This window comes from Diadema antillarum, unplaced genomic scaffold, assembly GCF_040938485.1.
Source record: "Diadema antillarum isolate AM-2024a unplaced genomic scaffold, OU_Dant_1.0 seq00000536_RagTag, whole genome shotgun sequence".
In the NCBI taxonomy this organism is placed as follows: Eukaryota; Metazoa; Echinodermata; class Echinoidea; order Diadematoida; family Diadematidae; genus Diadema; species Diadema antillarum.
This window is the reverse complement of record NW_027271485.1, coordinates 423,862-495,950: the sequence shown is the minus strand read 5'-3', so window position 1 is coordinate 495,950 and position 72,089 is coordinate 423,862. Positions and strand designations below refer to the sequence as shown.

General features: G+C 39.0%; 2 protein-coding genes across 2 annotated transcripts; one reads left to right on the top strand and one right to left on the bottom strand.

Moving 5' to 3' along the window:
- Positions 1 to 21,888: 21,888 nt before the first annotated feature.
- LOC139734636 (uncharacterized) lies at positions 21,889 to 44,528 on the top strand. The gene is made up of 8 exons (XM_071645421.1): positions 21,889 to 22,152; positions 24,037 to 24,232; positions 30,314 to 30,511; positions 32,003 to 32,180; positions 33,695 to 33,828; positions 38,161 to 38,302; positions 41,949 to 42,115; positions 43,181 to 44,528. The coding sequence occupies exons 1-8, from the start codon at positions 21,889 to 21,891 to the stop codon at positions 43,339 to 43,341; spliced, it is 1,440 nt and encodes a 479-aa protein (XP_071501522.1). The 3' UTR covers positions 43,342 to 44,528.
- A 10,206-nt stretch (positions 44,529 to 54,734) lies between these two features.
- LOC139734623 (rhombotin-2-like) lies at positions 54,735 to 63,640 on the bottom strand. Its single transcript, XM_071645406.1, has 3 exons — positions 63,423 to 63,640; positions 55,985 to 56,200; positions 54,735 to 54,924 (listed from the first exon to the last, which is right to left on the bottom strand). The coding sequence occupies exons 1-3, from the start codon at positions 63,497 to 63,499 to the stop codon at positions 54,735 to 54,737; spliced, it is 483 nt and encodes a 160-aa protein (XP_071501507.1). The 5' UTR covers positions 63,500 to 63,640.
- Positions 63,641 to 72,089: the final 8,449 nt, after the last annotated feature.

Here is a 72,089-nt window from a genome sequence, read left to right as displayed (position 1 = left end):
GGATTGGCTAATTGTTCAGACCCTTCTTTCAATATTTTTGCTGGCAAGCCGTCTGGTCCTTGGGATTTACTGACATCAATATTCTGTAATAATTTGCGCACTTCAGCGACATCACAAACAATATTTTCCATGACTGGAACACAAGAAAACAAATCGTTCAGTCGGGGATGAGTAAACTGGGAATCATTGAATGTAAACTGAAACTGTGTATTTAAAATATGTGCAATCATTTTGTCATCTGTTACGTGAGTTCCGTTTACTACCAAAGATGATATCGTCTTTTGTTCAATCTTCTTTGATTTAACAAACTTCCAAAATCTTTTCGGATTTTGCTTTATATCCTCACATAAGGTATTACACATATAATTCTTATATTTTTGTTTCAACAATTTCTTAGCTTCCCGTCTTATTTGTGAAAATTTTTCACGGTCATTCTTAGCGTTCGTTGTTTTAGCAATATCATATAACTTCTTACGTTTTTTAAGTATTTTCTTCACTTCTTTATCAATCCATGGTACGTAAGAACCAATAGTTACATTGCGTTTAGGTATATTTTTCTCAACTGCATTTAGTAGACTACTCTTCCATATTTTCCAATCGGACTCAATGTCATTACATGATTTACCGTGCATTTGCGATTGTAACAGATCATTTCTATAAGAATCAAAGTTAGCTCTTGAGTAAAGATAAATCATCCTACGATTCTGATTCATTATCTGTGTGTTACAAAGAATCTTAAAAACAATAGCATCATGATCACTTATACCTGAAATAATTTTCACATCACTTATCATAGTTGGATCAGTTGAAAATAACAAATCTAGTGTATTACTAGATGTTATTGTAATTCTGGTTGGTTCCGAGATGTGTTGATAAAAAGAATTCATTTCTATTATATGTAACATTTGATCAGTCAACTGAGAATTGTCCAAATCAGTAACAAACCCGTCTGACCACTTTAACTGTGGGAGATTAAAATCTCCTGTCAGAATAATTTGCTTATTTCTCTTACCATTTTCGGTTATATGTGACAGAGATTTTTCTAATTCATACATATTGATCATACAACTATTTGGTGGTCTGTAGAATACACCTAAAAACAACGATTTCTTATTTGGAGAAGACATTTCACACCAGAGTATTTCACAATTTGTTTCTAAATCTTGGCGATGCGTTACACATATCTCTTGCTTATGAGCTATAAGTACACCACCACCATGTCTATTTCTATCTTTCCTTAACACGCTGTAATTTTGTGGAAAAATCTCAGCTGATATAACGTCACACCCCAAGTGCGTCTCAGTACAAAACATAACATCGGGATTTTCAATTTCTATGATTGCCTGTAATTCTTCCATCTTATTAACAACACTTCTCACATTCAAAGATATACATTTCAAGGTTTGATCAACATTATATCTACACTTATCAGAACTAAAACATTTCATACTTTTATCTGTTCTGCCTGTCTCTCTGTCTTTACCCTCATGCCGTGCATAGCATGACCCATGAACAGTCTGACGGGCACTCTCTTCTTGGCCGACAATCTAGAATGGACAAAGTTTCGCTTTGTGTCCATATTGCATACATCGACTACACTGAAGTTGCATACCATGGCGACTGTTGCTGCCAGTAATTGCCAGCAGTTCCGCCCGGTGGCATACGCTCCACCCCCCCCCCCTTTAATTTCCAAAGCGAAAAAATATGGTTTAGAACGGCAGTTTTGGGACTGTAAAATGTAAGATTTTCAAGCTCGCTTGCATTTAATCGTTATTCAATTCACCTGATGTTGCTGCCAGTAATTGCCAGCAGTTCCGCCCGGTGCGCCCCCCCCCCCTCCCTTAATTTCCAAAGCGAAAAAATATGGCTAAGAACGGCAGTTTTTGGACTGTAAAATGTAAAAATTTCAAGCTCGCTCTCTTCGCTCGCTCGCATTTAATCGTTATGCAATTCACCTGATGTTGCTGCCAGTAATTGCCAGCAGTTACGCCCGGTGCGCCCCCTCCCTTAATTTCGAAAGCAAAAAAGATATAGCTTCAAACGGCAGTTTTTGGACTGTAAAATGTCAAAATTTTCAAGCTCGCTCGCATTTAATCTTTGTGCAATCCCCCTGATGTTACTACCAGTAATGTCTGCAGTTGCGCCCGGTGCGCCCCCCCCCCCCTTAATTTCCAAAGCGAAAAAATATAGCTACAAACGGCAGTTTTTCTACTGTAAAATGTCAAAATTTTCAAGCTCGCTCTCTTCGCTCGCTCGCATTGAATCGTTATGCAATTCACCTGATGTTGCTGCCAGTAATTGCCAGCAGTTCCGCCCGGTGGCATGCGCTCCACCCCCCTTAATTTCCAAAGCGAAAAAATATGGCTAAGAACGGCAGTTTTTGGACTGTAAAATGTAAAATTTTCAAGCTCGCTTGCATTTAATCGTTATGCAATTCACCTGATGTTGCTGCCAGTAATTGCCAGCAGTTCCGCCCGGTGGCATACGCTCCACCCCCCCCCTTTAATTTCCAAAGCGAAAAAATATGGTTTAGAACGGCAGTTTTGGGACTGTAAAATGTAAGATTTTCAAGCTCGCTTGCATTTAATCGTTATTCAATTCACCTGATGTTGCTGCCAGTAATTGCCAGCAGTTCCGCCCGGTGCGCCCCCCTCCCTTAATTTCCAAAGCGAAAAAATATGGCTAAGAACGGCAGTTTTTGGAGTGTAAAATGTAAAAATTTCAAGCTCGCTCTCTTCGCTCGCTCGCATTTAATCGTTATGCAATTCACCTGATGTTGCTGCCAGTAATTGCCAGCAGTTACGCCCGGTGCGCCCCCTCCCTTAATTTCGAAAGCAAAAAAGATATAGCTTCAAACGGCAGTTTTTGGACTGTAAAATGTCAAAATTTTCAAGCTCGCTCGCATTTAATCTTTGTGCAATCCCCCTGATGTTACTACCAGTAATGTCTGCAGTTGCGCCCGGTGCGCCCCCCCCCTTAATTTCCAAAGCGAAAAAATATAGCTACAAACGGCAGTTTTTCTACTGTAAAATGTCAAAATTTTCAAGCTCGCTCTCTTCGCTCGCTCGCATTGAATCGTTATGCAATTCACCTGATGTTGCTGCCAGTAATTGCCAGCAGTTCCGCCCGGTGGCATGCGCTCCACCCCCCTTAATTTCCAAAGCGAAAAAATATGGCTAAGAACGGCAGTTTTTGGACTGTAAAATGTAAAATTTTCAAGCTCGCTTGCATTTAATCGTTATGCAATTCACCTGATGTTGCTGCCAGTAATTGCCAGCAGTTCCGCCCGGTGGCATACGCTCCACCCCCCCCCCCTTTAATTTCCAAAGCGAAAAAATATGGTTTAGAACGGTAGTTTTGGGACTGTAAAATGTAAGATTTTCAAGCTCGCTTGCATTTAATCGTTATTCAATTCACCTGATGTTGCTGCCAGTAATTGCCAGCAGTTCCGCCCGGTGCGCCCCCCTCCCTTAATTTCCAAAGCGAAAAAATATGGCTAAGAACGGCAGTTTTTGGACTGTAAAATGTAAAAATTTCAAGCTCGCTCTCTTCGCTCGCTCGCATTTAATCGTTATGCAATTCACCTGATGTTGCTGCCAGTAATTGCCAGCAGTTACGCCCGGTGCGCCCCCTCCCTTAATTTCGAAAGCAAAAAAGATATAGCTTCAAACGGCAGTTTTTGGACTGTAAAATGTCAAAATTTTCAAGCTCGCTCGCATTTAATCTTTGTGCAATCCCCCTGATGTTACTACCAGTAATGTCTGCAGTTGCGCCCGGTGCGCCCCCCCCCTTAATTTCCAAAGCGAAAAAATATAGCTACAAACGGCAGTTTTTCTACTGTAAAATGTCAAAATTTTCAAGCTCGCTCTCTTCGCTCGCTCGCATTGAATCGTTATGCAATTCACCTGATGTTGCTGCCAGTAATTGCCAGCAGTTCCGCCCGGTGGCATGCGCTCCACCCCCCTTAATTTCCAAAGCGAAAAAATATGGCTAAGAACGGCAGTTTTTGGACTGTAAAATGTAAAATTTTCAAGCTCGCTTGCATTTAATCGTTATGCAATTCACCTGATGTTGCTGCCAGTAATTGCCAGCAGTTCCGCCCGGTGCGCCCCCCTCCCTTAATTTCCAAAGCGAAAAAAATATAGCTACAAACGGCAGTTTTTCTACTGTAAAATGTCAAAATTTTCAAGCTCGCTCTCTTCGCTCGCTCGCATTGAATCGTTATGCAATTCACCTGATGTTGCTGCCAGTAATTGCCAGCAGTTCCGCCCGGTGGCATGCGCTCCACCCCCCTTAATTTCCAAAGCGAAAAAATATGGCTAAGAACGGCAGTTTTTGGACTGTAAAATGTAAAATTTTCAAGCTCGCTTGCATTTAATCGTTATGCAATTCACCTGATGTTGCTGCCAGTAATTGCCAGCAGTTCCGCCCGGTGGCATACGCTCCACCCCCCCCCCCTTTAATTTCCAAAGCGAAAAAATATGGTTTAGAACGGCAGTTTTGGGACTGTAAAATGTAAGATTTTCAAGCTCGCTTGCATTTAATCGTTATTCAATTCACCTGATGTTGCTGCCAGTAATTGCCAGCAGTTCCGCCCGGTGCGCCCCCTCCCTTAATTTCCAAAGCGAAAAGATATGGCTAAGAACGGCAGTTTTTGGACTGTAAAATGTAAAAATTTCAAGCTCGCTCTCTTCGCTCGCTCGCATTTAATCGTTATGCAATTCACCTGATGTTGCTGCCAGTAATTGCCAGCAGTTACGCCCGGTGCGCCCCCTCCCTTAATTTCGAAAGCAAAAAAGATATAGCTTCAAACGGCAGTTTTTGGACTGTAAAATGTCAAAATTTTCAAGCTCGCTCGCATTTAATCTTTGTGCAATCCCCCTGATGTTACTACCAGTAATGTCTGCAGTTGCGCCCGGTGCGCCCCCCCCCCCTTAATTTCCAAAGCGAAAAAATATAGCTACAAACGGCATTTTTTCTACTGTAAAATGTCAAAATTTTCAAGCTCGCTCTCTTCGCTCGCTCGCATTGAATCGTTATGCAATTCACCTGATGTTGCTGCCAGTAATTGCCAGCAGTTCCGCCCGGTGGCATGCGCTCCACCCCCCTTAATTTCCAAAGCGAAAAAATATGGCTAAGAACGGCAGTTTTTGGACTGTAAAATGTAAAATTTTCAAGCTCGCTTGCATTTAATCCTTATGCAATTCACCTGATGTTGCTGCCAGTAATTGCCAGCAGTTCCGCCCGGTGGCATACGCTCCACCCCCCCCCCTTTAATTTCCAAAGCGAAAAAATATGGTTTAGAACGGCAGTTTTGGGACTGTAAAATGTAAGATTTTCAAGCTCGCTTGCATTTAATCGTTATTCAATTCACCTGATGTTGCTGCCAGTAATTGCCAGCAGTTCCGCCCGGTGCGCCCCCCCCCCCCCTCCCTTAATTTCCAAAGCGAAAAAATATGGCTAAGAACGGCAGTTTTTGGACTGTAAAATGTAAAAATTTCAAGCTCGCTCTCTTCGCTCGCTCGCATTTAATCGTTATGCAATTCACCTGATGTTGCTGCCAGTAATTGCCAGCAGTTACGCCCGGTGCGCCCCCTCCCTTAATTTCGAAAGCAAAAAAGATATAGCTTCAAACGGCAGTTTTTGGACTGTAAAATGTCAAAATTTTCAAGCTCGCTCGCATTTAATCTTTGTGCAATCCCCCTGATGTTACTACCAGTAATGTCTGCAGTTGCGCCCGGTGCGCCCCCCCCCCCCTTAATTTCCAAAGCGAAAAAATATAGCTACAAACGGCAGTTTTTCTACTGTAAAATGTCAAAATTTTCAAGCTCGCTCTCTTCGCTCGCTCGCATTGAATCGTTATGCAATTCACCTGATGTTGCTGCCAGTAATTGCCAGCAGTTCCGCCCGGTGGCATGCGCTCCACCCCCCTTAATTTCCAAAGCGAAAAAATATGGCTAAGAACGGCAGTTTTTGGACTGTAAAATGTAAAATTTTCAAGCTCGCTTGCATTTAATCGTTATGCAATTCACCTGATGTTGCTGCCAGTAATTCCGCCCGGTGGCATACGCTCCACCCCCCCCCCCTTTAATTTCCAAAGCGAAAAAATATGGTTTAGAACGGCAGTTTTGGGACTGTAAAATGTAAGATTTTCAAGCTCGCTTGCATTTAATCGTTATTCAATTCACCTGATGTTGCTGCCAGTGATTGCCAGCAGTTCCGCCCGGTGCGCCCCCCTCCCTTAATTTCCAAAGCGAAAAAATATGGCTAAGAACGGCAGTTTTTGGACTGTAAAATGTAAAAATTTCAAGCTCGCTCTCTTCGCTCGCTCGCATTTAATCGTTATGCAATTCACCTGATGTTGCTGCCAGTAATTGCCAGCAGTTACGCCCGGTGCGCCCCCTCCCTTAATTTCGAAAGCAAAAAAGATATAGCTTCAAACGGCAGTTTTTGGACTGTAAAATGTCAAAATTTTCAAGCTCGCTCGCATTTAATCTTTGTGCAATCCCCCTGATGTTACTACCAGTAATGTCTGCAGTTGCGCCCGGTGCGCCCCCCCCCCCCCCTTAATTTCCAAAGCGAAAAAATATAGCTACAAACGGCAGTTTTTCTACTGTAAAATGTCAAAATTTTCAAGCTCGCTCTCTTCGCTCGCTCGCATTGAATCGTTATGCAATTCACCTGATGTTGCTGCCAGTAATTGCCAGCAGTTCCGCCCGGTGGCATGCGCTCCACCCCCCTTAATTTCCAAAGCGAAAAAATATGGCTAAGAACGGCAGTTTTTGGACTGTAAAATGTAAAATTTTCAAGCTCGCTTGCATATAATCGTTATGCAATTCACCTGATGTTGCTGCCAGTAATTGCCAGCAGTTCCGCTCGGTGCGCCCCCCTCCCTTAATTTCCAAAGCGAAAAAATATGCCTAAGAACGGCAGTTTTTGGACTGTAAAATGTAAAATTTTCAAGCTCACTCTCTTCGCTCGCTCGCATTTAATCGTTATGCAATTCACCTGATGTTGCTGCCAGTAATTGCCAGCAGTTCCGCCCGGTGCGCCCCCTCCCTTAATTTCCAAAGCGAAAAAATACGGCTAAGAACGGCAGCTTTTTGACTGTAAAATGTAAAATTTTCAAGCTCGCTCGCTCCGCTTGCTCGCATGTAATCGTTATGCTCTCCTGATATTGCTGCCAGTAATTGCTAGGAGTTGCGCCCGATGCGCCCCCCTTAAATTCCAAAGCGAAAAAATATAGCAACAAACGGCATGTTTTTTTTTGTTTTTTTTACTGTAAAATGTCAAAATATCCAAGCACGCTCGCTCCGCTCGCTCGCATTTAATTGTTATGCCTTTCTCCTGATGTTGCTGGCAGTTGCGCCCGGTACGCCCTCCCCCCTTTATTTCCAGAGCGAAAAAATATAGCTCCAAATGGTAGTTGTTTTACTGTAAAATGTCAAAATTTTCAAGCTCGCTCTCCTCGCTTACTCGCATTTAATCGTTATGCCATTCACCTGATGTTGCTGCCAGTAATTGCCAGCAGTTGCGCCCGTTGCCCCCCCCCCTTAATTTCCAAAGCAAAACAAATATGGCTGCAAACGGCAATTTTTGGACAGTAAAATGTCAAAATTTTAAAGCTCGCTCGCTCCGCTCGCTCGCATGTAATCGCTAAGGCATTCTCCAGATATTGCTGCCAGTAATTTGTCGTTTCACACCGTCATTCCATAATCCATTTATAGGGGGACAACCCCCTCCCACAACCTCCCCCCTTGCTCGTTCCGCTTGTTCGGGCTCGGTTGCGTTCATGACATGACAAGTTTATTTGAATTATACCATTTATAGGCAAATTGTTCAATAACAATTTACTTCAAAATGTACTGATGCCTTAAACAATTCACACTGCAAAAAGTCCGGTATTAGACAGTGAACACCGAGCTGGTGTTAAATTTTCGGTGCTCATTTATGGTGCTAAATTAACACCTCCGGGTGTCATTTCCAAATTTTAAACTGTTTTTTGAAGAGTTTCTTAGTAACTGCACTTCTTGATGATTTTTAATTTAAACAAGACGATCAAGAATTTTACATTAAAATACTGAATTTTTGAAAAAATGTGAAAATAGATTTACACCAAAGTAACACCAGCTGGTGTGGTCTCTTATTGAAGCTGGACGGGTGTTCAACCATTGATATCAACACCAACAAATATCAAATCAACACCATGTGGTGTCATTTTTGAATTAACACCAGTACAGTGTCAAAATAACACCAGGTACAGTGTCAAATTAACTCCACGAAGTGTCAGGTGAACACTTTTCAACACCGGGTTATCACAGTGCATTTTTAACACCTGTGGGTGTGGTCCTTTATTGAAGTGGGACTGTTTCAAGTCGATAAAACACGCAAAATACCTGCATCAAATTGCACCATTTGCAACATCAAAAAGTGCTCACCGTGGGAGGAGGACACTTCCTCCCACATCCTCCCCCTCGCTCACTCCTCCAAGATCGCTCTTGCTTGGCCGCGTTCATGATATTCAGTGTAAATATCAAAACAGGAAGTTTATTTGGATGATACTATTTTATAGGCAAATTGTTCGATATTGATCCACATCAAAATATACTGCTTTGTTTTAAACAAGTGGGACTGTTTCAAGTCGATAAAACAAGCAAAAAATGCATCAAATCCCCCCTCGCTCTCTCCGCCTGCTCGGGCTCGGTCGCGTTCATGACATCATAAGCGGTGTAAAAATCAATACAAGAAGTTTATTGAAATGATATAGTTTATAGGCACATATTGTTCAACAACAAATTCCATCAGAATGTTTCAAGTCGATAAAACACCCAAAAAGCCTGCATCAAATTACACCATTTACAACATCAAAATGCAAAAAGTTCTCACCGTGGGAGGGGGGGGGGGGAACAACAGGCACTTTCACGAGTCCCCCCCCCCCCCTTGCTCGCTCCCTTGCATACTAACACACCACCACCACCACCCCCCCCCCCCCAAGATGAAATCCTAGCTACGCCGGTGCCCTTTCCCCGCTTGGTTTCCGTCAAAAACAGTAAAAGTCTAGGGATTGAGAGCTTCCTATATTCCAAATGTCTGTCCAAAAAAAAAAAAAAAATCTCGTTATATTAGGGTCAAAACGCACCCCCCTTGAAAAAAAGCTGGTGACGCCCCTGGGAGATAGACTGCGTCTGGCTTCACGGAGTCCGGAGGAGAGCGACAACGTCAAAAAAAAGAAAAGAAAAGAAAGATACAATATTAATAAATAAATAAATAAATGAATACAAGACTCCTCCGGACAGACGGATCTTTCTGTCTAACCTCATCCCAGGTACGAATTGTCCACTTCCGGTATCCAGGTAGCGTACGTCGCATCCAGGTACGTGTAGTGTACCACCCTTTTCTCTTTGAATAAGTACAGTGCTCCAACCGACACTGCATGATGATGACGATCGAATTCTCAAGTGCTGTTAATAATTTGTTTTTCATTAATTCAGTGTCAAACTATATTATGTCTTGCGACATTTTGAAGATATCTTTCAGAAATTATTTTGCACAATATACGTATACCTTTACGGTTCTTTAGTAGGGCCTAAATGCTTTGAAAGAGATAAAGTTGGATAAGGTCGGTCATTGACCATCGATAAAATAATGTTTCATACATTGGTTAGAATAGTATCCGAAAATGATATGATAATCATATAGTTATCTGGTTCAAGTAATTATCACGCCCAAGGCAAGACATCTAGGGCCTATGCGTTTTAAAATAGATCCCGAGATAGAAAAAAAGTAAGTTTTTCGTTACATCTATGTAACAATCTTTAATTTCTACTGTCATGATGAGATGGCCACAAAATGTAATTGCCGTTAGGGTTAGTAGACTTTTTTTAAAGTTACTTTCATTTTGCATGACTCACCAGAAATTGTTCCGCATGAGTCCCAGTAAACCCGGTATTTGCTCCGTATACAGCTTAATCAAACATCATAGCAATATATAGGTTGCATCATCCATTTCTGCTCCCACACTTGTAAAGAAAGTATAGGCATATTTATACAACGAAGGCATGGTGGCAGTATTACGGTGGGTTTTAAACTTGTTGTTGTTGCTGCTGCTATATTGTTCATCATTCGCGGGGAGAAAAAAAATAATGACAGGCGAGGGGAGAAAAAGAAACGCCGTGCAGCAAATCGTCTTTGACACCAGCTCTAGTAATCATCAATAGTATCGCTAATCAAATACATGTAAATCATTGCGTCATTTGCCAAGTAGCGCGATCACTGTCATTAGTTTTCATCAGTAGTATTGTTAATTTCATGTATTTTTCTTCGTTACTATATACATTGTATAGGTATTGTGCTATTTTGTGTATGAAGGGTTTGTTTGCAAAAACCGATAAGTCCATTTTTGAAGATTTTGAAGTACGGTGCGTAATACCTTTTAAATGATATATTGGTCACTACATATAAAGGTATATTTTTGAAGTTATGGTCAAAAGAAGCAAAAATGTTCTTATTATCTCCATTTGGCAAAATGGACTTATCGGTTTTTGCAAAAAAACTCTTCGCATGTAAATGTTTTGCGTTGTTGGAAATGAAAGAAATGAAATGAAATGAAATTATTCGAGACCAGCACACATATCACAAACTACCAACACTGCACTGGACGAACGATTTTGTATACTTCAAAATGTAATGTGAGAGGATGACATGACGTCAAATGACAGAATTGTAGCAAAAGATGTATAAAAAAAGGATATAACACACAGGGGAACAACATGAATGGACGTCAGTCTTAGCCAACCAGGCAATACTTGGGTCCTCAGACATGCCTTTTAGGGAACCCGGCTCGACCGACAAGCAATAAAGAAAAAATTGATGATACTGATGATGATGATGATGGTGATAATGATAATAATGATAATAATAATAATAATAATAATAATAATAATAATAATAATGATAATAATAATAATAATAATAGTAGTAGTAGTAATAATAATAATAATAATAATAATAATGATAATAATAATAACAATAATAATAACAATAATAACAACAACACTGAAACTGTTTATCACTAGGCCTGCATTTTGTAGGGCCTATACTATTAAAGTTATTTTTTTTTTGGGACGAATGCTTAACCCCAGCCTCCTTTCTTTCTTTCTTTCTTTCTTTTTAAACTCTGGATCGCTGTTAACACCAGTATCGTGCCCTTGGCCTGAATATATGTATTGAAGCAATATAACTAAATCATATAATTTTCTTATCCTACAATTAATGAAACATGAATGAAGCGATGATTACTGATACAACTGTACTTCAATTTCGTCATCTTCCAAGCACTGATTAGGAAAGAAACATAAAAAATGTGCAAAGTAATTTCTGAATGATACTTCAATGTTGCCAGTTTAACACAAAATTCATAGAAAGTGAACATCATTCAACAGCGCTTGAGAATTCAACTGAGAATTTGATCTTCGCCAGAGTCAGCGAAGCACTAAAGTCATGCCAGGGGAGCAAATGCCATATTATCTTCGAAGAAAATGGTCGGCAGAGCAATATAATTGTCTGCGGAGTATATTAAATGTCTGAGTCAGCATAGCAAATAAATGTCGGCGGAACAATATTGTCGGCGGAGCAATCTTGTCGACGGGTGTCGGTTATTTTCGGAGCAAATGTCGGCGGAACAATAACGTATTGTCAGCCGAGTAATTCTGTCGGCGGAGCAAAAAAAAAAAAAAGAAAAAGAAAAAAGTCGTATTTTCGGAGCAAAATGTCGGCGGGGAAATTATTGCCGGTGGAGCAACTGTCGGCTGAGCAACTATTGGCGGAGCACATGTCGGAGTATTATAGCAATATTGTCCGTGGAGCAAAATATTAATGCGCCGAGCATTTGTCGCGGAGCATCACCCTTTATTTTCGGAGCAATATTGTTCGCAGAGCATTTGTTGGCGGAGCATGGAATCAACTCAATTTCATGACTATTGTATCTTGCTGTCCATATTATCACCAATGTTGACATAATAATGCGATAATGCTATACAGTCGGTAAACTTCACACCAAGTTTACGCCAGTTATGCCAGAAAACATCATTTCAGTGATTTACATACAGAATTAAAAGAACATCAAATTTATTTTTTTAATCACGATACCCTATAACAATCTACTTAAGTCATCATGATTTGTGGTGAATTGAGCCTTCGCAAGGCAGATAAAGTCAACTGTGCCTATAATAAAGTGTATATTACAAACCCATAACACCAAATTTCTTTGCAAATCTTGGTCAAAATAATGGATGCTGAAATTGTTCTATGTATTCTTTCTGAAAATTGAAATGAATTATGCTTTTCATCAAAATACACATGCCAAGAAACCATTCAAATTTTTGAATATTAATTGCTTTTGACAAGCACAGTATTCATATTCATATAGATTGCAAGGTGTTAGACGAGTTTGTGTAGAATCAGTTAACGTTTATGTCAGACAGGCAAATTACATCAAATTCAACTGAGTATGATAGGTCCTACACATATCAATACCAGCATTTTATAGAAAAACAATGAACATTTTAAAGCAGCAATAAAAAGATAAGGAAGATGGGCTTTGTAATAGAGGAGTTGAGAGATCACATGCGGGATGATGATTATTCAATGGTTAGTTAATCCGTAGTTAGTTATTCAGAAACAAACCAATTCCGTGTACCTAGATGTTCGTTAATCCGAAAATTAAAAGCGGTCTGGTAATCCGAACATTGTGGCCTTGTTCCAAAGGTGCGATAATCAGAAAATGAAATAATGGTTGTTATTCCGAAGGTTCGACCGTCCAAAATGAAATGAGGTCCGTAAATCCGAAATTGAAGAAGAAAGAAAAGAAAAGAAAAGAGGTGCACACTTATACCAACGAAGTAAGTGGCACTAAAATAGAAATAGAAAAAAATATATATATATATATATATATTGCTTGTTAGCTCATGAAACCCGGAAGTGGGCCCCCACACTTTTGAAAACACTGCGCCGGCCCTGTAATGAACTGTAATCCCGTGCCAAGGGACAGCGAAGGGAATATCCAAAGGGTGATGATGTCCACAGCTGTCACGCGGTGCGATTAGTCTTTATATAGAACAATGTACCGTTATCATATCTAAACTTCCTAATAAAATGGATTATCTATACTGTTTTTATACCATGTGCACCCTCTCAACAAATACATCAGTTTAAAACAAAAATCACTCTGTTCATTTACAACATTATCAATTATAATGTATTGTAGTGTACTGGTACATTGTTTTTGCATAATCTTTCATTGTTGGATGGAAATAAAGCGACATTGGCGTGGTATTAGCGTTTTCACCGTGAGCGTTTTCACCGGAAATGATAAATAATTGAAAAATACGGTGAAATTCACGATGAATTGCTTTTTAGTTGTTGTTTTTAGATAAAGGGATATACACTGTACACTGTATTATAAGCTTTGGATATTCCCTTCGCCGTCTTGAATATTAGGCTAAGCGCTGTGGACATCATAATCCTTGGATATTCCCTTCGCTGCCTTGAATAAAGACTAAACGCACGTATAAACGCATGTATAAACGTACCCTTAATTTTCTTCTTCAGTCAAAAATATTTACTGATTCTCAATTTGGATTTCGCAAAAAACATAGTACAACTCACGCATTACTCAAGTTTATTGATAAGATAGCTCATGCTATAGATGATGTATCTCATACTGTTGGTGTTTTTCTTCATTTTTCAAAGGCGTTTGATACAATAGATCATGACATTTTACTTTATAAATTAAATCATTACGGAATTCGGGGTAAGGCGCTAGAATGGTTTTCTGATTATCTGACAAATAGAAAACAATTTGTAAGTATCCACGGTCACGATTCCCAACCTAAGTTAATTTCTTGCGGGGTTCCTCAGGATTCCCTGTTAGGTCCACTTCTTTTTATTTTGTATATCAACGATATTCAGAACTCATAAGATCCTTTCCTTCGTTTGTTTTGCCGACGATACAAATTTGTTCTTTTCTCATCCAAATCCTGATGAGCTTATAAACATAATAAATGAAGAACTTGTTTCTGTTCAATCTTGGATTTTTGCAAACAAACTTTCCTTAAACATTGAAAAAACTCATTATATTTTGTTTAGTAATTCCCCACCTGTACTACCTATTTCTGTCAAGATCAACAACATTGATTTGTCACAGGTCAACAGTACAAAATCTTTGGGTCTTTACATTGATAGTGATTTATCTTGGAGAACCCATGTTGGTTATGTAAGTAGAATTATTGCTAGAAATACAGGGGTTCTAAACAAACTTAGTTATTATTTTCCATGTAATATTCTACAGAGTATATATTCAACTTTGATATCTCCCTATCTTAATTATGGGATTCTGGCGTGGGGAAATGCTTCTAAAAATCTTATCGATTTGTTATTTATTGTGCAAAAACGCGCTATTAGAATTGTAAACCACGCTGGATATTTATCGCATACGAATGAACTTTTTATGAGCAATAAAATTTTGAAAATTCCTGAGTTATTTTCTTACAACGTTTGCCTGTTTATGTTTCAATTCTCAACTGGCCAATTACCAGATGCATTTTCCAAAATGTTCACAAGAAACTATACAGTTCATGATTATCCAACCCGCCAACGTTATGCGTATCACCTTCCACGTACCCGAACAATTTTTGCGAAAAAAAAAAAAAAACTATCATGTTCACTGGACCTAAGCACTGAAATGAACTCCCTATGGAACTTACAAGCTGCACCACTTTAACCTCATTCAAACGAAAATTAAAACAATATCTTTTGAGCAGCTACGGCATGTATATTGCATAGTACTTGTTGCTCAGTATTTCCTCCCTTGTCTATCTTATTTATCTTCTAGTAGTAGTCCGACGGGATCCTGCAACCATGTACATTATTATTCTTCGATCAGTCTGCCTGTTGCGCTCTCTAAGTTTTTGTTGTTACACTCGATTGTTGGAATTCTTGCGCGTGGCAGCTGTCTGTTACCATGGTCACACGGCCTGCATGGTTTAGGACCCCGCTGGAATTTGACACCTGAGCTCCATTGTCCTTGTGTGTATATTTTATATTCACGACAAAATTCTTTTAGCCCACCTTCCATTTATGTACTTATGCCAAACTGTTACGTCATCATCTATACCTCCACACCCACTTAAATCCTTACAATCTCAGTCATTGTTCTCTCAATGTCCTTATTTGTAGTAGGCACTGGCGTAGCCAGGGGGGGGGGGGGCGATGGGGGCGGTCGCCCCCCCCCCCCCCCCCCCCTAAGATTTGGACCGGGGATTTGGGAGGCGGAAAAAAAAAATGCGTGTATACTATATGCATTCACATGAAGCGGGTATCCTTTGCAACCTTTCATCAAATAAAATATTTTTTGAATATTTCACTCAAAGTGTGCACCAGATCGTTGAATTTCAATTCAAAATATGCAAAATCTCTCGTGCTTGGGAGGGGGTATCCCCCTCCCAAACCCTCCCCCTCTGTGCCTCTTTCCCTAGCTTAGTACACTTTTTAGATTTACCAAAAAAAAAAAAAAAAATGAATAATTCTGAGTGCACAACACTTATTACTTATATTTCGAAAACTCAAGGTTCCGTCATGTATAAGGGGAATTTCCCCTTTTAATCGACCCTTTCCTCCCTCAGTCCCCCCCCCCATCAGTTTTTTTTTTTTTTTTGTTTTTTTGGTGATTTCCCAAATGTTGATTCCATCAAATATGCGTATACGAGATATCTCAATTTCAACCTTAAAAAGGCAAAAGCTCCATCGGAAGGGAAGGGTGGAGATAACACTCGCTAACGCCTTCTCCCTGCTCGCCCGCCCCTCCCCCCCCCCCTTCCGCCATGCATAGAAGTAGACTGTGGCTATACCCAGATCGCTTTATTTCAATTCTAAAAACGCAAAAGCTCCGCGAGCGGGAGGGCGAAATCCCCCTTCCCCTAAGCTTTACCTCACTAGACTTTATACATACACACAGATGGTGCACATTCGGAATAAGAGCTAAATTCCGTGATTTTAACACTTCGATGAAAAAGTATTGCACCAAAAATTTGCACCAGATCGCTGAATTTCAGGTCTGAAAACGCAAAATCACCTTCGTGTGGGAGGGGATATGCCCCTATCTACACCCTCGTGTGCATGCTTTTTCTGTTTGATTGCTGAACTGCAGACAGCGTTCATGATATTCAGTGTAAGAATTAATACAAGAAGATTATTTAAATGATACCATTTTATAGGCAAATTGTTCAATAATAATCTACACTAAAATATACTGCAACCTTAAACAAGTGGGACTGTTTCAACTCGTTAAAACGCGCAAAAACATGCATCAAATTGCACCATTTGCAACATCAAAATGCAAAAAGTTCTCACCGTGGAAGGGGGGACACCCCCCTCCCACACCCTCCGCTCGCTCCGCTCGCTCGGGTTCAGTCGCGTTCATGATATTCAGTGAAAGGAATTAATACAAGAAGATTATTTAAATGATACCATTTTATAGGCAAATTGTTCAATAATAATCTACATCAAAATATACTGCTACCTTAAACAAGTGGGACTGTTTCAACTCGTTAAAACGCGCAAAAACATGCATCAAATTGCACCATTTGCAACATCAAAATGCAAAAAGTTCTCACCGTGGAAGGGGGGACACCCCCCTCCCACACCCTCCCCTCCCCCCTCGCTCGCTCCGCTCGCTCGGGTTCAGTCGCGTTCATGATATTCAGTGAAAGGAATTAATACAAGAAGATTATTTAAATGATACCATTTTATAGGCAAATTGTTCAATGATAATCTACATCAAAATATACTGCTACCTTAAACAAGTGGGACTGTTTCAACTCGTTAAAACGCGCAAAAACATGCATCAAATTGCACCATTTGCAACATCAAAATGCAAAAAGTTCTCACCGTGGAAGGGGGACACCCCCCTCCCACACCCTCCCTTCCCCCCTCGCTCGCTCCGCTCGCTCGGGTTCAGTCGTGTTCATGATGTTCAGTGAAAAGAATGAATACAAGAAGTGTATTTAAATGATACCATTTTATAGGCAAATTGTTCAATAATAATCTACATCAAAATATACTACTTTAAACAAGTGGGACTGTTTCACGTCGATAAAACGCGCAAAAACATGCATCAAATTGCACCATTTGCAACATCAAAGTGCAAAAAGTTCTCCCCGTGGGAGGGGGGACACCCCCCTCCCACACCCTCCCCTCCCCCCCCCCCCCCTCGCTCGCTCCGCTCGCTCGGGTTCAGTCGCGTTCATGATATTCAGTAAAAAGAATTAATACAAGAAGTGTATTTAAATCATACCATTATAAGCAAATTGTTCAATGATAATCTACATCAAAATATACTGCAACCTTAAACAAGTGGGACTGTTTCAACTCGTTAAAACACGCAAAAACATTTTAATGTCATACTTCTTTTTTTTTTCCGGATGAATGCGCTTAGAAACATCAGTATTAAGCGCTATATAAATGTTATTCATTATCATTATCATTAAAAACATGCATCAAATTGCACCATTTGCAACATCAAAATGCAAAAAGTTCTTACCGTGGGAGGGGGGACACCCCCCTCCCACACCCTCCCCTTCCCCCTCGCTCGCTCCGCTCGCTCGGGTTCAATCGCGTTCATGATATTCAGTGAAAAGAATTAACACAAGAAGTGTACTTAAATTATACCATTTTATAGGCAAATTGTTCAATAATAATCTACACTAAAATATACTGCTACCTTAAACAAGTGGGACTGTTTCACGTCCATAAAACGCGCAAAAACATGCATCAAATTGCACCATTTACAACATCAAAATGCAAAAAGTTCTTACCGTGGGAGGGGGCACACCCCCCTCCCACACCCTCCCCCCCCCCCCCCCTCACTCGCTACGCTCGCTCGGGCTCGGTCGCTTCGCTCCCTCGCAGACTAACCGCCCCCCCTAAGATGAAATCCTGGCTACGCCGTTGGTAGTAGGTTATAGTTGCAACATGTGACCTTTCAGTGTTTTATTCTGTATTTTATATAGCAACATTTGATTTGATCTTGTTCGTTTTCATCGGATCCCCCAATTATAGTATGGTCTAAAAATATCTGTACTTATGCTTCCCCTAATCTGATTTTACCACGGAACCTGCGGCTCTATACAAGCTTGCTTTTACGCAGGCCCCATCATATTTTTCGCATTATGATCTCAGTTTAACGCATGTATACAGGCCTTGTGTATACCAAGACAAACTTTTGAACATTCCGGTGAAGTTCTATTTTGAATTATGTTCTGTATAGATTTACTTTATATTGTGATATATGTGAGAAATATGAAAATAAATTGAAATGAAATGAAATGAAATATACGGTCGATTCATCTCGGCTCTGCTTCGCCACGTTAAAGGGATGGTACAGTATTGGTGGAGATGAGAATTGGGCTTTTACATTAACTTTTTGCGAGATACCAAGAAAACACTTATGATATATAGTACACAGCATACCATTTTAAGAGGAATTCAAAGTTTGTTTGATGAAAATCGGGTTTGGAATGACTGAAACATCCAAAAACAAAGTAAAACAAAGCGATTGTAAGTGTGGGTCCCACATTTTATTAGAATCGCTCTTTTTGGATATCTCAGTCATTTCAAAAACAATTTTCATCTCATAGAATTACATGCTCTTTCATATTTAATGAGAGGTTTCTCATTATCTCACCAAAAATGTTAGAAACCTGAAATTAGGTCTCAACCAAAACTATATGATCCCAATACATAGAGCACCTCTCGTGTTTTTGTCTTTTCAACTCACCTTTCACCTGTTGCGAAACATACCCATCGCCGAGCAAAGTACATGTATTGTATACATGTAGCTAGATGTGACCATTCAACTTACACATTTTGATAGTCTGTTTTTCATACAGTTTTTGCCAGTTTTAGTCCCTTGAATTCCACAAAATGCGCCCAACGCATTTTGTGCTGGTTGGTTTTCCTTTGCCTGAGGCAGAGGAGGATCAGCCAACCATTAAACTCTATGCAATTACAATCTTTACATGGAAATCAGTGCAGTCGCTCAGTTCACCTTGTTAAACCGATAGTCTGGAAGCCAGACTAACCCATCGCACTCGTGACTGTGTGGACTACTACATGATGTATATCCACAATTACAAACGGACCGCTGAGGCGTTGTGTTGTCTACCGTTGGTGTGTAGTCTGCTCAGGGAGGTGGGAAGAAACTGGTATGCTGAAGAACCATTCGAGGACTGCGGGGGCTGCTCGTCTCAATACTCTGTTATCACCGGTATAAACGTGTTCAATTTTGACGAAAACACCGATTCACAGTACCCAGCAGCACTTTCATCATTGAGTCGAGCATCCGAGTGAGTCTTTTGCTCATATAACAAGTGATCATTTCCAGTGGTAGACAAAAATTATCGTCTGCCGGAGGAGGAGTTTCATAACCTTTTGTTGTGACTGTTCTCCTCATATCATTCAGAGACATTCCGTGAAGCCAGACGTGTTCTCCTCGGAGCATGTAACCAGGGAGGTGAAACGTCCACCTCCTCCTCCGGCCTCCCTGGACCCTGATATAACATCCCCTACGATACAGATTGATCTTTTGGTGCATGCTCCTTTATTATCTACTGTATATCGCCATTGTTGTGTGGAGTTTTGCTGCATCACTCACTACTTGGCACGAACTGGACTAGTTTTTAGACCATTATCATTAAAACGCAGAAGGACGTCGACTACTGACTCTTATTCGGTGTGGCAATGATGTGATCACGGCTTATAGTGGACTAGACCTAGTGGTTAGCAGTAGAGATATAATATATACCAGGGATGTGCCTCCCTGTTTATACTAGAAGCTCCTTGTATAATTGTATAGGCCTATGCACCACATTACACATTGTCAATCATGTGCTATCAATTGTGTTATTTAAGGCTGTCAAAAGGCAATCTGAGTCTAAGACTCGAAATTCTTAGGTTAGTGTACTCTTGAGTAGGCATATTTGTATTGGGCCTATATGTACATCGTTTGATTCTCTCTCTCTCTCTCTCTCTCTAAAATATATGCACATATATATGGTTGTTATTTTTTGGGGTTTTTTTCAGACTATGAGAAAATCTTGTATTTCCGGGAAGGGAGCGCCCCCCCCCCCCCCCCACACACACCCACACACTTTTTCGCACCATTTATACATAGGAATACATAGCCTCATAGGGGTATGTGTCATGCTAACTACCACTAGCTTTGCTCCCCCCCCCCCCCCCCCCCGCTTTTTACCCCAAAATTTAAGTGGCACCTGAAAAAAAAAAAAGATAGAATATGGTTACGCTTTTGCCAATTGTAAGTTGTACCACATTGAAGTGGGAGCTTCATTGGGTAAGCCCATTTTTTTTGTGTGTGTATGCTGGAGACCTTTTTTCTTTATGCTTTTTTTTTTTTTGTTGGGGTTTTGCATGTTAGCTGATGAAACCTGAAAGTGGCAGCATAAGTTGCACTGAAGGCCTTTTTTATTTTTATTTTTTTTGTTTTTGCTCTTAGCTGAAGAAACCTGAAAGTGGCAGCAGAAATATAAATTGCCCCCCCCCCCCACTTTAACTCTTTATGTGCCATGGTGTAAACCCCCTGTGTGCCACATTAATCTTAGAATGCAGTACAGTCATGTTTTGGGGAAACATTCTGCTTTTCAAGTTTATGTAAGTTCAATAGATTTTCGTAACTCTGGACATGTAATGGGCAAAGTGGTAACGAAAATTCCAAGCTTTACTTTGATGTAAATTGTGTGACACATCTATGATCGTTTTTCTTTTAAATGACCACTTACTACATTATTGTAGAGTCATGACTTTTGCACAAAAAACAGTGCCTGAAACTTTAAAAACTTTATCCCAAATCCAGTAGAGAACACCGCTCGATAGCCACTCACCACATAAAATGCAAGCAACATGTGACAGGAATGGATTCGCGAGAAACACTTTATTTGTACCGCCTCATTTGGCTCTTTATCATTCGGTTTGGGCGGCTTTGTGCGTTTGAGCAGAATATGCGAAGTTGGCACGCCGTCGACTGAGTCAGGGGCGCGAACGTGGCACATAAAGAGTTAAAAGTGTGGCGCCTGGGCATGTTTCGTGCAAACAGTTGCTTGTTTTCTCTCCTAAAGCAGATAGCTTAAAGCTAGAGCAGAGAGTTGAATATTGTCTGTTCCTACTGAGTAGGTACAGACCTACAATAGTGACATATCAATGCACAGAATTCAGTCTGCCTGCTTGTTTTGCTAGAGATCAACAGACAAGCCCTTAAATAGCTTTCTGCTTATTTATTAGATAGGGATGGGGATAATTTTTACTATTTAGCCTTACTATGATGAGTGGTATGCATAAGTTTTAAAAGTGGTAATCAAATGACATGTTACAATTTGTGCCCTGGAAAAAGTGTGTAGAAAAGTAATTGTCATTCAGACTAGAGCTTTGATTGTTCATCATTGATATTACAGGAGTTCATATGATAAAGTTTACTGGTGACTGTATGTGTTCATACTTGTATTCAAGCCCAAAGATTTATGCACATTGTTCCTCTCCAAAAAAAAGCAACAACAGCAACCAAAAGAAACCAGTACAAAACTTTCTCTTAACATATTTATAACAAGATTGTTAAGCAAACAAGGTTGGAATTCAATAGAAGACAAAGAAAATCATTAAAATGAAGATTAATTTTCTGATTGTTCACTGCACTGTGTAATGTTCATAAAATGCAAATGCCAAGTCTGAGAAAATGTTGTAACTTTTGTGCATTAATTTTGAATATTTTTTTTTTTGTCTATTCATCCGTCTGTGCATGTTATAGGCAGTGGTCGAAAAATTATGCCATCTGTCAGTACCGGAAGGCTGCTGTGCCGATCTGCTGCGGCAGTCCTGCGTGATGAGCTGGCCCTTCGCTTCAAGCCATTGGTTGCATTGGCCTCTGCAAACTTGCACACCTCCAACTGTAACTTGGAGTCGAGTCCCCCAGAGCTACCAGACTTCAATACATCTGTTAATATTCACGAGCACCAACTGAAGAGACCAGTTGGACCCCCTCGTCAGCGCCCAAAACCTAAGGAACGCGTACATGTTCCCAGCAAAAGAGTGAGTATATATTCATATTTTGAAATGTTGACTGACATGGGGAGGAGATATCACAGATTAGAATTTTCACTGGCCATTTTCACTGTTATGTAGAGTGTGTTCATGATGATATTATGTTATGTTATTATGATGTAGTATAATTGTTATAATTTTTTGCTAGATATTATCGATAGTCAGCTAATTGCGCTAGTGTCAAACTTTTTGTTATAAATTCTGTTCTCTCATGGGGAACATTATAATTGTGAAGAAATGGCTAACAAACAAATAAAACTAGTTAAAAGACAACTGAATGAAGATTGAAAATAGAATTAGTGATTTTCTGCAAGTGTATAGAAAGCCGATTTAGGTTTTTGTGACCAGTTGAAGATGATTATGTTTGGGGGCTACTTTGAACAAAGTATTATTGTGACACTGATTTGGTTGCCTTTGTATTATTATCATTATTATCATTATTATTAATGGTATCTTTATTCAACAAATCATTGATGGCAGCCAGAGGCTGAATTACAAATGATTTTACAGAAGCAAGTGTGTATACACAGTATTACATAAAGATACAAATGTAAAATTACAAAATCAAAATAACACGCAGGCTCACACAAAACAAGAACAATTCAAACAAAAAAGAAAACTCTCAGGCTTTGCATACACAAAAAAATAATGAAAGTTTGAATTGACATGGATCGCTGCCCCTAAAGTTTCCAAGACAATCACTGCCAATCAGTACATAAATATTAAGTTGTCAGGTAACTTTAGAAATGGTGCAATCCCATCATCTTCCTTGTAAATTTCTCTAAAACTTGTTGTTTTCTTTTTGATTATGGATTTACCATGTCATTACTGGATAGGGCAAGGTTGGACAAGCTTTCTTGTTACTGTGGGAATTTGTTTGCTCTCAGATTGTGCTTAAAAATTGAATATCGTCGCTGGGGCGACAAGACCTCGTATCTACACAATTTCAAATGTTCAGGAGAGCAAAAAAAACATGGCGGCCAAAGCACTGTGGCGAATGGGATAGCCTTTCCTTTGACATGCCGTGGTGGCTCCATTTTGGGGGTAAGACAGCTAGGAGTTCGACAGGACATCACTTAACTGATTATTTGACCATAAATCAAAAAAACTCATTTTCACCATAAATCAAAAAAACTCATTTTCACCAAATTTGCAGATACAAGGTCTTGTCAGCCCAGCGACGATATATTATGCAAAGTCTTAAAACATGAAACCCTCATTGTGTTAAATCTGAATTCTGTGACAGTCATTATGCAGTGTGATGTCTGTGCTGATGATTTAAAGAGAGGAAGAAAGCAGAAGTACAGAATGGTACCAGGTACATGACAAAAAGATGATAAAGAGGGTATAAACAAGGGTTCAGATGCATATTCAGAAGCAGTAGATGACAGGCTTGAATTCCACTGGTTTTGTTTTTTCCGACGTGTTTATTAAAATTGTAAATCAGCAGCAGTTAAGATCTTCAAAGCATTTTGATGACAATTTCTTTATGTACAAGGGGTCAAAGGCAGTGGCGGATCCAGGAGGGGGTGCACTGGGTACACACCCACTTTAATTTTGTTTTTTTGTTTTAAATAAAAGAAATGAATAGAAAAAATTGAAGGAGGAAAGTGGATTTTTTGGTTGTTTTTGTTATTTTGCTTGTCAGCCAATTAATCCCAGAAATATGAGAAATTTCCTGGTAAGGACTTTTTTTTTCTTGTTAGCAGAATAAACCCAGAAGTGACACCAAAAACTGCTTTGCAACCTTCCCCCCCCCCCCCCCCTTTACGGAATTCCTGTATCTGTCCATGCAAATGTCACATTTTGCACCCCCTTCTTCTGGTAGGAGTCACTCAAATATCACACTTTGCACCTCCTTTCTTCTGGTAGGAGTCCCTCATCCCAAAGACGCTGGAAGAGATGGAAAGCAATGAGGAGTTTCAGATCACGGCCGAGAAGCTGAGGAGGATGGGGCAAGCCAAGCTGACCCGGGAGGAACGGAAGAAGAGGCAGAGGGCACTCGACCACCTCGGTGTGCCGAACTTCCGCGACTTCCTCAAGACGTACCACCACGAGGAGACGGGAGGTAAGTTAACTGTGCGAAAGAAAAGTTCTGCCATTTGATTTTTCCTGCCAGGCCGATTTTAGTGGGCTTTTTTTGGTTATCTTTATTATGGGCATGAGAGCATAATTAATTACTGTGTGATGGGGAAAGTTTTCTGTTCCATTGATTTTTCACACTGGGCCAATTCAGTGGGCTTTATTTGTTAATCACTTTACGAATGAGAGCATTTCATATCTTGACAGGTGCATAATGGTACAGTGCATTGATTTTTCATGCTGCGCCAATTTAAAGTAGGTTTCATTCGTTTGTCATCTTGTGGATGAGAGCATTGTAAATCTTGATATATGCATCTGCAGAATATTTATATGTTCTTATAGTCACACTAGTTTTGGAGAGGCAATATTTCTGAACATTTCTGCACTGGGAAATATTCCCATGTTTACAGTATTCATGTTCTATGCCATGCCCAATCTACATCTTGTTTATGTGACCCTGCATCACAAAACCACCAAAAAGTTGCCAGGAGTGGAATTTTAGTTATAAAAGAGCAAACTCTAAGCTTTAAACAAATGGACTTTCCTAACTTATCCAGATAGTGGGAAGTATGCACACACTAGAAAAGTGTTTACAGAGAAAAAAAGACTGTGAAATTTAGGGTCTATTCAAGTGCTTAATCTCACCAAGTGATGTTCTGTGCAATCAATTGGACAAAAAAACAGGATGCGAATCTCAATAGCAACCACAATGAAGCGATTATCAGATGACGCTGAAAGTTTGCAAATTCTATCGACACATTGTAATCATGACTAGTACTAATTTACAAAGCAGTAGCATTTTCTTTGAGTTGAAAGTGAAGAGTGTGCATAAGCTTTTTAAGAATTTAATGAAAAGGGGACTCTGAGACCTACCTACTCACACTATTTTACAAAAAGGTTGAAAAAAACCTCAACTTCCTGTTGGCTTTATGATCCGAAACTTCAGCAGTACATAGAATAAGAATTGCTCTTTGCAAATTATCTATGAAAAAATGAGAAAAGACTGACTAGGTTGATCCATTCCATCTACATTGAGTCCTTGCAAGAAATTTTGGGCATGAGACTTTTTGTTGGTTTTGTGATGCATGGTCATATGGTACTGCCTTAAGGAGTATCTGTCAACCAGTATCCTGATTGGTTCCCAGCACAGCAGACCAGGGTGCCTGAATGCTAATTCTATAGCACTTTATTTATTATGTAACAGCAGTTGATGTCCAGCATTTGAAAGACTTCTAACTTTGAATGCAAAGGGATTTCCTTAACCAGAGGGGCCCTGAAATCCAAATACATGTTGATTTGTGTTGATTTATGATACCCTCAACATCACTTTTGCGGTGAAACGAATATCTAGAAACATTCCATATATATTTTTAACGATTTTTTCTTCTATTTTTCTTCGGATTACTTGGGAACGCCCACAAAAAAATCCTTCCAAACCAATATTCTTCAGATGACCTCATCTGTCAATCATTGCTATAGTACTGAAATGTTTAACAAAAGACATTGGAATGCACCTTCCCCTCGACTCAGCATAACTGGCATGTTCCCTCGCCATTTTTTTTGTTCGTCACATTAATATCACAGAAACATGCAGTTTGAGCCAAATTATCCCCTTTTTTCAGTCAAAAAGGTTGAAAGGTCTGCATTTGAAATGGAATTTTGTTGACTTGATGCACTGATGCAGTAATTCACTACTAAAAGCCTAGGAAGGTGGGAGTTCAGAGTTTATTCTTATTTCAGATCTCTTTTACTCTGTCCCAAACCAACATTTTAGAATTCAGATATGTCTTGAAATGTTCACAGTTTAATGCACTTCAGATATTTCTTTTTTTTCTCATAACATTTCAGATTTGTTCATTTTTTTTTTTTTTTGCAAATACTCTTACACCCCTGTGCTATGCATTGATTTGAAATAGAATGTTGTTGAATTTGAATGCACTGGTGCAGTAACTGTTCACTTAATGTTAAACCATGAAAGGGAAAGAGTTTTATAAAGCATGCCAGAGAAAGAGAGAGAGAGGGGGGGGGGGGCGATGAGGAGGTAGGGGAGATATGGAGGGGTCTTCACCTAAAAAAAGGTCAAGCCATGTTTTGTAAATTGCCATGAGCCTTTACAATTTTGGACAATCTTGGTTGTGCCCTTCATGTTGCAGTGTATAAAGTAAATGAAGCTTGGGCATTGTACCGATTCTGCACAGTAAAGTAGTTTGCAATGTGTATGCCCCTAATCAATTGGCATTTATCAAAACATCTTTATTCTCCTTTTCTTCTTCTGTTGTTTAGTATATTTTGTAGGACAGTTTCATTCAGTTGTTTTACACCAGGTCAGCACTATTGTCATGGGCCATATCACAGAAAGGTTTGCAATATTATATGTATGTTGCATTGATTAGGACTTCTATAATAGCAATTCAACTACTATAAATATATATGTATACCACTTTTGGGGGGTTTATTATCACACAACCATAGTATAGGAAAGTGCAATTACAATGCAAAGCAAATACTCGAAACTGCTTTATGAAATAGTACCTGAATATATGTGAAGATTTATTTCATTTCTTAAACTTCTCTCTATGATTTGCACTGGTGCTTATTCAGAGCAATAAATTCACAGCATTGGGGTTCTCAAGCCCTTTGTTTAAGACAGAGGTCTGAAGGTACTGCACACCACGATAAAAACTACAGTTACCATAGCAACAGCTAAGTTTCAGCGCTCTGTCAGCTGCATCCACGGAGCTGCCTGCAGTTACTGCATGTTGCCTCTGTTGTAAACTGGTTGATGGAACACAATCATGATTGTCACTTTCATAAAGAATGACAATGACACATGGTTGTCTAGATATGGTCTGGTGTTGATGTAATGTAAACTGGTTTGTGTTTACAACCCTGTATGTGCCTAGGCTCTCAGCTTAATCCTAACTTACCTGGGCTATTTAGCGAGCTTGAATTCCTGGGGGGGGGGGGGGCATTATGGCCCCCCTTCAGATCTCGGCCGTTGATCGCGCAATCGCCGCAAAATTTAACATAAAGCCAGATGTAATCTACAAGACTGTCCAGTTAAATTTTCAAAAATTTGCATTTTCTATTTTAAATTAATTAATTATGCAAATATATGCAAAAAAAAATCATTTTCGTTTGTAATTGGCTTATAAAAGCTTTCGGAATCATGCTGATTCTTGGTGTAAATATTTCTAGTGACATTTCGACATTTGTGCGTGAAAAAAAATTCAGTATCAAAATTAATTTCTTATGTTTTTTATTGTTTTATCGTTTTTTTAATGTATTTCTGTGTTTTTTCAAACTTTTGTTTTTGTGGTTTTTTTCAGCAGAATTTGTCATACACAGTTTTAGAAGCATAATTATACTAAAATGAATTTATTTCAGCCATTAAAATTAAAGATATGAATCTTTATATGAATTAATTGAAAAAACACAATTTGTAGTAACTTTGTACACAAATCATGTTTTTGAGCAATTTTGGGGTTGACGAAAATTTTTTGAAGGGGCGTGGCTTCGGAACGGTATGCTTGGGCGCCACAAATTTGGTCTCAAAAGTTGCGCGAGACTTGAAAGTAAAAAGTCAGCGAGCGGCGCAGTCAAAAAATTTTGTGCGGCGGAATGGTCGCGGATTTTGTCAAGGGGGGGGGGCCCATTATGGCCTCCCCCCCCCCCAGGTAAGTTAGGGTTAACTTGCCAAGCTCTTTTATCAGCATTTAGTAATCCCACAAAACTTGACCTGCATGTAGTTGCAAAGTTCATTTCATTTCATTTTATTACATTTTATTTTATTATAAATAGTAAACCTCTTGTAAACCTTGGCTTGTGGATGATGCTCCACAGCATCATTGGGTCACACCCCCCCCCCCCCCCCCCACCACCACCACTCCACCTTAGGAAAAAGCTTGATCTGCCCCTGTAACATGTCAGCAGGAAGTTCATAGTCAGGAAGTCCATGGACAGGGAGAGGAATTAAAGGACGAGTCCACCTTGATATACATAATAAGGATTGAGAGAATGCAGCAATAATATACTGACCACATCAGTGAAAGTTTGAGGAAAATTGGACAATCTATTCAAAAGTTATGAATTTTTTAAGTATCTGCCCAATCATTGCTGGATTAGAAAGACTACTACAGTGTATGATGTCACATGCGTACAATGATATAAGGAATATAAAAAGAGAATTTCACAAAACTTTACTTTTTGAATAAAGTGAACATTCCTTTGACTCGTTACTGATGTATGTTACGGGTAATGTTATTCCCCCTGCCTTCTGAAAGAGAGAAGTCGAGTGCTCTTTTGTTATGCAAGAAAAATGGAAATATGTTGAATTTCCTTCATTCTTTCTTTATATCGTTGTACACATGTGACATCACAAGCTTTAGTAGTCTTTTCATCCAGCCATGACTAAGCAGAAACTTCAAAAATTCATAACTTTTGAACGGATTGTCGGATTTTCCCCAAACTTTCGCTGATGTGTTTTACTAATTGCTGCATTCACTCAACCCACATGTCTATGAAGGTGAACTTGTCCTTTAAGGTCATGATAACACTATTAGCGATTTAATAGCGGAATTGGTATTGCTGTGCATTGACTAAGTACTAAATTTCAGATATATATCTGTGGCAATCAGCAATGAAAGCCCTCCAGCCTGTGGTTTCACAACATTTGCTCCTGCAACAGTTGCCCCCATGAAATATATGCATGAGAAAGAAATTCTACCCACAAACATAACCCGAACTCTAATCCTAATCCTCACATCAAACTAAACCTGAAACATCACTACCCAACCTTAACCCTAAACCTAAAACCCTATCACGACCCTAACCATAACCTTACTAAACCTTGGAGAAAACGAGACCTGAGCAATTGTTACAGGAGCAAATGTCATGTCACCACAGCCTGCATGCTCACCATAGAACTATAGATAAGCACAGTAAGGGTAAAAACCACCTGTGGGGGAGGTGGTCCCAGTGGCAAGTACAGCCATGGGGAACTTTACAGTGTGTGAGTTGATGTGTGCTGCATACCTGACACAGTTTCAGAAATACCCTATATAATGTGCAGTCAAACCTGTCTATAGTGGCCACCCCAAGTGAGACGAAAAGAGTGTCCATTGCAGACAGGTGGCTGCTATCTAACCACAGATCGTCTCTATGACATTTTGTATGCATCAATTACATGTACAAGGAGATTGGATAAACACTGTTTTAAAATAATGAGTTTCCAAGCATCTTTGCTGATAATACTCCCTATCGAAGATATAAATCAATGTAAACATGTAGTCCCTAACAGCCGGGTTTGTATGTTGGCCATTCACTACATTGTATGTGCAAACGAATGTGGTGATCTTGTGTTTCCATACATAACACACAGAGGCCAAGTGGGGTCACAATTTTGGTGGCGACGTGTTTACTTCCAGTAAATGCAGAGTCACTGTGCTGCAGACACAGGCAGAGCATATATGCAGTGATATTGCATCTATTTTTTCCCTTTCAATCATGGCTAAATCATTGTCACTTCACAGTAGAAATGCATTTTCAGAGCTTATAGCTTCACATCTCTTTTTCAAATGTGCTATACAATTGCTTAGATATTTACAATTTTATAACTAGATTGTAGTTTGGAAACAGAGGCACTGTGCTTTGTGTTTTTCATGTACAATCAAATACAGCTCACACTGTGCACTGAGCACAGCATTCAGCAATGTCGACACATTGATACAGAAATTAAAAAGCTCTGAAATTCTAACATTGCTACATTAAGTAGTCTAACACATACAAGATAATAATGAAAACCAGAGACTGATAAGCAGAGGGGTGGATCCCAGAAATCAGTAAGTAGATGACAGATTTGATTCCCGCTTGTTCCTTTTTACCAACATGTTTGTTAAAAATCTAGATCAGCAGATGGGATCTTACCAATTTCATTCTTACAGAGGGAGGCAAATAGAAGAAAAACTCATACCCCAGATCTTCACCCCTCTGCATAATTGCCTCCTGCATTCCAAGCAGAGTAAGTTTTAAAATCGCAATTTTCCATGTTCACCTCCACTCATCTCAGAGAGGTGCTCCGCCCTGCTCAAGAAAGTGGACATCGAGATTCTGTCACTCAACATCGGCCTGCACTGCAACCAGGCCTGCAACCACTGCCACGTGGAGTCCTCGCCACGGCGCAAGGAGATGATGGACCGCGAGACGGCGGAGCGATGCCTGGAGATCCTCGCCAACAGCCCCACGGTCCACACCCTTGACCTTACAGGTACCTTTAGGGGTCCCACAAATATCACCACCGGAACATGCAGCTACCAAAAATCTGTGGTAGAGACTTTATTACTTGCATCTGCAACATGAATTCTGAAAGAATGAAGATGCAAAAGTTGATCTGCTAGTAGGCCTGAAAATTTATGATTAGGGTTAGCAGGGTCTGTTCATGTGTGTGTGTGTATGTATTTTTGTGAGTGTTCTCATAAGAGGCTTCAATGTGTATAGTATTCTATTGCTGCATTCCACTCCAGGCAACTGGGGGTACATTTCCACACCAGGCACATGCTAGTTTGTTCAGAGTATTTCACACAAATAAAAATACACCCTCTCAAAGCCACCTCAGGGGTATGCACCTGCCCATTCTGCATATCCAGGGCCTGCATGTAGGCAAATAGTACTTCACAATATTCAAATCGAAAAATTCAATCATTTTTGCACAAAGTCTTGTTCGTTGTATGTGCACCTATACTCTACATGATGCCTAATTTTGTACTCATTGAACTGAATTTGTGAATATTATTCGTAATTGTTTTCAATTGATCAATTTATCAGAATAAAAGTAATTTTTTTGGAGAAATAAATACTGGAATATGCTCAGTTAATGTGAGAAAAGTGTTATATCCCCTGTTGAAGCCTATGTGTGCATACTTATTGTTTGTAATAATGCAGATCATTTTGAACACTTGTCATTTATTTGCAACAATTCAGAAGCACTGATGCATTACACCAGATTGCACACAATGGCAACAATTCCCTTGTTCGGTGAATGGCATGAAAGAAATAAGAAGGAGAAGTCAAAATCAATTTAGTCATTGTAGACCCCTCTGGCAACAACATAAAAAGGAGAGAGAGAGAGAGAGAGAGAGAGAGAGAGAGAACCTTTTTATTTGCTGCCTTTGAATATTTGCTATCATTTCTTCACTCAGAATAGTCTGTTGCCTTCACTGTAGAGCTGGGCTTTTTTTAATTTCATTTTATTTATCTATTTATTTTTTGGGCTTTTCTAGAGCTGCCAACTGTTCCTTCTTTGCAGTATTTTGCATCTTTTTTTTCGCCAGAAGTACTAAATTTTTCAAGGAAAATGCTGTTTACAAGATTAATGGCACAACAATATTTCATTGTAGATGCATCTTTATTTATTCTTGACTTTTTAATATGCTCAGCACACATGGGTTTAAGTACGGTATGATGTAGAAACAGCAGGTGCATCATTACGGCAAGAAGGCTTATTTGGCATACCTATTCATCACAGCTCAAAGCTTCCTGTACCCCTAGTTTATATTCTTGGGAGACATTGCTATGTTTACACACTCCAGACACTCAGACAAATGTAGAATCTAAAAAAAAGTGAAGAAAATGGCTCTTGATCATTCAAAGGAAAAGGAAAATCATGCATTTTAGCCATGCTTAAAATTAGAAATCAAGAAAGCTGTGTTGCTTGTTTGTTATTGTTTGTTTTGTTTGGGGGTTTGTTATTTGTTTGTAGGAGGAGCTCCAGAGCTCTGCTCTGAGTTTCGCTTCCTGGCCACGGGAGGGCGTCGGCTGGGCCGCAAGGTGATTGACAGGTGCAACCTCACCGTCCTCCTCGAGCCGGGGCAGGAGGACACGCCCGATTTCCTGGCAGACAATGGAATCCAGGTCATTGCCTCACTCCCCTGTTACAGGTACAAATAGATCTCCTCCTTTACCCCCTCCCCCCCCCCCCCCATGTCATACCCTGGCTATCCACACAGTACTATTTAGGGTACATTATGCTCATTCCCTCTCTTTGAAAGCATACCCTATCTCCAGACTGCAAAAAGTTTTGTACCCCCCTTTTTGCAGGCTTTTCCTGCCTTGGATTTGAGACCCCTTCAATCCAGAACACTGTTCAATGCACCCCCCCCCCCCCCCCCCCCCCCCCCCCCCGCCTTCTCTGGTAAGCTGTCATTCCAACCCCTATCTCAATGACATCAATTTTTCAGGAGTCAAAAGAGAAAGAAAGGAAAAGAAAAAAAAAACCTTCAAAGAAGAAATCTCAGGGTGAAAAATTAAATGCACCCCCTTTTTGTACAATTCTTGGGCTGGATTTCATCATGTGAAAAGTACCCCTTTACTGGAAATTTAGGGAATATACATCGCGGGTTGGGGGGGGGGGGAGGAACTGGATGTCTTGCCTGCCTTACACAATTTAATTATTTTTTACAAAGAGCAATTTACTTTTTATCTTTCCTGCTCTTCCTGTAAAATTTTGCTGTTTCTTTTCACACCAGCTTTTAACTGGTCTGGAATTCCTTCTTAACCTTTTCTGTGCCAATGAGTTAAATGAGCAGAAAATTGAACGCATATCCCCATGGACAGGAAATGAACATGGCACACAGAGGGTTAACCCTAATCAGGCTGGGGGGGTGGAATCCGCCCCGCCCCCCTCGACGTTTTGTGCAATATCTTCGCAGCTCGATAAGCTCCCGCCGCGATGTTCCATTACTTTTTTCTTTCAAGTATCGCGCAACTTTTGAGACCATAATTGTTGCGCCCGCGCATACCGTTTTGATTTGACGCCCGTTCGAAAAAAATTTATCAACCCCAAAATTGCTCCAAAACGTGATTTTGTGTACAAATCCGATGCAAATTGTGTTTTTTCAATTAATTCACATAAAAATTCATATCTTGACTTAGAATGGACGAAATTAATTTGTTTTAGCATAATAAAGCTTCGAAAAATGTCTGTGACAAATTTTGGCCAAAAAACAAACAAAAACAAAAGGTCGAAAAACAGAGAAATACATAAGAAATTCAAAAGACAATCAAGTACATAAGAAATTAATTTCGATACAGATTTTTTTTTATCCTATGTCTCAGGAGAATGATACAAGAAATATTTTTAAAAAGAAATTAGCTTAATTAGAGCATTGATAAGTGATTTAGAGCCCAAAACTGATTTTATGCATAAATTACAAAAATTAATTAATATAAAATATAAGAAAAATTCTTCGGAGAAAGCAACCATACATTTTGATAGTTACGTCGCGGGCGTCGCGTGTGCCGATTTTCGGCGCGATCACGCGTTCCATAGGCGAGATCTGAAGGGGGCGGAATCCGCCCCCCCCCCCCCCCCCCAGATAAAGCATAACCAAAAAAGCCCAGTCTGATTAGGGTCAAGGAGTGAAATGATGTGATGACCTTCTCTTCCATTCAGTGCCAAGAATGTAAACCTCCAGCGAGGCAGCCAAGTCTTCCAACGCAGTATCCAAGCCCTTCACCTGCTGAATGAACGCGGCTATGGCAAGCCTGGCTCTGGACTCGAGCTCTGCCTTGTCTACAATCCACTGGGTAAGACATTCAATAGTGCTTCTTCCATTCATTCATTCATTTAATCAATTTATTCATTTATTTATTTGTTAATTCATTCATTCGTTCGTTTGTTCGTTCATTCATTCATTCATGCATTCAATAAGCCTGGCTCTGGACTCGAGTTCAACCTCGTATACAATCCACTGGGTAAGACATTCAGTAAATGCTTCTTCCATTCATTCATAATTGATTAATTCATTCATTTTATTCATACATTCATTCATTCATTCATTCATTCATTCATTCATTCAATTCCTGAATTCCTGCGTACATTCAGTCATTCATGCATACAATAGTTATATTCAGACGGTGATCCCTAACCTCGAGGATAGCTATCTTTGAGGGTAAGCTCTGGCGCTCTAATTACAACATGCACTCACATAACAAAGCTTATTCTCAAAGGTAGCTATCCTTGAGGATAGGCTCACTGCCCCCCCCCCCCCCACTCTTATCTACAAGTTACTATCAACAAGTTCTGTCTTCATGATGCTTAACTATGAGTGGGGACCCCCACAGCTCGTTGACAGAGCACTGATCCTGAGATATTTTATGGATAGCTGTCTTCAAGTTAACTTCATGTTAACTATTAACAAGTGCTTCTACACTGTGCTAAACTATTTTCTTATCCTCGAAGATAGCTATCCTCGAGGTTAAGGATCACCATCTGATGGTAACTATTCACTCTTTCACTCACTCAATCCATTCACTCATGAATTCATTCATTCATTCATGCATGCTTTCACTCACTCCATTCATTCACTCATGCATTTATTCATTCCTTCATTCGTCCATCAATTTGTTCATTCATTCACTCACTCATTTGCTCAATCATTCATTCACTCACTCATTCACATCCAACTGGACCCCATGAAAGACCAGCTTAACATAGCTGAATATGGGCTATCCAGCCATCCTCTCAGATGGAAAAGAACAAACAAACAAACAAACAAACAATTCACTCAATCATTCATTCATCCATCCATCTATTCATTCGTTTGTTCTGTCATTCCTTTGCTAGGTTGATACCATTCACTGACAGGCTGAATGGCCTGGGTTGATGCACCCGAAGTATTGAGCATCATCAGCCTTTTTTCAAGAGTGAGTGTATGATGTAAAAATCAAGAGAGTGCTCTTTGTAAAAAGTTCAGGGAGGCCTTTAACAATGCTTGAGACTTTGTTTTCCCATACATTCAAACCTTAGATCTTGTTCTTGTTTGTTTGAGCATGGCATGGCATACAATTTTAGAAAAAAACAATGTTTATGATATTTTGTTTATTTGTTTGCTTGTTTGTTTTGGGATGTCTATGAACATGTTGCTTTTGCTGAGTACAGTTGTCCAGTTGTTTTAGTGTGCCTATGTTTGTGTTTTGCCTTGTTGTTACAGGGGCGGATCCAGGGAGGACCGCAACCGGCACACGCCCCCCCCCCCCCCCTTTATTTTTTGTTGAAACAAAAGAAATAAAAAGAAAAAAATGGGGGAGGGGTGCATGCGCCCCCCCCCTTTAATTTTGTAAACACGCCCCCTCTTTACGGAATTCCTGGATCTGCCCCTGTGTTATGTCTGGTCCAGACTGTCAAGTAATCAGCATGAGATATGTTTGTTTCTTTTTATGTTTTATATCATGAATATTTAGGGGATATCATCTTGTGTCCTTCAGAAGTATGGCCTCACAGGTGCAAAAATACTAAAGCAAGAAATGTGACCAGCATACTATGTGAAACAAAAAAAAAAGAACTGTTTCTGACTTTATGACACTTTACAATCTATGCAAAACATGATGCTTACTTTCCAGCTACATAACAAGAACTATATCTTTACTCAATCTGTCATCATATCTTGCAGAAATGTGTGTCAAAGTAATTTAACAGTCTGTACACAGGCTAGGAGAGTAATTTAATCCATAATTATGATGAACTTCTTCCCGATTACAATGTACCTGGCCCATATATTTCCTTAGGATAGCTGTTTACTACAGTGTTTGATATGTTCCTTTTTATCCAGCTGCATGGAATAATGCTTTGAAATGAAAAAATATGACTTTAGTTAGCACACTTCTATATACTTTTTTCATATTTTTAAGCAAAAATATATTTCTTGCTTTGAGATTATGTTCTTGCTTTATGAGGATGCATCAATGTTTTGGGATCAGCAGCTGTTGTCGACATGCACAAAAAGAGTCTAAATGACAATAAGTCTGTCATTAGATGAGGCCCCCTTTTTAAAATGAATGTTAAAGAAATGGATGTTGACTGTATGACTAGATATTCAAAACACTGTAATGTATTTTCTCCTGTTTCTTTCCATAATTATTATCTGTAGATAATGTAAAACCAGAGATTTTCACATGCATGAATCTTTCGCTTATGCTGCAAGCCAATATTCACAAAAGTAAAATGCTCGTGAAAGTGTTTGTCCACACAATTGATTGAATGCCGGTGGCTAATAGCAAAAGGTTCTTGCCACAAAAAAGGCTATTGCCTTTAATTCACAAAGGTTCCCAGCTGTGAATCTTTCCAGTTATTGTCCCCGCCGAACGAGTTCGAGCAGGGGACTATGAAACGGGCTCCGTACGTGTGTGTGTCCGTGTGTCCGTCCGTCCGTCTGTCCGTCCGTCCGTGTGTCCGTGTGTCCGTGTGTCCGTGTGTGCGTCCGTGTGTGATCAAAATCTTCAATTTGCTACTTCTCTGTCATTTATGAGCCAATTTTGATTCTGTTTGCTTTATATGATAGCACTACATGGGAGCTTTGAAACTTCTACACAGAATTTCAGTCGTGACCTTTGACCTTGACCTTTGACCTATATTGTACATTTTGCTACAAAATGCTACTCCTTCGCCATTTCTAACCCGATTTCGATTCCGTTTGCTTTATATGATGGCACTAGGTGAGGGCTTCAAAACTTCTACACAGAATTTTGACCTTTGACTTCTTTGACCTTTGACCTTGATTTTTTACCTATATTGTACATTTTGCTACAAAATGCTACTCCTTCGCCATTTCTAACCCGATTTCGATTCCGTTTGCTTTATGTGATGGCACTAGGTGAGGGCTTCAAAACTTCTACACAGAATTTTGACCTTTGCCTTCTTTGACCTTTGACCTTGATTTTTGACCTACATTGTACATTTTGCTACAAAATGCTACTCCTTCGCCATTTCTAACCCGATTTCGATTCCGTTTGCTTTATGTGATGGCACTAGGTGAGGGCTTCAAAACTTCTACACAGAATTTTGACCTTTGCCTTCTTTGATCTTTGACCTTGATTTTTGACCTATATTGTACATTTTGCTACAAAATGCTACTCCTTCGCCATTTCTAACCCGATTTCGATTCCGTTTGCTTTATGTGATGGCACTAGGTGAGGGCTTCAAAACTTCTACACAGAATTTTGACCTTTGCCTTCTTTGACCTTTGACCTTGATTTTTGACCTGTATTGTACATTGGCTACAAAATGCTACTCCTATGCTTCGCCATTTCTAACCTGATTTCGATTCCGTTTGCTTTATGTGATGGCACTAGGTGAGGGCTTCAAAACTTTACACAGAATTTTGACCTTTGCCTTCTTTGACCTTTGACCTTGATTTTTGACCTGCATTGTACATTGGCTATAAAATGCTACTCCTTCGCCATTTCTAACCCGATTTCGATTCCGTTTGCTTTATGTGATGGCACTAGGTGAGGGCTTCAAAACTTTTACACAGAATTTTTACCTTTGACTTCTTTGACCTTTGACCTTGATTTTTTACCTATATTGCACATTTTGCTACAAAATGCTACTTCCGGCGGGGACATATATTACGCACCGCGTAATTTCTACTTTTCCTTGTTTAGTATGATCTCATAATATTATTAAATTTTCCTTGTGATTGCTAAACTTCCACACTGTATTTCCAATGGAGGTCAAGATGGATAAATGTACATAATTCATGTATTAGGTCAAATCACAATTCTCTCTCTTTCTCTGCCTCTCTTTCTATCTATCTATCTATCTATCTATCTGTCTCTATATCTATCTTTCTATCTGTCTATCCATCTATATATTTATCCATCTCTCTATCTTTCTATCTATCCATCCATCTGTCTATGTCTCCATCTATCCATCTATCTATCCACACTATCTTTCTAGAGTATCTATCTATGTCTATCTACTAGTATCTATCTATCTTTCCATCTGCCTATCCATCTATCTATTTGTCTGTCTCTCTATCTATCTATCCATCTATCTATCTATCTAACTATCTATCTATCTGTCTATCTATCTATCTCACTATCTATCTTTCTCTCTCTCTCCCTTCCATGTTGAGACAGGTGGATTTCTGCCTCCACCCCAGGGACCACTGGAGGAGAAGTATAAGGAGGAGCTTGATGAGGCGTTTGGAATCCAGTTCAACCACCTCTTCACCTTGACCAACCTTCCGGTCAAGAGATTCGTTGACTTCCTTGCAAGACGGTCAGTGCATGCAAATGATCTCAAAGACACTCAACAGATTGATTTTCATTTTTTGTACTTTGATAATATAATACACCAGGATTAACAAAAGTACCAACAAATTTGTTTAACAATGGCTACAGATTTAATATTTTTAACTCACATTTTTCAAAACACATTTTTTTATGTGCTGCTGTGTAAACCCATGTGTGCCACATTTTTCTGAGACTGCAACACATGCATGCCTTGGGAAATCATTTTGTTCTTCACATCCATGTAACTTTTTTATAAATATTTGTTATGCTGGACACTTAATGAGCAAAGTTATAGAGAAAATTCCAAGCTTTGATGTAAATTGTATAGAACATGTATGATTTTTTTCTTTCAAATGACCAGTACAACTATCTATATCATTGTACAGGCATGACACTTTTGCACACAAAACGATGACAGAAACTTAAAATTAACCCAAAAATCCAATAGGGAACTATGCTTGATATTCATTAACCACATAATGCAAGGATTACATGTGAGAGGAATAGAATTGCAGCTGAAGCTTTCATTGTACTGTGGCACTTGGCAGTTTGTTGAGTGGGTTTGTGCGTTTGAGCAAAATATGCGAACTTGGCATGCCGTCATGAGTCGGGCGTGCAAACATGGCACATAAAGAGTTAATCTGCTCGTCCAACAACAATTTAAGCACTGTTAAGATCAGCTCGGTTAATTCAATTTATTTCTTTGTGTAATTTGATTCATCAATGTCTCCTTGATTCAGTGCATTTTGAGTTGACATGAATTTGTTTAAATTCAGTGCATCTAATCCATTCAGTTCTTTGTTCAGTGACTCCACTAAAAAGTATTTGGGCTGATAGGAGTTTCAGATAATTAATTGTGCTATACTTCAAGTTCCATTGGCTGTGTGGCTTTAACCCATTGAGGATGGACTGGTTTTGCTACAACGCACATTTCCCAAAGACACCTGCCCGAGTATACTCGGGACTCGTCCTCAACGGGTTAATAAACTTCTATGATACTTTCAGTGAAAAAGTCATACTTTCTGCTTCAGTTTCCACACCACACACATGAATATCATGCAGAGGAAATGTGTAAGATGCATGGTTGTATTTGTAATTGTTATCCATTTCATGCAGCAATTCATTCTCAGAAATCTCATAGGTAGATGGGTGCAAGTTCAAGTTCACTCATTTGTCTCAATTCAAGATATATCAACAAAGAATACACATATTCTTGCAAAGAATTTAACACACAGTACAGAAATTAGACAAAAATAAACAAGAATGTGGCCAAGTAGAGTTTGAGAGGAAAAAAAGACAAGGTAGCTTGGTTGAAGCAGAGCTTGTATTGTAAGGCTCCCTCTGAGAAATACAAGGTATGTGATTTTGAATTTAAACCTTATGTGGTTTTATTAGCAACTGAGAGAAAAAAAAAAACAGACTTAAAAAAATTAAATACATAAAGAATACTGCTTATCATAGTACATACAATTTAAATAGGCAAGAGTATAAAAGTTGGCTAAGCAATGTGCACACTACAAACACTTAAAGGGGATGGCTAGTAACTGGTCAGTGGGAATCAGTGGGAATCAGCGAGAGTGCTGGGGGATGATTATGGGATTCATTTAAGAGTACATCATATATCTATTGTGTGAAAATTATTTGCTTCAGAATGGTCTCATATTCAAGTACAGTGCACTCCCGTTACAACGAACACGGTTATAACGAAATTTATTATAGCGAAATTTTCATTTTAACGAAGTTTTTTCCGAGCGCCTCTGACAAAGAAAAACAAAAGAAATGTGCTCCGTTATAACGAAATGCGGATCGCTTCCGAAAAATACGTAGCGGAATAAGCATTTATATCCTCTCTGCACAGGCAAACGCTTCACATCACTGTGTCGTCGCTCCGTGTGTCACGCACAGTTTCCGAGAGGAACTTGCGTTATTATAATACAATAATCTGAAATTAGATAAGGTTCGTTTTATTGTTCCGAAGGTTCTTTATTAAAAAAACACACACATTCAGATACACCTAAATTCAACAAACAGAATATGATGTTTTATATACGTGGTTTCCTTGTTTTCGTTATATATTGTATTTGTTCGGTTATAACGACAGAAAACTGGCGGTCCGGAGCATTTCATTATAATGGGAGTGCACTGTAATGTGCAGTTCAATGTTTCTAAATGATTTTCACACAACAATAGATATATGATGTACTCTTAAATGAATCCCACAGTCATCCCCCAGCATTCTCGCTGATTCCCACTGATCAGTTACTAGCCATCCCCTTTAAATATTATATATATATATATATATATGTATATATATATATATATAAAAGAAAGCTTTAAAAAAGAAAATATAGATAGTGAAAAGAAGAAGAGATAAAATAGAGATTACAAAGGAGTAATATATGAAAATATTTACAGAGGTCATGTGAGCATAAGAGATACTTCATGTATGAATTATAAGCATTATCCCTCGTTTACATGTATATAGACTTATTAAATTTATATAAAGTTAAAGTCCTGTATAAGTGAAATCAGGAGAGATTATTCAGGTTAAACATACCCGATGAGAATATCATGACTCAACACATTTTAATGGAGAATTGCACAGAAAATGCTTGTCATGTTTACTGTTAACTAAATATTTGCCACCCTTGTGCCGATAACTCTGTTTGGTTAAATACTCCTAGAGGTATTTCAGTGGTTCATGCCTCCTTCATGCAAAAGAGATTAAAGGTCAATACTCTGGTGATGGTCAAAGACCAAGTTTAACAATAGGATTTTCTCTTCTGTTTTTTTTTTTAACTTGGGAAAAGAGAGGTATGTTATTTAACCATGTGTAAACAACTGCTATTAGTGATGCATGGTAGACTGATGAAAATTCCTATTTAAGTAGCAAATTCTCAAATTTCTTTGTATTTATTGAATTTTGATGTTGGCAGATATTCAGTAAACTTTGTAAATATAAATTAAGATGGCCACATAAGACTGTACGAACACCCTAGTTGACTATACACATTGCTTCGCCCTACTCATTCTGGTTTCCTGGTCTATACACAAGTTCATCCTTTGCTTGAACATGACTGCTGAATTCAATGAATTGCTAGCAAGCTTATGCATTGAGTCGCTTTGAAAACGAGTGAAGTGCCTGACCAACTGACAAAAAATGAAATAGAGATCATTTGTACCAATTCAATGTGCACATGAGTTAAAGGGACTGTACAGTACTGGTTGAGGTGAGGATTCAGGTTTATAACATTCCTAAGTTAGATAAAGAGAAACCTTTTATGAAATATGAAAGAGCATGATATTTTAAGAAGGATTCAACGTTTATTTGATGAAAATTGGTTTTCAAATGGCTGAGATATCCAAAAAAGTAATAATGATAAAAGGCGACAGGCCACGCTTTTATTAGGATCTCTTTGTTTCACCTTGTTTTTGGATATCTCTGCCATTTTAAAACCGATTTTCATCAAATAAACTTTTGATACCCCTTAGAATTGCATGCTCTTTGTCATCTCATAGACTGGTTTCTAAATATCTCACAAAACGTTAAATGCTAAATCCTCACTTCAACCAGAACTGTACACACCCTTTAACCCCAAACTGGCTTAATGTCTGCTCTTTCCACGTATCAGAAATGAACTGGAGTCCTACATGCAGCTGCTTGTAAGGAACTTCAATCCTGCCGCTGTGGAGGGCCTGATGTGTCGCAGCTACCTCAACGTTGGCTGGGATGGCCGCATCTTTGACTGCGACTTCAACCAGCAGCTGGACATGCCTGGCCGTCGGCCCAACACCCCAGGTCAGTTGATAGTCGGTCTTCTTTATGCTTTCTGTGCCAGGGGCTTTGGACAGTGTGTACAATGATGCGAGGTTCTCTATGCCAATCCATTGCAAAAAGTCTGCACACGAATGGTGACAAACAGATAATGAGTTATGACATAGATCCATCATTTGCATACCACCTATCACAGTGCATTGAGCGTTAAAGAATAATACATATTCATGATGCAATCACGCGCCGCAAATGCTACGTTGAGCTAATGTATTAATGAAATGTAAATAGTAATAAAGACGCGCGCACGTATTGTCACGTCACGATGTGACCTCGTAAGGCCAATGACATTTAGCCAATCAGCATAGCGTATTCAAGTGAGAAGCACGCAATTGCTCTAGTGTATAAACATATTGGTGAGTTATTCACTCGGGGCTAAACTGACATGGTTTATGAATATTGAAAAGGTACCGATGGTGAAGTTTCACGAAATTCCTCCAAACTCAGTATTAATACACATGAGTATTTGCTGCAACTTACTAGGCAGGTGCATTGTACAAATACCACAGGTATTGCAGTAAAATAACCCTCCCAAAATGGCCGTCAGGCTCACAGTTGGCACTTGCTTCCACTTTACACTGATAGAGTCGTATATCAATATAAACATGGAGACAATGCAACAATAAGTAATATCGTCTACAAATTTGAAATTTGCTGCTTTATTTGTACTATGTCATACTTCTGTTTTGTACTTTTTGTTCCCCTTATTCTATTTCTGTAGGATTACAATAGTCTATATCTAAAAATTCTTCAAATTCCGTGCCTAGTATCTCCATATCTTTTCCATATAGATACTACCGTTAGCTTATCAGTGTATAACTATTGTGCAGTATAGATATTTTGCATTTCATAAAAGAGCGAACAAGCAACTTTCTTTGCTTGGAAGAGAGGCAAGTTATTTTGTGAGCGACACCTCATCAATCAAAAGGGGGGAAGAAATAAACATGAAGCCAAATTAAAGTTTTAGTTGAGACCAAGTGGATGTAAGAAGAATCATAATTGTGAACAACTCGTCGATTTTCTTGCACGCAGATCGTGGGAGCCAGCGGGCGATCCCCAGCGGCGGGAAAGGACCCACAGTGTGGGACCTCGAGTCGACGGCAGACGTCTTGGGCCTGGGCATCGTCACGGACAACCACTGCTTCGGCTGCACCGCTGGGATGGGGGCGAGCTGCCAGGGAGCTACTGTGTGATGACCCTGTGTAAAACTGTCCCTATTCTTCCTTTCTAATTGATCTATTCCTTTGATATACCGGTACCGTCAAACCTGTAGGCTATAGCAGCCACTCAAGGGAAGTAAAAAAAAAAAAGACCTTTGTAGACAGGAGGCCACTCTATACATGTTGGCAGCTGTTTTATTCTTGCTTCATGAAGTAGATCCACATATACAGGTGTATGGCTATATGTATTTCATCTTTTAATAGATATAACTTAACAGACAATATTAACAGATATAAAATAGCATACATACTTATGATACAGGCCGGCAGTGCATGACAAAAGTTATAGTGCACGTAAAATATAACGATTGCAGACGATAACCTACTATCGATTTGATATCGGTTTTTGCTCCCTCATTTTAATCATCGAGTACTGAATCCCGCACCTCATCGACGCGATTCCGCCACAACCGCGATATGCTTTGCTCGATATTATCGTTACTCTAGATTCTCGCTGGCTATTAATGCCAGCAACTTATCTGTTTGGGACTAGACTTTCAGCGGTAGATTTAAACATGGAAGCTGTGAAATGAACAGGCTCGCTAGTTTTACAGAGACTGATCTATATAAACAGTATCTTAGACAATAAGGACACAAAGGATGCCATCAAATACGCCCTACGAATTTTGGACTCCTACTGATCTGAAAAAGGAATCAATCCGAAGGATATTGAGCAAGTCAACCCAAGATTTGTGCCGCTTTCTCTGTACATTCTACGCGGAAGTGCGCCGTAGAAATGGGTAGCGTGTGTACGGTATACGCTAAGCGCTCTTTGATCACGCTACGCTATGAACTTTTACTACGACATTTTACAACACACTCTCGGAATCAATGGTGACTTCAATGATGCCTCGCACGAGCCTTGTGTTTAAATCCAGTAGATTCCTAATCCTACAAAACATCATCTAGTCCTGGTCCTGGACCCACAGTGCAGTAAGTAAACTTAGGGCGTCTAACGTGTTACTGTTAGATCCATAGTGTTAACTAACGTTAGCTCTGTCGCTCGTAAATGACGTAGATCTAGTATAACGTTAGGCCAGGGCCCCTAGACCTAACCTATCGTAGGGCCTAGAAATCGTTAGATATAACCACGTAGACCCTAACGCTAGACTCTATAGTTGAATTTGGATCTTCAGGATTTTGTCTACACAGGTTCAAAGAAACTGGTATTATTGCTTGTCTAGACACGTGTAGGGTCTTAAATGATCTAGGCTATCGTATTTTTTCAATTTATCTTGCCTGGGTATGTATGCTATTTTATATAACACATAGTGCATGACATCTTATTGCACTATAACAAGTACCAAGCACCTCCAAATTCTGAATCTGCCCTCAGGCAATTATATTCAATTCGGCGTGCGGCCTCATTGAATATAACTGGCCTTCGGGACAAATTCAGAATTTGTCGGTGCTTATATTGTTATAGTGCATTCAGCCTCATGCACTATATATATAATATTAGATTTTCATACAGATGTTAAAAAAACAACAACATCAACAGGTGATTATGAAATCAGGTAATTTATGTTACTGTTGTTGATGTTGTTTTATTTTTCTTGTTGCATGGCCCTTCAAAGACATCAGTGGCTGCCACATGCAGTTAGATAGCGACAGTGTAGAATACAACTTTTACAACCTCTGGCTGCGTGCGACAGGTGACTGCCATACACAGGGTTTTTAAAACAGTATTTCTCTTGGGGAATTTAAGGTGACCACATCAGGCAGGTAGCCTCTAAGACAGGTTTAACTGTAGGCCTATGTTGGCATGTGCATGTGTATGTGCACATACTCAAGACTTATGAATAGTACATAGATACATCCGACCGTGCATACATCTATCCATACACTAAAATGCACAAATACGGTATTTGCCGTCATCATTATACCTCGCAAACATAATATTTTATGAACGATGACTTATATTAAAAAGATGATATTGCAAGTGGTCAAATTCGAGATTGAGAAACAGAGTAATGTAATGAAATTTGGAAATTTTCCTTTTTGAAGTGCAAATTTTGGACATTACTCCTCCTTGGAGGCGATATACATGACATATGTGTTGTGGGAGGCAATGTTTTAATACACAGCAAGTGGTTAATATTGCAAATACATGTACCAGTCAACTTGCAAAATGTACAGCATTGTATACAGTACTTATTCTGACAAACCTTTGTGAAGAAGATTCTTTAATACCATTTTACAGTGCATTTAACTCACTTTTATTATCAATTTTTATGAGATACATTAGACAGCCATGTGCTTTATGAGGTAATTTCATTGTACAGGCAACTCCTGTTATTACACAGTTCTCAGGACCAGCAGCTTTCTTTTAGAATATCAAATGTCGTTGTAGCCAAGCAATTTTATAAGTTTAGAGAGATTATTATCATCATTATTCATGGTCTATTGAAATTGTGACTTGCAGCAATTAAATTGCTGAATTGCTCACAATTATACATAAAAGACATGCATACAGACAAATATAACAAAGCTGTCTATAAGTTATCATTTTAGGACCTGAAATTTTACTTTGTTTTGACATAATTTGGTTAGTACCATGCTCATTATAACAGATACTCAGGTCAGCATGACACTCCCGGGTCTCTTGTTGGAATTCATTGTGGTCCTTGAGCAGAGAAACAATACTCGGAAAAACCCAAAACAAATTACACTGAACAAGGTAGCAGCTTCACATAAGAATGCATGCGTGGGGGCTGACCATAAGGAATGCACTAGTTGGAGGCTCACATTCTTCAGAAACGTAGCAATGCAATCCATTATAATGCCACTTGGTAAACAAGGTCACCCGTGCAGAATTTATGCATGCCTTTTTCTTTGGTTCTGCTTCCTTGATCAGGCACTTACTCATTCTTATGGTGAAGCTACTTCGTCAGCATCCTTGTTCATTGTGATTTGTCATCAATTTTGAAAACACTCTTATTCCTTACCCCAATCACTATGAATTCTGAGTCTCTGTACCCAGTATAACCAATTTACAACCAATTGATCAAATGTAAAAGTCTGAAAATCAGGAGAAGTTTTCCTTTAATTTTTGAGGACGTCAAAAAAACACTCAACAGAGCTCATCCAATAGGCATGGAGAAAATTATGTGTCATTTTCTGCGATAGTACAGGTACTGGCAGTAATGAATTCAGTACAGTGCACTCCCGTTGTAACAAACACAGCTACAATGACGTAAAATTTCAAAGCCCAAAATTAGCATCTAGATATCGTTATACACTTTATTTGTTTGGATATAATGAAATTTTGATATAACATATGAAAACTGCCAGTCCGGAGGACTTTGTAATAATGGGAGTCGACTGTAAATGTACTTGTATTATGTCCACCCAGTGGCTAAGCACTCAAACCAAATATATATCGTCGCTGGGGTGACAAGACCTCAAATGTTGGTGAAAGTGAGTTTTTTGCATTAATGGTCAGGTAATCAGTCAAGTGATGTTCTGTCCAAATCCTAGTTTTCTTACCCTCAAGATGAAGCCACCACAGCTTGTCAAAGGAAAGACTATCCCATTTGATATAGTGCATTGGCTGCCATGATTTTTGCTCTCCTAAACATTTGACATTTTGTAGATGGGAGGTTTTGTTGTACTGATTTACAGTATGTCCAAAAAAAAATTACAATCGGATTTTCGCTTTGATAACATCTGATATTATTACACTGTGTAAATGCAACTTCAAGGTCCTAAAATATAACATCTTAGCTCTATTTTGCAGAAAACCCCATTCAATTTGGTTAAGCAGTCACAGAGAAATGTGGATTGTTGTAAATCATGTCATGGATCTGATTCTTCCAAGTTTAGCACTTGTGTGTTCTTGGAACTGCATAATGTGTGTGAACACAATAGACAGAACTTGGAGGGAAGAGATTCCTGACATGCTCTACAAAACTCCTCATTTCTCTTTGAACACTGAAGCAAATCGATTGGGGTTTTCTGTAAGATTTGGGCAATGAGTTATAGTTTCATACTCTGAAATTGTGGGATTTGGATTGATTCACTATTTTTAAAGCTATCACTGCAGAGGATCCCAATGTAATTTTTTGGGGGACATACGGTATATACAGTGCATGTTTGTAGTGATGTCCTTGTGGCAAAAGTGACTCTCGGGATAAAGTGTACGTGGTACTGTACTTTGTAATTACATGATATATAACTAGATAAAGTGAAATGCAATTTTTAGAATGAAGGTACTTCATTCATTTTCTTCTATAAGGTATGAAAACATATGTGACATTTTTTAACTTTGATAAAGGGCATTGTTTTGACAGTCTGCATTTTGAAATGCCCCCCCCAAAAAAAAGATGTATGTGTCATTAAAAACATGACTAATCATATCACAAGTTGAGAATGTGACAGAAAATGCAGAATAAAATTTTCTCCATTTATGATTCTAGAAATGCTTCAATGATTTTTTTTGATTTTTCAAAGTGCAACTCGCAAACACAACAAATATAAAAATTGATACAGAGTCAATTTGTCAGATAAAGTATTTAGCCCAGATGATTTTTCAACCAAAGAAATCAGAGTAATTAAAAGTGTGCTGTAGTCACCTCTCATTCACTATTTTCATGAACTGGTCGTATTTAAAAGTGTGCTGGGGAATTAGATTAATTGACTCAAGATTGGTGATGAAACTCAGGATGTTTTTATATCTCTTGAATGGTATATATTGTATTTTGAATAGTATTCTGTCCTACCATGACAAAAGGAAGCAACTCTGTGAAATTAGTTTCTTAGTAAATGAAGTAAACTGTCATTCTTTTATGAGGAAATCTGTACAATTGTTTCCTTTTGATATGTCTATATTTCGGAAATTAGGGGTCTTGTGACCTCAATTTCTTCACCATCATTATTATAGAACATACAAAAATACACCAAATCAAGGGAAAATTAATTTTGAACAAATTTAGAGTTGTTTTCTTTTGTCGTGAGATGGCACTATTGACAATCAATTTGTCCATGTTGATTGCCATTTTGGATGACAGCTCTTACTTTATGTCTAATATGTTATATTATTGTATGAGTATACCATTTTGTCTTGTGTTTTTAATAGCTTATCTCCTGTTTTAGATATTTTTGTTTTGCTGTGTTTGTTTTTTGCTTGTATTACATTGTACTATAATTTCTGATTGTGCTTCCTGATTGTGATATACATGTATGTATGTTTGTTTGATCTTTTTTCATCAGCATAATTACATACATGAATAATAGATGATATAAGCTGCCGTGCATAATTATATGGGAGTATATCAAGAGTAAACTGGACTGAAAGTAATAACGTAGGCATTTGATTTATACATATATGATATGTATAATATATAAGATATATCAGGGCTCAATGCTACTTTTTTGGGGGGCCACAGAAATTTTGAAAACCGAAATTTTGATGCCTGAAAAAATAAATGTAGGGACCTGGAATAGGAAAAAAAAATAATAATCCATTTTCAATTTGAAATACCTAATCGGGCCTCCAAAAAATAGCCTGTCTAGAAATTTGGCAGTGTGACATCAATTTCAAATGGCCAGGGTGCCCGAGTCACCACCAGTGCTGTTGAACCTGGAATACATGTATATACTTGTTGCTTTAGATATATACAGTATGTTTGAAATGGTTGTCCGAGCTTCCAATGACCACAGGTCAAACCACAGTGTTCGTCTTCAATTTTGTTGCTTGTATTTGAGGAAGAGACATCCCTCTGATATATTAAGACATGGTGAATATGATTCCTGCAGAATATATGCTTCCATGCTAAGGGGAGCCAGAGGTATAGTAATTTATAACAATGATTATATCAATAACTGAAATCTATGAAAACAAAATATATATTTGTATATCATAGTAGACTGGAAACTTAAATTCTTTGTACTGTACTATACATATATTATGCTCTTTCATGAGATTCATGTATTTCATAATGCATATGGTTCTATTTCCGCTCAAAACACTGAAATCGCTGGGTATTATGTTTCACTAAACCAGGGAATGAGTTTACTGCAATGCTCATCATTGTCAATGTCGTCATTGAATTTTAACATTAGATCTCTCTGTGGTAACGTAAAACTGTGTGACTAAATATGGAATCTTTTGTGACTGTGCCTTTACAGATGTATTCAAAGCCAATACAATGTATATCTGTTTTGTGAATTGAAAAGTTGTGCAGTTGCATTTAATTGACAGGCTAAATGTGTCAAATGAAATAATAAATGGTGTACATGTAGTTTATTTGAAATTACTGTACTAACCCTCTCTGAAAAGTGTATCTTTATATTTTCATTAATATGCTGCTTTCTCTCTACAGTACTGATTATCTTGTGAGATTTTCTAATTAAAAGGCAGAATGTGCAGAAAACATTCAAACATTTGCCTGAAAGAAAAGCACAGAAATGCAAAATATGGCTTATAATGATGAAGTACAATGATAGGCACTATCAAAGTCAGCAGTCCAAACTGAAATAAAGACCCACCATATGAGAGATTTTCATAAGGAATTAAACACATTCATATTTACTATCTCCATCTGAATAAAATCATAAAAATGTCACAAAAGAATGGTAAAGGGTAATATTTACACATATGTACAAAAACAATGCAGACTCAACACGATATAAGAGTAAAAGGTGAAAATAAATCAACATAACCTTCATTCTGTTATAGATGAAAACGTGTTACAGCTTATTTGCAATTGAGAATGTAAGTCTCAACTTTCTAGTCAGTGCAAATACCCTGACTAGCAGTCAATTTTTCTTTGAGTATGAATTTTGCATATTATACACTTATAATGTATGCAGCTTGAGAGAAAAAATAATTGACTGACAGCTTATTACACAGACTTTGTGTACTATAGTAGTTGACCACTTACGATGTTTTTAAAGAGGATTATTACACTTGTCTACTCACTAATTAGGTTCTAACATGCTATAAATTGGATGACTGTAATAAAAACTAATTGCTTGAAAAGCAGTCGAGCCGTCTTATATTTTGTTTTTATATTTTCTGTTTGTGTGGGATGTGTACAATGTCACCCAATGAAAAACAAATCATCAACCCCTCATAAAAATAGGGCAATGAAAATTATAGTCAACGGTAGTTAGACACCCCCCCCCCCTTCCACTCCTACAACCCCTCGTACGTAAATTTGATATTGTGTCCTTACATGTATGTATAACTATACGTGCTATAGTTTCCGAAATAGCTCCTACAATAAGCAGATAAGAAAAGTCACTGGCCAAAATGGAAGCAGTATATTGCTGAAGGTTGAGAACCATTACTGAAATTCAGTAAAAACAAACAAACAAACGATTATATCTTTTTTCTCTGATGTCAATAGTACATTGCCTCTGTTCTGACCAGGGAGGTACGAGGGCAGGAGTCTTAACTAATACAATGTATGATTATTCAAACGATTGTTGGTTTTCTACGGATGCCAAAAGGATTGCACTTGTTGCAATTGTGCCACTGATGATGGAACTAGCCCCATTTGCTTTGATGATCGGGGTTTAATGCCGCTACCTTCCTAAACAGTCTGAAGATTCATTTTGGACTCCTAACATATTGGGTACCTTTTGCCTGTTTATTCATGAAATGAAATGAAATTTCAACGTAATGGTCAAAAATACCAAACAAAAGCCAATCCCGTCAAAGTACAGTATATCAAAAGCTTAAATCACAGTTGTATGTTGTGAAAGTGTTTTGAACTACCCTCCTGGAAAGCCGATTTTATAATTTTCCCAATTGATTTCAGCATTTTTAAAGCCAATAGGGTATAACTTTTTAGTACAATTCTTGACAAAAAGAATGAATATGTCAAATGAGTGTCTCGACATATCCAGTCAAGCTATTTTGTATTTTTATTCCATCAATCTTTGCGCATCCTCATATCTTCACCATAATACAGAGTATACTGCTCATCTTTTATCACTAGGGATGGCGAAAAGTAATTACCATCATAAAAACGTATGCATTGATTATCTTCCTTTGAGTCTGTGCTGGTCATTTTGCAATGAGACATGAATCATTTGTTTTCTTATCTTTGAGGGAGATCCAGCTTTTGCAAATATTTCAAATATTTTTTGAGTGGCATAGGATCGAAGGGAATAAGACTGTTACAGGGGCGGGATCCAGGAATTCCGTAAAGAGGGGGCGCGTTTACAAAATTAAATGGGGGGCGCACGCACCCCTCCCCCCATTTTTTTCTTTTTATTTCTTTTGTTTCAACAAAAAATAAAGGGGGGCGTGCGCCGGTTGCGGTCCTCCCTGGATCCGCCCCTGCTGTTATGACTCCATCTCTTGAACCTCCTTAGTTTGACACAGAAGAGTTGTCTTTCCTGAAAATAGGGAGCTTTAGATTTGCGACGCGGACGATTAGAGGACGATTGCACCGGCCGTTCTCTCTACCTGCGTGATGTTGCAAAGTAACTTTAGATTCCGTGAAGACGCAGCATTTAAAAAGTAAAATGGCGCCGCCATTGTTACCATTGCATCGAATAGCTCTCTGCGTCGTGAATTTGACCGAACGCTGAAATAGCCCAGAAACCGTCGTGATAACTCAGACAACGCGAGATCAATTTTGATAAACGATTTTGCGCATGCGCAGAACTGGTTTTGTTTTGTTTGTTTGCTTGTTTGTTTGTTTGTTTGTTTTTTGCCTCTGAACGTACGCGTCGCGAAAATCTAAAGCTCCCTAATACTTCCGGTCAATAAAACCTTCTCTATCTACCCCCGGGGTTACGTGTACGAACTGAAAAAAGTGTCGGCGTTCATTTCATGAACAGAATTAAAATAAATACAAAGTCAAACAAGCTTACCTAGCACATAATAATCAATGTGCCTCCAATAAATATTACATGTAATACGCCAGATCTAGGCGCGAAACTGCACATACATTAAATGCTACAATCTATTCGTGACATAAATATCTTACTACAGTTCTTAAAATAATCTCATCTATCAAACTGGGAAAAAAAGTAAAACAGCTACTGACACAGATAGGAGACTAGGTGAATACCACGTGAATAGCTTGAATGGGGCGAGTTACAGTGAATACGACTGGAAAAGGAGTCTAACACACCCCTTCAAGAATCATAGCTGTTTAAAAAGAACATAAATGCGGAGAATTAGAATAAAAAAACAAAACAAAACAAAGTTTTACATACAGATCGTTTCTGAATGATATGGTTATTTTTTAACCCAAAGATTATACAACTTAAAAAAGCTCTCAAGATTATACTTCTTAAGTCACAGGGTTAACAAACATTTATGGGAATTGTGGGAAACTTGAAGGTTTTTGAACACATTCAGATAAGGAGACAACCTCTCCCCACCCATTTAAATGGCTCTATTGCATGTATGGCAGGAAGATTTAAGTAATTCATTCCTGCTACATAGAATGCTTAACAAACTTCTGGTGAAGTAAATTTACCTGGTTGACATGATCATTTTGGTTTGAAAAAGGGAAGGGGAAGATTTAAAAAAAATACAACATTGCCCAAAAAGTTTGTATGTCATATCAAATCATATTCACAGGTGAATCATAACGTCATGTGTTCGAATTTCCGTAGAATATCTCCTTTGTACAAAAATCATCATACAAGTTGCATAACTACAATCATTTTATCTCTAGAGTTCTTATATATACAGTTTGTACACCATGATAAAATATGCCAACAAGTACAAAGCTCGTTGATCTTAATGTCTCATTCTTCTTTTTTTAAGTTGTTTTTACTCGGCAGTCAAATTTTCGTAGGGGGCGCACTCGCGCAGGTCGATTACAGAATACATTGCGAATAGTAGCAAAGCACTTGCGCAGAATATTCATTTTGTACATACACAATATTTACAGGGAATGTGCTGACTCATGGAATGTGGAACTGTTCTAACTCGATAATATAATTTCTGTCGAAGAACACGCAGTATGAAGGTAATACGCTGATACAAATCTATAGAAAAGGCACAATTACCGCAACTTAAGGCCACCGCAAACTATACGACTTTCGGTCGCACGACTGACTTTGGATCCGAAATAAATCACAATAGCCTTAAAGTAAAAACGCTTGTTTATTTCAGATCCAAAGTCGGTTATCCTCCGCCTATTTTTTTCTCCTTTTTGCCGTTTTGAACTTATCGCCTCCTCCTTAATCCGTTTTCTTTATATACTTCTTCTCTTTCTTCCTTTTCATCTTTCATAATTTTCATACTTTTTTCTTTGCTCACCACTGGAGCCACATGGGTCTTGACAAAAACTACCCCTTGTTGCCTTTGATTGACTTAAAGACAAGTAGGAAGGATGAGTAGCATACACTGACATGTAAAAACTTTCATTCATTCCAGGACCACTCGGATGCAATCACAAGCTTTTGAAGGAATTATCGCCACTGCTGTTGAGTGCTGCTGGTGGTGATGGTATTGTTGCTGTCGTTGGCGGCGCTATCATTAGTGAGAGGTTTTTTTCTGTTGCTGCTGTCCACGCTGAACGTTGCTTGTGGTGTGAAAACACCTGGCTTGGAATAAGGTGCGCATCTATATGGATACGACAAAGTGTCATTCGGTGGAACATCTCCATACATGTGCTGATGGATCTGTATCGAAACTCTATCGATATGTGTTATCGGGTAGCGATTTTATGTCAGCAATCTTGCTCGCGTCATTTAAAGGCCAAATCGTCAAGTTGGTAGCGTCCATGACATACGAAGTATTATTGCGGAGAGGTGTTTTGGAGATAAAGAACCTAATGTTCATGGATGAAAGCATCATGGACATCGAATGCCGTGTCTTCGCTTTGCCGAGTCTCCGCCATACCACTAAGGCCTATACAGTGCCAGATAGAATACGGTGTGCCATTACTATCATTCAGCTACATCGCACAGGGTTACGTCCACTTTTGTTTGCAGTTTGGGCATGAATATCGACGTACTTTGAGCAACCAAAAAATAAAAAATAAAAAAGTAAAAAGACATATCTAATCTCGTTGAAAAAATGCATGAATACTAATCGTCCATTATCGTTATATACAAAACTGACTAAAAAGGGGAGAAAATAATAAAAAACAGCATCAATCCGTCCACTATGTGGGTTTGAACACGATATAGGGTAACAGGGGCTGATTAGATAGGAAGATTCAAAGGAAAAAGAGAATTCATGGGAAAGGAAAGGATCGACAGAAAGAGGAGAGAGAGAAAAAAAAATGTCCAGCGGAACGAGCTGTGAAGATGTGCGAGTCCCTTTCTCGCTCTCTCGCTGCAACGTCATGGAGCTTATCATCAGAGGGAGGTCTTCCAACTCGTCGATGTGATCGGCAATCCGTGGCTCGAACACAAGACGGCTCGGCCCACACGGCGAGTCAGGGTCAGTGGTCTTCGCACACGATCTTGGAGCCGACCAGAAAGTACTTGTCGCCGACGCAGAAGTGCTTGTCGCACTGCGAACACTTGAAGCACTCGAGGTGATAGCGGCACTCGGCCGACGTCGTCATGACCAGCTCGTAGGCGGGGATGGACCGGTTGCACGCCGAGCACACGCCGCTGGGCGCGAACAGTCTGAGTGAACGAGAGACAAGGTGCAAAATGGTTTTAAGTTCCCCTGGACATGATCATTATGATTGGATCTTGCTACCGAGCAATACTTCAGAGCCTTCCCTTTGAACTTCGTCTAGAGTAGGCCCTACGTTGGTTCAGCAGGAAGAAAGATTGAAATTGTAAAGTCTAATAATTTCAAAGGAATGTTACATATTCTGAACATTTTAACGACCTTTTCGTGTCACGTAGACACGGCGCATCAGCTGTCTTTATGATGCACACAAAATAATAATCGCAGACTTATATCATTAGGGTTTTGCTTCGAGCGAACTGTCGGTAGTAATGTGCTAGCATCTGCCAAAAGGGGGCGCTAGTAGCGTCACTACGACAGTGCCGTAATACGGCACTGCACTACGAGGGGCATTTTTCGCTTTCAAACAATCCGAGCTCACAGTAGTGCCTCGTGTCATCCCAATTCTTTGCTTCGATTCTGCATGGGATCCAGACACTGCGTAAGCGTTGATTTCGTCAGAAGGAAGAAGGACAAAGAAAAGCAGCAGTTGCCGAAAAATAAGAAAAAGGGAATAAACCAATCAAGCAGGGAAGATGCAGAAAACATGCCGCAAAAGGAGAAGAAGAAGAGGAGGAGAAAGAGGAGAAGAGGAAGAGGAAGAGGAGGAAGAAGAAAGAAAGAAATAAAGAAAGAGAAAGAGAAAGGAATAAGAGGAAAATAAGAAGACGAAGATGCTGATAAAGTAAGGAGGAGAAAAAAAAAACCTTAAAAAAGTATGAGCATTAGAGACTATGAAAGAGAATGAAATATGATAGGAAAAAAAGAGCGATGAAATCAAGTAAACTATCTTACATTCATTCATTCATTTAAGCGTGTGGCACAATATGCCTGGTTGATGCAGTATGCTGACTATTGCTTGTCACCTGGGGTTAACCACGAAGGGTCGACAGCATTCGCCAGTTTTCTTGCGTGGTTGGGTACGGGGATCATTTACCGACACCCTGCTCTTTGCGATGAATGAATGAATATGAAACACAGAAAAGGAGATAATATTAGCAAAGTATATACCTGAGATAGTCCCTTTTGCACAGCTTACGACCCAGCTTGGTGTACATGTGGCAGTCCACCTCCCCGAGTCGACACTGGCAGAGGTCGCAAGACAGGCAGTCCTCGTGCCAGTACTTGTCCATGGCTCGAAGGAAGTAGCGCTCCCTGATCGATTCCTTGCAGCCGTGGCACTCGAGGTGCGACGGGTTGACGTTCAGTACCTCATCGACCGTTTCGCTGCGGGGGAATCGAAGAGGAGATGGAGATATTGACTCGACACGAAAATAAAAAGATAAGAGTAGAGTTGCGCTCAGGTTTGGTTGCGTATATAAATTGATGAAAGAAAGTATAGTTGCATCACGCTTTCAAACTCAAGATATCCGACATACTTTCAATAGACCAGTTCGCAGTTAGCGATGGTTCAAATTACTCAGAATTTCAAATCATCAGTTTCAATTTTTCAATTTCAATTTCATTTTTATTTCTTTTAATTTCTCGACAATTGCATATATACATATCACTTTCTTTGGTATCAGAAAATAAGGTAAGCCAATCATGTGAAGTGAAATGAGTTACAATAATTGTGTTGAAACAGATAAGTCGGGCCTAGTAAAACTGGATATCACCCACTTACATAATCCAATTTGCTTTTCTTTAACGGTTAAACTCCCTTGAATGTGCAGAAATGTGCAAGAAATCGTTCAGTCGCTGTCCACTTCATTGGTCATTACTGCTCTGTCTCATTTTGTCCTTGTTTTTAATGTCCTTAAACTGCTCATGCGCAGAATGTAACTCCAAACTGGCTGGTTTTAATGGAGAAGCACTCTTTGAAATAAAAAAAAAAATGTACCTGAGATAAAACAATGCAAAGCGAACCCCCTCCGAGGCTGATATCGGTATGTGTATTCATAAACTGAAGATGACTCACACTCTCTAAATATAAGAACCAATGGGGAAGTCGAGAGGTGATGACGTCATCACCCTTCAGATTTGCATAATTATGTAACTGTGACTTTATAGATATTCGTGACGACATGATATATTCCAAGTTTCTCTCATTTCTTTAATTTCAAGAACACCTTTGGTATTAAGTTTATACAACTGTACTGTTTTGACCGAAGTTGTCCTGTGCGCAGAGGGGCGTTTCCTGTCATCCTGTAGAAGTGCATGGCTTTCGTTATCTTTTTTTCTTCATCTATACTCCCTTTGCCTTTAGCTATTAGAAGTGAAAGTAATCGTTGGATTTCCTTTCAATTTTATTATATTCAAATACTATCATGGACACCTCAAGTCACCAGCAAGGAACGTATAATAATGTAAGCTCATTTTATATACCTCAGCTTGGAATCTGAATGTGCAGAGGTATATTGAATAGGGTAATGTGATATTCACAGCTTGAATTGTGATTGGTTGGATAAACATCATGTGACCCTTATTGTTTCACTATAGTATTGATCCGTGGTGCACTGACCTTGACTATTTCATGGGGGAAATCAGTGTAATGGATACACTTCATTTACTATACCAAAATGATGAAGACATTGTCATGTACTAACTGGACTATACCAGGGATCCGCTTCATGAAAGCCTTATGAGAAACCCCTGGGGTACGTACGTTTCACGAAATCATCACATAAAAGTCTTTACATAAATCCCGGATTTAGTCGTTCATACGTAGCTAGAGAAACTGTCACAAAGAAGCAAAATCCATTTCATGAAGTCTCTCATATAAAGTGTGCCTTATGAGCGAAAAGTCTATAAATCGACTTTCATGAAACGGAGCCCAGACGCTACAATCTAGTAACACACATTCGAGATGCCTTATTCATGTAATAAGAATAAGGTGCAAGAAAATTGTCATTAGAGACTGTCGGGAGTGTGTACCGGTACATTTTGTCTGCAGCCCCGAAGTAAATTTCAGAGTCGAACTTCTATTATTTTTTTTCTTCTTTTCTCGGTCATATTTCATCGCAGCATGACGCTATACATGGGTGCATCAGGGCCCCATTTCATAAGAGATGTTAGGATAGCAACTATTGCTGGAATGCCAACTTCCAATAGCAACAGCCAATCAAGAAGTTGGATTCTTGTCGTTACCATGACAATGATCATTCCAGCAAGAGTTGCTATCATATCAACTGTTTATGAAATGGGGCCCAGATAATGTGTCTGTCCTGGTAGGATATAGGCCTACGCGTTTACAACCAAAAGAGATACCTAGAATTTATGGGTATGACGCAATTTCAGGGAAATACTTCCAGCTAAGCTGTTTGTGCGTCACTGGATGAAGAAGACGTAATTTTTCTGTGAAATATCATACGATATAACTATAGAGTTAGCCTTGCACATGATAGGGCAGATCAATATTGAGGCAGGATCTAGGAGCCAGGGAGGGCGTGTTGAGCGTGCTGTATCATCGCAGCACAACTCAATCTATTGTGTTACTCGGGAGCAGCTATCCAGGCTCGTGGCTATCAACACACACGGGGGAAAAAATGGGCGGAGGCCTTCTTCAAGCGTAATCACTTCAAGATGGAACCTCTCTGCGCCGGAAGTTGAAGGGCCTATCTCGGAAATTACGAGTCTGACGTCCTAATTAGATGTCGATGGGGTTTTTGTGACGTCATCCCTGACCCTATGGGTCAAGTGCATCCTATGTCCCCTCCATTGTGTACGACGAGTGTTGCGTGTGTTCACCTGGCCCGGATTGCCTGAGAAGGGATAGAGTACGAATTCAGGTGAAAGTCACATTCAGGTCGATCAAGGAGATCACCATGGATACGTGATGTAAACAGTATTAAAGAATAGTCTTGCGACGATCTCATTCTGAGACCTTCGGAGGGACAAAACGTGTGGGAACGCCAACACTGACCTTGCGACAAAAACACGGTCTCAGTTTGATACCTGGAAACAGGGTCTCTGACCAAGGCAATATATCATGTGGGACCTAAACATCCACTTACATCTTTTGTAGCTGGTCTTGTCAGCAAGATTTTGTGTCAGAACAGCAGATCACCATTTTGAGAGTGACCGTTATCCCCCCCCCCCCCCCCATCCGATTCCTGGCTAAAATCTAGCCCCGTGTCCAGCCATGTGGACATTGCCTCTTTTCCATAAAACCCTTAGATGTAGATAATTCCCAGCAAGAACTCGTGTCACCCAATGTATTATGCCGGTTAGGTGAGATGACCTTTTGACTTCCGATAAGACTTTAATTAGTTTCAGTGTTATGACTGTCATTAGAATAAATGTATTTTTTTTTTGTCATCATTGCATTCTAATCAGCCTCTCCATTTTCAGAACATTTATTTGAGTGAAGCGAAGAACTTGTGAAAAGAGATTCATATTCCACACACTATCTCAATGCTGGAAATTGATTTATCTGAACTGGATTGAATCCACAGCCAAGTTCAGCTTTTCGGCCTGCGCTCTAATACGGAGATACCTTGGCCTATCTGCCACAGAACATTGATAGTAGTGTTACATAAAAAAAAAAAACCCGCACAAACAGTAACAAAACTCTTTCACACTGGTACTGCCACATGGTCACGTGAAACTTGTACATATCTGCTGCAGTCGCGTTTTAGGGCTCACACCTGTAAATAAAATGGAATGTCCCACACCCCTTCACAAATTCGTATCGGTTAAAATAAATGAATAAAAAAATAATTAAACATCAATAATGCAGTTTGGCATATAACTGAATAGCTGCAGATATTGAGTATGAATTCCTCTACAAACTGCATTTTGGTTGGAAGATGAAAGCTTTTCTCATGGAATTTGAAGGGACTATATTTCGCTGGGTGCATGTACAGAAAATAGATGATTTTTTTTTTTAGTGAAAAGAACTCGTAGTCTGGCTTTGCGGACCCTTGGACAGAGTTTGAGCCGAAGAACCCGCCTTGACAGGGTATAGCTAACTTATCCAGGTTAGTGAAGACGAAACACCTCATTTCTCCTAGCTATTTTACAGAATTTTTTGAATTTTTAATTTTAACACACGTCTCTACGGGGAATTATCTACCCGAGTGAGCCCTTTAGGACACACACAAACGGCTACAGACTGATCATGTGGGACAAGCATGCGATGTCAGGCTGGTATCATACAAATTACATTGTGCAAATATTTGCGTGCAAACATTGTGTGTTTGTGTGTGCGTCTGTATGTGTTTTTGCGAGTGCCTGCTATCTTATCTTATGTCGTGATTAATTTGACAGAAGACAACCACTTCACTGTTCAACCATTTCGCAAAGTAATTATTCCTCGATAAAACAAGCTAAGAATGGCTTAATCAGCTTTGCTCCTTCCTTGTCTAACAATGTCATAATGCCTGCTGCTTTATCTACGAACTGTATACGCGATGCGACGGCAAAATTATGAAGGGCCCTTATAATAGACGCATTAATTAGCTACAGAACAAGGCTGTACCATTCAACTCCAAGGTTTATTTATCTCGGCGAATGACCAGATGTATTCAGCTACGTTGCACCCTACCCTCTGCATTTTCCTTCATTTTTGGCCACATTATTTTTTTTTCCCTGACGGCCGGTGCCTTGCCATGCTTCTTGTGCTAAATACGTTTGTTGTTTGGTTTAAATCATTCAAACAAAGAAGTAAATATATACAAAAATGCAACAAATTCTAACTTTGCAAACCTACTGAGTTCTTGATTTTGCAGGTAACACAATTGTCATTTATTTAATTGCGTTTATTCTGTACACTCAAGCCTCAAATTCGTTTCTTTCGCTAAAGTTTCTGTGGAAGCTGCGTGCACTAAGCAGCTGTGATGCCAAAAGCCACCCGAAACATCGCCGACAAATTGGAGACCGAAGTGCGACTTTCTTTCATTGCAAAAGACTGCTGGAGCACGTCAAACTGTGCATCTATAAAATTGGGGAGTTCAGCAATATTCATCAGTGACGTAGTAAAGTTGTACCAACAGTTCATATAGGCCTACAGACTGACAATAATCAGCTGTTTCTCAGGCCAAAATGTCTCCTCTGTCAAATTTGTCCTTGACCAATGACCGGGTGTGTATTGTTTTCAAGAGAGCCTTTGCTTGAACTATGAAGCTCAGATCGTTTTACCCCACATGGAATCTAGTAGCTATAGTAGGTGATAACAATTACTATACGGACAAGGTGATTTTGTTCTCGTGTCATGAAAAGTACTCTCCGGTAGGGTTAAAAGGAAATTCATCTCATGTTTAACTTGCCGTTATTAGATAAGATAAAATCAAGCGAACGGACCAATGAACGTTTGTGAAAAAGATGAAAAAACAAACAAACAAACAAACGCGATAGTCCCGCGTTTCAACATTTCTCATGTTTTTACTGAACAATGTCGTCGGTCAAAGTATAGCACGGTATAGTCGTGAGATAATGAGAGTATCACCGAACCAAGACTTCAAATGATTTATGAATTAATTAGAATATTGATTTAGACTCTATAACTTTTGAATTGATTCAAAATTTAAGGTCTTATAAACTCTGAAAGTCACTAATGTGAAGTCGTTTAAATACTTTGCAAATGTGAATTATTGACATTAAATGTTCGTGATGTTCAAAAAAGAAAGAAAGAAAGAAAGGAAAACGCTGCCTATTGTCAGACGGAACCAACGGGTGAATTTATATCCGTGAAGTTGTACAGTGTATTATCATTGCGGGTGCGAAGTCATCACACTGCACGTGATTTTAGGCCACAATTAGTTTTCCCCTCTCCCATCCCCTCCCCACCCCCCCTCTCTATTTCTTGTAATGTTTTGTGTCGGACGGACCTACGTATGTCTACAGCTCAAACACTGGCACTGTTGACTCTCAGTAGTTCTGGCAAACTGAGTGGAGAGGAGGTGAGGAGCTGGAGGGCTGAATATTGATTTATAATTATATATTCTATTTCTTAATCTTCATTTTAAAATGATTATAAGTTACTCTTATAATAATATAATATTAATAAGGTCTAATTTATCCAGGGTATAGCTTCTTCGGTGTTGCCACTGTCTTAGGTCCCTGCCGTTATTATCACCCTACCGTTGCCAGGTACCCATTTATACACCTGGGTCGAGAGGGCATTGTGGGTAAAACATCTTGTCCAAGCTAACGCCAGCAATGGGTGGGATTCGAACTCGGGTCCGATGCTCCGGTCTTATTTTCTCAAAGGACTTATATGGTTAGGATTAGGGTTGTGATAGGGGCTTAGGTTCATGTGAGGATTAGGATTAGGGATAGGGTTATATTTGTGGGTAGGTTTTATGTTTGGCGTAGCGGGCAGATATTCCATGGGAGCAATATCACTGGAGCAAAATCATGTCATGGGACCATACCAGAAACCCGTGGGTAAGTCATCTCGTCCATGGACGCGCGCGAGATGCAGAACAATGATCTCAGCTGCCCACGAGTCTACATACAAAGAGCCTTTTCACTCTACCATGTCAGGCGCTATAATTGTGATACAGAATCGTCCTCGCGGTTACCTTTCATGAATGTAACACTTTTTTTTTGGGGGGGGGGGGAGGGGGAGGGGAGGGGAGGGGGAGGGAGGGGGAGGAGGCACATTTTCTTCTACCGTCATAGTGTCACTTCAATAGTGGCATTACTTTAAGTACTCGAGCAAAGAAATTGAAAATAAGTATGATAGGCCTATCCCGAAGCGTCTGATACAAACGTAATCAAGACGCATTGGCGAACTTGCAAAGTGGAAACACTGGACAGATTTGGCAAGTATTTTCATTGAAGCTGGGCTACCTGTATAATCCAATTAATGTTAGATAAACATACAGGCTTGCTACTACCACCTAATGAATCACGGTTTTTGAAGCTGCATCTATAGCGTACAGATGTTGACAAGTTATCGCCTCTGCCTTTTCCATTTATGATCACAATCTGCCGATGTATGTTCACCACCTATTGTCACAGAATGGCATAACCATGGAGCTACAGCAGACGATTACACAGAGCGATAGGTCGTTAATTCAATTTACGATAATTAGTCATAATTAGTCCCGGGTTTGTCGGTCTACCTAAGCCAAACACACCTAAAACGTTGACTTCCGATGCATGGATATAATATAATGAGGTAGAAGAATGATCACAGCTATTACTTGTCGTATGATTACTGTTCATCTACGAAACTGAAACGAAAATTTGCCGTGTTCATAAAGAGACTGTCGTAGAATTAAACTGGCAACCTAGTTTGATTTTCCCTAGCTTTCTGTTTACAGCTTTTGCTTCTGTCGTCGTATAGTAGTATTAGTAACAATCCTAAATCGCGACAGTCGAATGTAGCTCAGAAACAGCCTCTATAAGACCATGACTGCACCCATAAATATTATTTTGCAACAAGCGTCACTCTTTCAGCTTCAGAGTTAGTATGAGCTGTCTATGTGGTAATCGCGTAGCATGTTATTCCGTGGAAGGCCCACATGCACCTGTTTGCGGGAACTTTTGCACCGCCACTTACCCGTTGGAGTCCGTCTGCCGCTCGTACAGCTGTCCCTCCACATCTCGCCTCACGGACACGACCTTTTCTTTCCCCATGGTAACCCAGTATTCGGACCTAGCTGCGGTGGCAATGTCGAGCTATTGGTTACTACACTCCTGACAGTCTGGAATCAGAATTTATCGGACGACACGACGTCGAGCCTCGAGCCGAGGTCTGGGACGAAACCAGAATCGAAAAGTTTTTTGAACAGTTCGAAAATTTTCGCCGCGGTGCCTTTTGAACGTACGCGTGGTCGATCACAGACAATGGGATCGCGACATGAAGAAGTGCCGTAGTATCGCGTGTGTGCTAGTAATATGCGCGTGGAAGGCAGAACTTTACCCACGTTCCGTTCACAGCGCAGACAAGTTGGCACGCGACACTGTATTAGCATACCAACACACTCTCCCTCTCTCGCTCCAACATCACACTCCAAGCATGGACACACAAACTGCCTGGCCTATGATCTGAGCGCTCTCTGGAGTTTTTCCTCTTGACGTAGCAAAGCTTGACCTCATGTTTGAGCGCGCTGCGAGCGTGGACCTAAAAAATAATTTGTGAATGGCTTGTCTTATAACTTCCGCCTGCTGTAAACACGGATATAATATGACGGAGAGAGAAAGAAAGCCGTATACGCACGCTCAAAGACCTATATATTTACCCATGCTGCGCATTAGAACTTGGATCATAAAACTTCCTCATGTCAAAAAAAGAGGAGCAAAGCAAAAGGCAGGCATTCGTCCAACTGCAACACAACTTGACGTAAAACAATACGCGATCATCCTATCTCATTGTTGATATTGGATGGCCTTTTATTTTGCGAAAGCATAAAGGCATAACGTCAGATGGTTGCTTGTTTTGTGTTCTCTTTTGTTCTTTATAGCATACAAGAAACAGAATAAGAAATCATCACAAAGCGATGGATGCTGAACACTGCCAAATATTCGACAGGATATTGCTAAATACAATGTCATGCGATCATTTAGATTATATGTATTATGTTTACAACAAAGAAAACGAATTTTGCCTTCATCGAAAACTTTTTTTTCGTTTTTCCTTGATGTTTATTGATTTCATTCAAATCATTTATGACTTAACCCATTGAATTCTGGGTGTAACATGAACAAAAACAATACAAATACATTTCAAAAACACAAACAAATCAATTTTCGATTTATACAGCAAATAATCTCTCTCTTCAACATGGATAATAACTCAGTTATAAATCAATCCCGCTGGTAATTTCTTCACGAGAAAACATTGCCAACATAATATATCCCATATAGTTGGATCATATAAATCATATTCCACTTATAAGAACATATACGTAAATACAAAACACACACACACACACACACACACAAATACATTTGGGCGCATGTCCCACACTATGATTAAAAGTGTCTTGACTGAAGGAACTTAAAGGAGACCTCCAGATGATTTCCAGATTTTTACATTTGAACAACCATAAATTAGTTATACTGAGGACAGAGATTCAGAATTTGTGATAATTGGGATGAAGAATTAAAATATTTTCAAAATCTAGAACAAATTGCAGTGAACAAGGATCATGATGACATGGCAGAGTCACCATAAGAATGCATGAGTTGGGGCTCAAGGAAGCAGAACAAGAGAAGAAGGCATGCATATAGGTTATACTCGGGTGAACTCACAAGCAAGCGGTATTGCAATGGCATTACACTGCTACATTTCTGAAATATGACGTGAACCTCCTATGTCATCATCCTTGTTCAGTGTAATTTGCTTAAGGTTTTTCAAAGTATTGTTTCTCTGCTCAAGAACCACAATAAATTCCACTAATCTATACATGGAGTTGTCGATTTATGTACTACATGACGTGAAATTATGAAAATCGTCTGGAATGTCCCTTTAAGTTATTTGGAGAAGATGATAGAGATTTCTTTAATGTCAGACATAAAAACAGAAAGTTGTAGACTGTTTTGCTTCACAACTTTCCCCAAACACAAGAAGATGATTCAGATCCTGCCACTGGTACACGATTTAGCAAGTGCAACCTCAGTCATTACAAGGCTTTTGTAGAAAAGGCATATAATATAAATGTAGATATAAATATGAATATAAATATATGCACAATTATGCGATGGATACACTTTCTCTGAAATGTTTTATGTCAAAACAGGAAAGTATTGAAAAGTGTGAGCAGTTCAGAGTAAATCTTGTGAAGTGACGACTCCATTTATTATATATATTTGAATGATTATAGTGATAACATGAATAACAATGATATTAATGCTGATAATTATATTGATGATTGAAATAATTATGATACCAATAATGAAGAGTGCAATAGTGATAACAATGACATTGATAATGATAAAAAAATAATATAATGATTGTAACAATCACATAACAATAAGAATAGAACAGGCATACATCATTATCAAAATTATCGTCATTACTTTGGTTTTGTTTTGTACTCCTAATAATAACACTGATAATGTCATTTCTAACATCATTATCTCCCTCTATTTAACTCCTTTTTTATCTCTTTCTTCTTCTTATCTTTTTTCAACTCCTATATTATTGTTTTGATTATCATTTTATCATCATTGATTATCACTTTTTCTGAGTTTAATTCTTATTCATTTTTCAAGTTTATCTATTTTGTATATGTACATGCACATAGATATATTTATATTTTCATGTTTTTATGCCTTTACTATAGTTTATTAGTTTATCTATTATGTTTCAAGAATAATATACCCGACCAATTGTTATCTCAGGTTCATAAGAAGCTATATATAAATAGGGTCTGAGGTTCAGTAACGCGTTGTGAGCTCTTGACTGAAGCTGATTTGTTGCAGGCATTGCATGTAAGATTGAAATAAGCTAATCAACTTCATTGTCAGACAGTAATCATTTCACTGGAAACCCCACAGAGGAGTGGATGGCCCGACACTGCAGGCCTGTCGATAGCTTGATAACGAGGGTATATTTATAGAATCCGAATGCCATATGAAGCTTCAACAATTTCGATAGGCCTATTCACTGCTATTCGTCCATAATCTGAATACAATAACCGAGTAAAAATAACAACAGCAACGTTATCCGAAAGCGAAGGGTATCTATAGCGGACATCGTATTATTTTCACGGATCATTGGCAAGATTGTGCAGCGCGCTTCACGGGTGAATCACATGGCTATCAAAGCTAGTGCGTTGTACCCGCTCACCTCCGTGGATTTGAAATTTTGGAACGCCATTTTTTTTTTTCATCGCACAGTCGGTGCGCAACTTTTTAACCCCCAATTACTTCCCTTCCAAAGAAGTACTTTAATTGATAAAAACACAATGGGGCGGTGTAAGATCCTTCCAGGCACAACTTCCGCCCCGGCAGACAATAACACGCCACGGTGCAATGCACTATTCCGCCACTTACCTTCCATTGTTTCCACAGATAATCACATCAATCGGGAAGTCGGGGACCGGACTGGTTACTGCGAAAAGTACCTGACTCCGCCCGTAGGTATAATTTCCGCCATGTTCATATCATATTATGGGCACGAGTGTGTGTGAGTGTGTGTAAAATGGGGGGGGGGGGAGGGTATCATGACCTTGGTTACAAAGAGACAACATAGGTGGAGAAAATCTGATAGTTTCGATGTGTTCCAGAGTTCGAACTTCCTACTCCAGTCCTGCTGATATTTGAGAGTGGGTCATCGTTAGTTTGAAGAGTCGCGGCGCAGCGAAAAGACCAGCAGCGCCATGAAAACAAACCCAATTCATCGGTATTTGAAGCTGTGAAGTCATATTATGTAGAGAAATTTTAGATTTTTATCAGTAGAACGATTGGTACAATGTGTAGGTAAATAAACAATTAAACATGACACCGACCTTAAGGATTATTTCTCTTCCAAATGCATTTTCGGCATCAAGGTTTGTTTCGATATTCCTAATTATGAAGGCCTACAAGTCATCTTCTTCCGTGATGGTTGAATCATTCAATACAACTAAAACGTTATCTTCCAGATTTGAAATATTGCATTTATTTTTCTGCTGAGATTACGTGTCCATTGTTTAAAATGGTTGAGACTGGCAGACCTACATGCAAACAGATTGGAGGTTTGTGAATCGATGACGTCATTTATCTCACCAATTGTGCATGATTTTGTGGTTTTGACTTACATCGGTATGTGGTTTAAAAAACACACGAAAATAAACTTGATTTATTGAAAGTGACAATAGTGATAACAACAACAACAACAATAATTAAACTAATTACAATGATAATGATGATAATAATAACAACAACAACAATAATGATAATTATTATTATAATAATGATAATAATAATAATAACAACAACAATAACAATAATAATGATAATAATGACACTTATATAGTGCTTAATACTGGCGTTTCTATCCTCATTATAAATACGGACAAAAACATATTTCATTTCAAATACAGCATATAATTATCAACATTTTGATGTACATACAACAAAAAACTTGATTTATTCGCGATTTTATAACTGTCTGGTCCTGCGTCCATCTCGATGACACTTTTGCTTGTTCTTGACTCCGTTTGTCAAAGTCAACTAGATCATGTGAAGCCGGAGTGGACCATTGAGGTAACATTTAGGGCGAGGTATATATTCCCGCCGTACTGAATACAACAACATTACCACGCCCATTATGTCACCTTAACAGCTTGTTTATATTGCTGGAGTGCATTCTTTTTTTTTCTTTTTCCTCTTTTTTTTCATCATCTCAACTGTAGCCAGAGTATAGCACCCGTAGAGGTCCCTCGCCCTTCACCTTCTGGGTACGACAACCTAAACACTAATCTGTGTTTGGTTTGTTTTTTACTTTTCAGTTTTTGCCCAGTTTCCACGTGGAAACTCTTGGCGGATATTTTTTTTCTCTCCCTCCTTTTCTCTCTCTCTCTTCTCTCTCTCTCTCTCCCTCTCTCTCCCTCTCTCTCCCTCTCTCTCTCTCTCTTTCTCTTTCCCTCTCTGTGAATGTTATGGTATTGTTACTTAGGCTTGACATTATTCTTGCGTCACGTTCACTGGTATACATTCTCACATGATGTACACAGTCTTCCTCTAACCCGCAGCATCCCACAAATACTTGTACACACATGTATAAACAATAACAGAGAAGGCGCATCCCACACCTCGTCGCCTTTGCCTTTAACATACGATATAGTAGTGTAAATGTAAAGTAACGGTGTAGTAGTGTAAATGTATTGTAACGGTATAGTAGTGTATAATGTATAGTAACTGTATAGTAGTGTAAATGTATAGTAACTATATAGTAATGCAAATGTATAGTAACGGTATGGTTATGTAAATATATAGATGAGCACCTATACTCCTCATTTACGTCTATGATTATAGTACGCAAATATAGATAATTTCAGGGGGGGGGGGGAAGAGACAGCGGGAATCGAACCTGTCATGTACTTTTCCGACATGTTAGTTAAAGGTAGGGAATCCCATTTGCATGCCTTAAATGAAGAGTTGTATAAATACTATGGTATGTTGAAGACAGTATCATTTTAGAAACTCCCATAAAGTATTGAAAGTAGAAGGTAACATTTAGTACATTTTTATTGACCGTTAGATTTTGAATTGAATTTTTTTCGGGGCTCACCGTAAATTACAGTACATTACTAGGCTACCTTTGCAGACCCATGCACTGCATGTGTGTCCATCATGTATATATTTTGTGAAGAAAGTTCATCAAAACTTACAAACGTTTCTACATACATTCTTGCCACACACTCTATATGTTATTACATCAGCTCTTATACTTTTAGATTTGTGTTTATAGATAAATAATACAGAAGACTGCAACAAAAAGGTTTGAGTGTGGCTGACACACAGAACTACTTAGTAGTTGAGTTTTGTGCATTATTCAAATTGTAGATAACTGTTGACTTCCAAATTTCTCAGCAGTGGCCTAAACAAGTCCCCTGAGGTTCATATTTAATGTTTTGCTGCATTTTGGGAGGTCTGTAAAAGGTATCCCCTACCTTTAAAAATGTAGTTCAGCAGTTGCGATCTTACAAATTTCATTTGTACAGAAGGCAGACAAATAGAAGAAAATTCAGACATCACATCTTCAACCTTCTGCCTAATGATATCTTGCCATTAACTCCTATATTCATACTGATTTGCGTCATCTATTTTTCTTGGATACTTTTACATCAATTTGTTACTGTCTACTGCATAAATACAGAATTACCATATCCATCAAACCAAACTAAACCAAACCAAGCCAAACTAAACATGTCAGTGAAGTTATGTATGTGTTTGTTTGTTTGATAGATACTACTTATTTTCTGCAAATCAATATATACATAAATTGAATAATCGTAAACATGGGAAACATACAAAGTATATTTGAAACAGAGTCGTTTGACTTGCATAAACAACGATATAAAAGGAAATTAATGATATTACAGTATGCATGTCTATGTCAGCTGGGATTACAATAACAATTTTATATTTAAAAATGATAATGCAGAGGGCCGCCATTGTAAGCATTGCTTGAAAGATGGCCGGCCCGAGGAAAAGGTAGGTAGGTAAATTGGTAAACAATACAAATTCTGCTGCGAAGATAGGAGGGGGAAATAAACTCTGATGTGTGATGGTGGTGAATGTGCGTGCGAGTGCTTGAGAGTGCACAGGGGCAGATAGGCTGGGATTTGGAATGATAAAATTGGTTTGCTGGAAGAGGGAATGACTTACGATGTTGCTACTATCGGGAGACCAACATAAGTCATATAAATTATTCGTGCTTAATTCGTATTTTAAGTATACTGTGATAAAATATACTTCTTTAAGTTTGCTTTGAATGAAAACAAGGAGGCACACTGTTTCAACTTCTCAGGAAGAGTGTTCCATGTATCCGGACCGTGATGTCTAATCGACTTTTGAGCAAGTAAAAGCTTTGGATTACTTAAATGAAAATCATGGGAACGACGGGTAGGGTATGAGTGAATATGATCATTAGTTACTACTCGTGAGGCATTATGGAAAAATGGTAATAAATTTCGAATGTGTTGATACATAAATATAGCAGTTAAGTATGAATGTATATCATGGGCCTTTAGAGTTTTTAGGCGATAAAATATGGGATAAAATATGGGATAAAATATGTCCATAAACAGCTTGATATTCCTATATAAAATGGTTCTTGCAAAAAGTAGACTGATTCCCAGATTGCAGTGTTAGTCAAAGTGAAAAAAACAATGAAGATGTAATTTTGATATCTTAATATTAAGTTCAACAAATATATATAATGACTTCACAAGGCAAGAATGTGAAGTCAACCATGGCAACTACTGTTTAATTGGACTGAGTTCACACCTGCCAACATAGCAACAACATAGCAACAAAATGTATTGCTCTTCAATTTGGAAAATAAAACAACAAAAATATACCTAAATAGAACGAAACGTACAAAAAAAAGAGCAAACAGATAAAAGTTTATTTTAAAAAAACAAGAAAAAAAGAGGGCAAAAGAGAAAAGCTACCATAGAATATCCACATTAACCATTAACCCGTCCCATACGGGAACCTAGTGGCCTGTGTATTAGGTCTATGGGGATTTCAGAATTTATTACGGAACGGGTTAAGTGAAGCTGGACTTGTCGTCACGAACATTAATGTATTTCAACCCAACACGCAAAATATATCTGTGACAACCCAGTTAACGAGGTCGCATGTACTTTCAGGAACGTGCAGAAATATCCGAACGACATGAAGCAAATTGCATAACATATCCGTTGCGATTAGAAAGAAAAAAAAATGAGACGGCTAGTATACATACATCTCTATGGTTGCGATGTGCCACACTAAACACCACCATTAGTCTTGCCTCCAGGCAAACTCCTTGGGAAAAAGAACGTGCGTAAATACTGGATATCATTCAATCGTAAAAAGGGATGAAATATCTGGGTTTCAAACGAGGACCGTTGCGGGAGAAAGATATGACTTCGTTAGTCATTGGCTTAACGATCCCCTTCGAAGGGTAGCCTATCGCGCCTGGAACGCAGAAGAACATAATCATTTCTAAAATAACCTCGCACGACATTGTAATTTTTCTGTTTTGATTTTTAAAAAAATGCCACGGGCAGTGCATGTCCAAGTATTCAATTATCATAGGAAGATCTAGAGGGAAAATGAGTGGTTGTCATGCGTGCATGTGAACATCACGGATCATGCACTATGCTAGGGCGTGGCGCTGATAACGACACGAATGTCGACCAGAACTGTACAGTCCAGAACTAAAGCCACAACATGCCATCCGGCCCAGCCCGACCTCCGGCCGTGTTCATTGTGGGTCATCTCCAGGTCAGCCGGGGGCAAGAAACTTTGTGTTCGGGACAAACCTATCGAGGTATATTTTCTACCGGATGTAACATTCAGGTGATAAAAAGATCACAGAGTGAAGAGAACGGAAAAGTACGAAGGGGTGCAAAAAGCCGAGATTCATGTTATCACATCCAAATCATCGGAGAGACACTCATTTCCAATGATTCATAGTTTTAATCTCCATGTCGCTATGATTTTGACCAAGGTTTAAAAGACGAAACGTCTCTCAGTAATTTTACAGTTTTGCTGATGTTTCATATCCTTCAGATTTCGGAAT

Coding starts and splice junctions, on each gene's coding strand:
- LOC139734636 (XM_071645421.1), top strand. CDS start 21,889: ATGCCATCTGTCAGTACCGGAAGGCTGCTGTGCCGATCTGCTGCGGCA. Junction 24,233..30,313: donor CCACCACGAGGAGACGGGAG/GTAAGTTAACTG, acceptor CACTCATCTCAG/AGAGGTGCTCCGCCCTGCTC. Junction 38,303..41,948: donor GTTGACTTCCTTGCAAGACG/GTCAGTGCATGC, acceptor TCCACGTATCAG/AAATGAACTGGAGTCCTACA.
- LOC139734623 (XM_071645406.1), bottom strand. CDS start 63,499: ATGGGGAAAGAAAAGGTCGTGTCCGTGAGGCGAGATGTGGAGGGACAG. Junction 56,201..63,422: donor CGGCAGACGGACTCCAACGG/GTAAGTGGCGGT, acceptor ATTCCCCCGCAG/CGAAACGGTCGATGAGGTAC. Junction 54,925..55,984: donor TGCAAAAGGGACTATCTCAG/GTATATACTTTG, acceptor TCGTTCACTCAG/ACTGTTCGCGCCCAGCGGCG.